Source organism: Micrasema longulum, unplaced genomic scaffold (assembly GCF_059751315.1).
Source record: "Micrasema longulum isolate JH-2025_06_02 unplaced genomic scaffold, ASM5975131v1 h1tg000328l, whole genome shotgun sequence".
In the NCBI taxonomy this organism is placed as follows: Eukaryota; Metazoa; Arthropoda; class Insecta; order Trichoptera; family Brachycentridae; genus Micrasema; species Micrasema longulum.
In genome coordinates, this window is record NW_028277532.1 from 593508 (window position 1) to 665596 (window position 72089).

Below are 72089 nucleotides of genomic sequence, written 5' to 3' on the forward strand. Positions count from 1 at the left end.
ATTTTTATTTGTTATCCCACCAGAGATCAATCCCAGAACCCTCCGTATGTGACGCAAGCGTCTTAGCATTCGCTAGGGTCTGCGCGTGGTCTCGCGCAGCACGGTTTGTGAAGCGCTGCGTGTTCAGATAGCGTGTAGGAACTTTCTGCCGCCCGCCCCCGCGGGGTACTACCACCTACCCGGCCAAAGAAAGTATATAAAACCACGCGCGATCATCACCTTGAACTTCATTACGAACGATGAACGAGCGCGCATGCGCGGCAAAATTCAAATCTCGAATCGGCAACCCGACGCTCAATCGTTTTGCAACGACCGAATTGTTCCTCAATTGTTTTCCGAAGATCCAAAGTGCGCCAAACGCAAGGATGTCTTGAAACCGTTTCGTGTGATATTTTTGATTTGTTTTGACGAGAACATTGTGGATAATAACATTGATAAGTGCATGAACTGTTAAAACTAATATTTTCTTTACGAAGTGTTACCAGAATGAGATTAACAGTGAGTACTATTATTCATGAATAATGCGGCCTCCGTGGTATATTGACTAAGACAGATGGCTTTCAGAAGGAAGATTCCGGGTTTAATCCCCTGTGAGAACACAATAATTAATTTTGAATTTGTTGCAACAGAGAGGGAAAACATTATCAATGTTTTTCCTCTCTGTTTCAACAAATTTAAAAATGAATAACTCCTTAGGGAGGAAATCCAGCCGGCCTACAAGCGTTTGGACACACTCAAAATATTGTTGGACAAAAATTAAATTTGAAATTGTACTAAAATGTTTACGAGCCTGGGTGTTCTGCGCTGTAATTGAGCCTCCTGGCTTGTTGTGATGCAACACAAATACAAAACACTACTTAAATTTAGAGGATTTTTTTGCTGGGTTATTATGCCACGTGTCGTTCGCATTATTTTCGTTACAGCGTCATTACAGCGTCATTACAGCGTCTATCATCTGCGTTGGTTTAATTTTTGTGGATATTTATGTGACGTTATTTACTTTGGATTTGTACCATGTCACAGTCATTTCTATATTATGCAGGTTGTTTATTTGAAATCTGTGCCATTTCACAGCTTTTCACGTTCAGCAACGAGCAGTCTTTTTTTGTATGTAGGCAAAGTCAAGGATACTTAAGTCCTCATATTTTATTTTATTTATTTATTCTTATTTTATTTAAATAAACGGTACTTAGTGCCTTTTACATATAAGTTGCATATCATAAAATACATAAATGTAAGTGCAATAAGTTAAATATAGTATTTAAAGAAATTATTACTGAACAGTTATTTTCAAATTAACGAGTCAAAAAAAAAAAAAGACACGGTTTAAAAATAATATTACTAGTTATAAAAATACTTATTATAAAAATAAAAATAAAATATTTGGTGATAGAAATATTTTGAACCTGTAAAAAAAGAGAAAAAAAAAGTAAGAAAGCAACACATATTAATAAAAAAAAAAATTAAAAAAAATTATAACATTAAACGAAGATTTTCCTTTTTTGAATTACATGTATTTAAATCAACTACTAGGTAACTAATATAAATAAACACATAATTACATACTGTTAAAAAAATTGATAAGGAAAATATTTTGTACTTTTAAATAAAATCAAGAAAAGAAAAGAAAAAAAAACATTAATAAAGAAATTTAAACAATTTTGAAGAATGAATACTAATTGATCTAGAACTATTAGGTACTAGCTTCTCCTACCCATAAAATACAGGTGAAGGGCCGTCCTATATAGACTAAACTTAACATGGAATGAGTCACCAATGTCTTGGTACTTATTGCCTAGAGCGTGAAGTCTATTGATGACTGCATTTTTACCATATGAAGTCGAAGTATTGTTATCACAGTATTGGTAGGTTTGGCAAGTCGCTCTTTTTGGTAAATTGAAATTAATAAGTGATAAAATTGCAGGGGTATCAAACACAGAATGAATTATTTTATATAAATTTAGTAAGTCAGTGACTCATACGCAGTGTTCAGAATGTGGTAGGAAAGCCGCAGTATTTTACTGTCTCAGGACTGGCGCATGAGCGTAAGACTGATCCGCACATATTTTTTCATCAATTTTTTTTATTGTAGATAAAAAAACGAGTATCCTTTATTATTTCTCACCTCTTCGGCTATTCCTATGCGAAAAATTACGTCAATCGGTCACTCCGTTGAGATGTGAAAGAAACACAAACAAACAAAAAAAAACACATTTTTGCATTTATAATATTAGCATAGAAGTAAAGATATCGCGTCTAGATTACTGTAATGGAATATACGCACATCTTCCAAAATATCAAACTAATAAACTTCAATCTGTTTTCAATGCAGCAGCACGGCTTATTACGGGAGTAAAAAAATATTATCACATCTCGCAACATCTTCGAGATTTGCACTGGTTAAAAAGCCCAGAGATAATAAAATACAAGCTTTGCTAGACAGTATTCAAATCCCTTCATGAAATGGCTTAAAAATACCTATCGGACCTTTGTATTAGGGAAAATACATGTCAAAGAAAATCTACTCTTAGGTCAGCATTTGATTCTGGAAGAGGAAAACTTGTCGAAATCCGGCGCTCCCAAAACACTAGATTTGGAGATTGTGCTTTTGCCGTTGCCGGCCCCTCTGCCTGGAACCAATTGCCTTCAAACTTACGAATCATCATCAGTCCCAGTCAGTTCAGATCCCAATTAAAATCCCACTTCTTTAGACTATCACATCTTTAATTTTAAATCTGAAAATATAATATATCACTTTAGTTTAGTTAGAATGTAAGTTTAGGTATACAATTGTAAAGCGCCCTTGAGGTGATTTTTTACAAAAATGACGCTATTTCAATCAGTAAAATATTATTATTATTATTATTATTAGTATGGATAATTATTGGGTCATTCGAGAATTACTTTTCTCGCTTTAATACTTGTCTAGGGCCGCGATTACAATCGCAATCGTCTTGGTGCGCATAGAGATGGTATTCAGTGAAACCAATATTTATGTACGAAAATGTCTCATGACAATTTAAAGTATCTTCATCGGTCATCTGTTATCCAACATGTTTAGAAAAATAAATTGTACACATATTCTATTTTTCATACAGAAAAAGTAATTTGACTTTGTAGACAAAATTGGTGATAAATGTTGTCATAGTATTATAATACGGGCCTTGGTATAATTCGGTGGCTTGGATCTATAAGAGCCAATATCCTAAATTGTTATATTACAGGAGAGTAATCATTTAGCCATTGTGGCGTTATAATAAATTCTTTTAAGTCTTTGGTAGCAAATATTAATAAAAAAATTAAAACACTTGTATGTTTGTGTGCATAAAATATTAAATAAATAAGTTTTTTTATTGACATCGACCCTTAACCAAATTACATTGAGCCTTCTAGATCGCCACAGAATTATTATTACTGCTTATGTAATCTAAAATTGTGAAAACACCACAGTGTATCAATCGAGTACGTATAGATATTTCAAGATCCTCTAAAAATCAAAATAAAAAAATAACTAATGAATAACTATCTGAATAAAGTTTTTCTGTCACTCTCTTGCAGATGCCCCGCGAATACTAGGCAAAAAAGACAATTGCACGTCGGACTGATTATGCCTAACTAAAACTGAGGTCTCGCATTCCCGTTTTCCGCACATCAAAACTGAACCGAAATTGATAATTTTTTTTGGAACGTTTACTTTTTTTCAACATATTTTTCATATTTGTATGTATACCGTATACGTTCGAAGACAGCCGATAAACTTGCCGCTTTTTATGTTTTTTTTATGGTCCTAGCTCCTATAAAAAAACAATTTATCAGTAAAAAAACAAACGATAAAGATGAAAAAAATATTTTCCTAAAACAATTATGAATAGTAAAAATATTTTATTTTGTACTCATAGCATAAAAAATATTTGCAAATTTAAAATCAAAATTTTTTCGCGAAAACGTTTCATTGCATTAATCGAGTCCCTGATACGTCACGATTTGGTAAAAAATTTACCGATGTATTTTTCACGAATCTTGACGTCACGATTGTCAAGGCCAATCTGGTTGCGTTTTTGGGGAGGCGTATTTTTTAACAATTTCATTTTAAAGATTACGAATGAAAACATTTTTTCACAATATCCATACTGATTTTGAAAATACAATAAATTTTTCTAAATCCTTTCCAAATATTTTTATCGGTATTCGTATTATGTGATACTTCTCTATTGTCTGTAGAGTAAAATCTTACTTTATGTTCAAAAATGTATAATATATTTGAATGAGAAATGTACGGCCTTACTTATAAACCTGCTATAAAGTTACGCCTAAGCGAAGTGGTAAAATAAGGACGGGAATACCTTCCTTATTCTACCACTATAATAAGGATGGTATTTCCGTCCATATTTTACCAATATACCTAGGCTTAACTTTATGCCTAGTTTATGAGAAAGGCCCGTAAAGTATTTTCGTCAGTGACCCGTAATTAAACATATTTCGAAATAAAATAGTAAGTAAAACAGTTGGTAATTTTAACTCCTAAAAAAATTGATTTGCTAAGCTTTTTTAAAATGAAAGATGATAGCGAAACCTTTTCAGAAGATAAATTATTTAGTTCAAACATTATATTTTAATGCAAGCTTTAAGGTAAACAAGGTTAAACAATAAAGTAGAATGGTTATGTTTTTGCTTAAGATTTGGTTCAAATAGTACAAAAACCAAAACGGTAAAACAATTTTATCCAAATGACTTGATCCGCTTGTTCGATTACCATAACAATTACCTTACAATTGTAAATGAATTAATTAAATAATGATCTCACGCCTCTTAACAATAACCATTCAATTAACGGATTTAACCCCTTTAAAACTACAAAATAAATCAGTTGCCTAAATTTTTTTTTTTTTATGTCTGACAAGAAATGTGTAAATCTAGTCATTTACAGAGTTTATGACCTTTCGTTGGCTGATTAAAGTGATCACTTTACACAGTTTGTGTATTAGATCTTCAATTCATCCATTTAGAATACCAACGAAGTGCCATATGCTCAACGTGGTGCATTTATAAATTAATTTTATTTATTTATTTATTTCTTAATCATTAATGCAAAGTTACTTTGATTGTCTAACTAGGGTAAATAATTTATCTATTACTTGCTTAGTGTCTCTCTAGACCAACTAGACCGTCTGACCTTTTCTTTATTTCTTACATTAAAACCAATCATCGGAAACATTCTACCATTCCTTGTACATGTGAAACATTTAGCAAAAATTTTAATAGTCAGTATATATTTGATACTAGTACGGGAAAGAACAAACAAGCTTGATTCAGAATAACGGGGAATAGACGTTTTGTTTTTTTTGCTCTTTATTTCTCGTCACCAAATCAAATGCACTTTTACATTCATACATTTCTTCATTTATCCTCCACCACTACTGATCACTTTTTTTCCTTCCCACTATCTCCTTGTTTTGTCCCTGTTTCTTTGATTTTTATTTATTTGAATAACACTGTTTCAACTAACTATCATTTAATTTGTTATATAATTTAAACCGTCGCGTCGGAGTCACTTTATGTTATTACAATCAAGTGAATTCGAGTAATTGGATGGCAGCTCCTACGATTTATCCTATTTTTCTATCTAGTCATTTTCTCTAGTCTAGTCTCTTTTAGTTTCTAAGCATACAAATTATACCTGTTTATCTGTTTGTATTATAAAAAAACAAAATTAAAAAAAAAAACCTCGTTTTAAGACAGTCAAAATACAAAAACAATAATGAAAAGTGCACAAAAAATAATCAAAAACCAAAAAAAAAATGGTTAAAAGAGCTAAGTAAAAATAATAAAGATCTCCAAAATTCAATTAACAAAAACATTACAATAGAGAAATATAGCTTTTTTTACATTTTTAAGGTAATAAAGGTCTATGAAATACTTCCTAGTAAAAATAATTGCCAATTATTAGTAGCGTAAAAAATACTTTTAAATTTGTAATTTTGAACTCCCTCGAAAACGGTCATTCTATTGACCACTCCCCCAATAGTCATGATTCGTGTTTATCTGTTCCTAGCCATTGACATTTGTTTAGAATATTATCACAAATCTTGACGTCACAACAACCAAGGGCAAACACGTCGCATTTTTCTAGCAACGTATTTTTATTAAATTTCTTTTTCACATTAATGTATGAAAACATTTACAATATTTATTTAGAAAATACAATTAATTACTCTAAATCCAATTCATATATTTTTATCGGTATTCGTAGCATTTGATATTTCCCTATTCAAACAAAAACATGAGCCATTATATGCTATTAGACTCACCCTCACATGTTAGCCATTATATGCCTATTAGTCTCACCAAGATTAATTTCACAAATGAAAGCAGTCAGTAACTTCCTTAGCTTCTAGAGCTAACATCATTTCCACGGTTCTGGAAATATATGATAAAATAGTTTATATCCTATGTAGGAGTATTGTCTCGGTGCTAAAAGAGTTCTTACCATTTGTCGGAAAACCGGTGAATTTAAATGCGAATAAACAATTTTGTATTCTTAATTATCCTTCTATCACGATGTTAACCCGCAATCAAATCAACAATTGTTTCACATACAAAAACCAAATAATGTCAAGTGTAAATTTATTGTAGAAGTACCGAGTGTAATAGTAATAAATAAAACGTAGATATTACCGTCAATTATCTTGATTCTCCAATTACGTATGCCTAGAGTTTTACCTGAATTATTCATATTATAGATTCACGTGACCTATAGGGTCGATGAGTTCTTGTAGCTAACTATGGTAAGTGAAAGCTATGTGCATAGATACTACCTTCGGATGGCCTTTTCTTCATGCATAGTGATCACGATTGTACCTTGGGTCTAACTACTTTATCAACTTACAGCTGTAAATAAATGATACAAAGAAAGGATCGATGTTATGCTTATCCAGAAGCGAATATAAATATGAGCTGGACATCTTAAAAATATCTTCTCTTCAAGATCGTCGAAATAAATCCGATCCGAGTCGTATTCAAAGTTCTTAACTCTCAAAAGGCTGTCCCACAAAATTTATTTACACGCGATGGTGTAACATTGTGTTACCTCACGCAAAAGACAGAATATTATGAAGTTCTGACGATGTAGAGACATGCTGTTAAATAATTATTTCTCTATAGTTTAGAAAAAAAAACGCCTGTTTTAGCAAAATAAATTTAAAATCATAAATACGCCGGTCATATAACTACATGCACTCCCATTTACTACCAATAACCAACTGATTAATAGATTTTTTTTTCATCTTTTTCACACCACAGAACAGCGTCTCTGTCATTCTTGTTATAAGTTTTAATCAAGTGCTCTTTCTTATACAGAAAAACAGATTTATTGTGGTATTGGCATAACTTACCTTCATTTAATTATTCTTCGCAAAGTAAAGATAAATATTTTTTTGTGTTAAAATAGTGAGTTATTTACAATTTATTAAAAATGGCACTCAAAGTTTAATATTTAGGTAAATCGTAAAAACGCAAATATTAAAAAAAAAAAAAAAAATATTAACGGTTTTGATATAGATATTCTTGTACTAATAACTACATGCATCAGCGATCGGTAACAGGGAAATATGAGTATTTTTTAACAATTTTAAATTAAATAGGGTTCATGAAATACTCCCGAGTAAAAAAAGTTTTATTTTTTACTCATTAGTGGCAAAAAATATTTTTAAATTTATAATTTTGAATTCTCGCAAAATGGTCCATTGCATTGGCCATGCACCTAATACGCCAAGATTCGGTAAAATTTTAAACTTTGTTTGTGACCGTTTAAATTTAAATAAAAAATCGTAACAATTACCAAGTCCAAACAAGCCGCGTTTTTGTAGAGACTTCTTTTTTTATAATTTATTTTTATGTTATGCATGAAAACATTTCTCCGCAATATTTATATTCATTTTAAAGATACAATATTTTTTTCTAAATTAATTTAACATATTTTTATCGGTATAAGTACATTTATTTGGATAAACCAAACCTGTAGACCAAATTTCATATACAGTACACAAATTTGACCTATTTGGCTTGATCCACTCATCGATCCGTGCGGAACCCACCTACACTATCCATTTCTTAATGGCAATTTTATATTGTGATTATTTACTAATTGTCCTTATGGAAAATGGAAGTAGATTGCAAACTTTAACCGAGTAGTAGGCCAATCCCCTTTGACCGAAAGTTGTTTTAATTTTTAAATGGTTTTGCGAAAGAAGTTGTGGATTTAATTAAATACTTAAATTTTATGTTAAAGGTTCAGATGATCGAATCCTTTGAAAAACATTTAAAATATTAACACGAGTTATTTGTGAGCTAATTATGGAATGGTGTAAGGTGTAAATAATTTAAATTACAATAAATTAAAAATTCGCTACGAATTGAGCATGAATCTATATATGCACTGTTAGTGGCGAATTAAGGGATGATGATTAACATTACCCGTTTGGATTAAAATATACCTTTTTAAAACTAGTTTTTTCGTCTAATGAGATATAATAAGTTACGTTCCATCTCTGATGCAAAACATTTTTTTTTATGTTTTCAACCATGTCACAAGAAGTCAAAATCTTCTATTTATCAAATCTTTTAAGAGCGACTTTTGTTTTTATGCCAGAATGTGTAGGTTAGACAATTCGCCACACAACTTGAAATTCTTTAGGATAGATCATTTGGCTTTTTGTAGATGTCTTTGCCACTAAAACGGTGTGAGAGAAAGATGGATTGGCATGGGTAAGCTCGAAGTATATATATTGATCGTGCTTTTAAATATAATCTATACCATTGATTAATTTGGTGTTTATACCTTTTATAATATTTTCGATATTTTTTCGATAACAATTATCTGAAGTTATAAAACTATAAAGTTTCATTAATTATCTCACAATACACACTTCTTTGTCAGTAAATACTAACTTTGTTATATTTTTCCCGAAATTCTAATATAAATACCTAAATTCCCCATTACCTATTAAACACTTAGCCTCGCCCTTAACCATTGGTTTTCCCCTCAATTATGATTAATGTACATGCTATAGTTCATATGATAATTTTTATTTTAAGGTACCTTGAATTATACAACTATATAAGGACATTCAATCCATCTTATCTTCACATTCGTTTGAAAATGCCCCAACAAGGCGAAACAATTGTCACGAAATTTTAGAATCAAATCAGTGTTTGATTTTTAATATTATAAGTTTATAGTCTATACCATTATTTTATTGCCTTGTTTGTCTTTGCTACATGGTTTAATGTTCTTTTTGTTTAGTACCTTGTACCTACATAAGTTTCTTCATATAACTCTTGTACATGGTTTAATAATATATAAATAATATATTGGAAAATTATCTCGCACTTTGTTACATGATTTAAGAAAATGTCTGAAATATTATTCTCTTATGAATGAATAAGTTGCAAGTAATTAGATGCGTAGTATTTAGCACGTAACATATCGTATGTCGGTATTCATTCATAAATACCATACATTGATTTCTACGTCAACACTAAGACGCGTGTGACTCGGGAATGATTGACAGAGACACGCGATAGTCACATAAGCAGTATGTAATTAAAAAATGTATGTCTACAAACATTTTGAAATTCACTTCTTTTACACGGTTTTGAAACAACACGATCCAAAAGTTAAATATAACATTTATTTGACAATGCGGAATAAATGTTAATTACAATGATAATTTATTGTTTGAATGATTTTTACCTTTTGATATAGTGCGGTCTCGTGGTGTAATAGTCAGCGCGTTTGCCTATTACGAGAGGTCTCGGGTTCGATTCCCGACATGCTTGATATGAAATATTTATTTTAAAGGGTGTTTTCACACCAGAATATTTCATAGTCCCTGGACTGGTACCTGGAGCGTAAGACTGATCATCTTACCTTTATGTAATAAAAAATATCAAGATACACTGCGTTTGGTGTACCAATGCAGCGCCCTATGCACCATTAGGTGAGGAAAGGGAATAACTATAATTGATATAGGTAACAAGCCCGTCAGTTTATTAAAAAAAAAGGTTGATTATATCTGGCGGCGATACACTTCCACTTGCTTTTGATTGACGCACAAATACCTAAAAACCTCTCATACGAAAAAATACAATTACACTGTCTTATTTATCTGTATTTTTAATAATGAATGAAATGTTGAGTGAACCAGATTTTAAGATGTGATTGGGCGAATTCCAAAATGTGATAACTTTCAAACCGGATAATTTTCAATCTATAAAGAATTTCAATGTAAAATAATGTTATTTATAATAAAAAGTACATAATAAAATAGCGTATATAAAACAAAGTGGACTTCAGATTTTTATTTCAGCTTAAAAAAACATTTTTACGTCGATAATTCTGCATTTAAAAATTACAAAATTAAAAACGGCAAAAAGTGGACTCCCATGTTTTATTTTCTAAGGTACAGATATAAAATACATATATTATTGTATGCAACGTACAAAATATAATATAAACTATACACTTTTGGAGCAGGTGTTTCAAAATTGATTTGGCCAAATGACACAATATATTTTAATTCTACCGACCCCCATTTTCCATTTCTTTTTTAATATTTTCTCGTTGCTAATTGTTTTAATGAACAGCGGAAGTAGATCGTAGATTTTGCTTGAATAATATTCTAACCTACCTTTGACTGAAAGTAGTGTAAGTGTGTTTTTGTTAAAGTTGTCTTTGTATCGAGCATCTAGAGATTAAATTAGTATTATTACACGATGAAGTAAAAAAAATGTAACAAATAAAAGCGTTGAGTAGTATGTAGGTGAAATAATTCAATGAGATGAATCTCACTCGCATAATTAAAGGTTTCAGCTCTTTAACTTCAAAAACATCAACAGATGAAGGAATTGAAGGAATATAGATGTTCAAATATGGGCAGAATGGTGAATGTTACACAGTGTGTAAAGTGATCATTTAAACCAATCAACGACAGGTCATAAGCCCTGTAAATGTCTAGACTTTCAAATTACCTTCTCTAAAATGTTCTTCATTTCTGTAGTAATATGTTAATAATTGTTTATAAAATGTAAATTATGAAATTATGTAAAATATTTTTTCAATTGATGTCTGTATTGGGACCCTGCGTGTTATTTTATTAATGGATTTTTGTGCATCAAATACACCATTAAATAATGTGTCATTCGCACCACCCCATCCGATTACACCAAAATTTATTGGCATAATGCAAAAAATGCCATTGGCAAAACACATTAAAGGAGGCATGCAATCAAAATATAAATTAAATAAAAAAACGTTTGTATTTAGTTTAGTCATCAAATAATCGTATTTGTTTTTACGAGAAAGTTTAAGATTTAAACAATACCGATCAACATTGTTCAACGTTTTGAAAATGGTTGTGTTCATTCTTTATGACTATTCCGTATACATGCTAATCATAGTTCCGTATGCTCACTCTCCATTTCGTGGTATTCCATTATTATCTGAATATTTATGTGTGTGAATTATTAATACCCAGCTGTCATTTTTAGCTGTATTTATTTATCAAGTGTTTATATTGGAGACCGGTGAAAGCAATCTGAAGTTTGGCATACAATTTTATACGGAAACTTGTAAAAATCTAATTAACCATCGAATTGAATCTGAAGAAGGTACAACGCTTTACCACTTAATACGAAACAATAATTAAAAAAACAAAATAATTGGCTACTCTGTAAAGTAGTCACATGTCGCATAGTATTTATTTAACACTTTATTTACATATAAGGGCGGGCATATTGCCTTAAGGCCATTTCTTCCTACCTACCCAAACCGTTCGGTTTGAGAAAATAACAAATATATGGACTTATTGAATGTTACAATTTTATAAAAAATCAAAAACGAAGATTAACAAAATATATAAAATAAATTAACACTTTACTATGAAGAGAAGAGAGGGGACGGGAAGAAAAAAAGACGGATAAAGGAATAATTTAAATATTTTGTTAGTGACATTCAATCTTGACTTAAATGTAAATTAAGAAGGGACGTCTCCAACATTTGTGAGTATATTATTCCACAATCGAGCGGCTACTACTGTGAAAGAGGAGGAAAGAAAATTGGAGCGATGACAGGGTATTTAAAGGGTTCTCTCGTTACTAGAACGAAGAGATAGTCCGTGTTGCGAAAGAGGTTAGAAGAGCTCTGTCAGATAAACAGGCAAAGTGGGATTATTAAAAATATTGTGAAGAAGTGATAGAATGTGAATGTTTCTTCTATGCTTGATACTAAGCCAGTGTAGTTGCGTGCGATACTCGGTTATGTGGTCAAATTCGGTAGTCCTGGTCTTCGGATTCCAGTCTACAATAAAATATTGAGAGTTCTGGATTTATTTCTCACACATTACTACGCAAGAATACATCTGAGTGTGAAAATGAAAGCAATATTTTAAATTTATTAATATTTAGAGCAAATATTATTTGTGATCTTAGCATTAACTTTGTCGTCAAACGTTTATCAAAACATGATATTTGTAAATATTTGTATTTAACCACTATAATTATGTTTAAAATTAAACAATTTTTAATTTTTACTACATAAGAGTTTAACATATTATAACACAACTAGTTTCAGGTATTCTGAATTTCCCATCATCAGGTGTAAATAATATAAACTAAACTAAAATATATACACAGATTTGTACTTAGGTACTGATAGGGGCAAGGCAATGTGTGGTGGAAGGGGTGGGGTTTTCCTTAATATGAGGAATGTTGACAGCAGGGGTGGAGAATTTAGGAATATAATATTATTGATTCAAATTTTCTCTAATTTTTTTTTGTACATCAATATTTTCTAAGTTACTCATTATAATACATTTATTTGTGACAGAATGTAAAAGTTTAATTTGATAGGAATGAAAATAATGATTTGTATCCCTAATATGGTTTTCAAATTCAGAAAAATTAGTGCTAGAAAGCCCACGGCTGGAATTTGACAGAGTTATCATAGATTTTCTGTATTAAAATGTATATATTATATACGGGTATTACTGTTTCATTTTTGACGAAGGTATAGCAATTTTTACACAAATATTAACATTTTTGTTAAAAAAATCTATTTCACTTTACAGACAATTGAGAGTAACTCTATGCTCTGAAGGACTTACGTTGCGTAACACTTATAATATAAGAGTATTTTCTGTTTGTCCAAATGTTTGTAGACTATATACTGAAATTGACCCCCTAGGGAGTCTTTAAGTTAATCAAATTACAACAGGGATGGAGAACATTTTAGAGAAGGGAATTTGAAAGTCAAGGCATTTACAGGGCTTATGGCCTGTCATTGGCTGGTTTGAGTGGCCACTGGACACACGGTTTAACATTTATAATTTTGCCTATATTTAAACATTCATATTTCATGCACTACATACTAACCTAACGACAGGTCATAAGCCCTGTAAATGCCTTGACTTCGTAGTATGTTATAAATCCCTGTTGTAATTTGTCAACTTGTAATATGAGATTAAGTATTAACAAAGAAAGGAATAGAAAGAGACCATTGCAGGAGACTGCGGCGACCTAGATTTATAAACTATTAAGCGTGTTTACAAGATATTAAAAAAAAAACTTTTTTAATTTTGATTTTTAGTTTTCTTTAATAATATGCGCGTTTCCACTTTCTATTACATTGTATCCCAAGTTAACGATACGTTTTTTTAAATACGTATCTTCGTACGAATAAATATATCCATGAAAAATTAATTTTTTTGGATCGCTAAAGACTAGGATGCCCAAGTAAATTGACGAATTACAGCACAGAATTCTGGATAAAAAAAAAATCCCACTTAATTTCTGTGTTCTTACCGGGAATCGAAACCGGAACTTTCCGTGCGTGAGTCAAGCATCTTAACCACTACATCACGTAGGCCGTCAGACATGTTCAAGTATTTACGTATGTGAAGAATACATACATAATACACAAGTTTTTTACAGTAACTAATAACATATCAAACAAAAAAGGAAATGGTCAGAGTTCACGGTGCAAGTAAATCAATTTGTAAAATTTATTATATCTACAAAAAACTCAAATGAATATTTGTAATGAAATTTAAGAGGCTGTGATTTATTTTATAAGTTACTTATTGGTTAACATGGCGGTTTTAGAAATCTATTTGATTTATAATAAATAAAAGCGCAAAAAATATTATAATTAAGTTTTTGCATTGGCGGTTGACAATAAGAATAATGAATTTTTTTTTTTTTTTACGTAGGTGTTGCTGTATAGTTTGTTTGTATTTTATTTGTTGTATTTTTAAGTTTATTATATGACTAGTCAACTCCTTAAAAGGCAAATTAAATTTATTGTTAAATATTTACTTGTTTGTCTACAAACTTTCCTTTGTTTATTTATAAATACAATTGAAATGTATTATCACAAAAAATGACAGATTTTAACTTAATAACGATTTTCCTTATATTTCAAATAAAATATTTGGAATATTTTCTCTTCTATTCCACATCCGCTCCTAAGTGGAGCATGTGGACATCACCAGTAGCCTTCGGGAGACCCTATCGCCAGCCAGTACTCTCGCCTCTTCCCACGTCAATCTAGTTCCCCTAAATTCCGCCAATAAAATCGAAAGATCGTCATCGACGGCCTTCCAGGACGGCGTGAGCCCGCAGGTTTAAAAAAGAGGCAACTTGGGCTTAGGTTCTCCTGAGGCATGCGCAGCACGTGTCCAAGCCAGGTCCACCGCCGCATCCTTAAGACGCTCGTTATAGGAGGCTGCTGCGTCCGTTCTCAGACTTCAATGTTAGTTTTAAAATCGAACCACCTTATACCCAATCTTCTTCTCAAGCACTTACTCTCAAAACTCAGAAGTTGTGTGTTTTGAGCTTTGGTAAGGTGTCAAGATTTGCACCCATATAGAAGTACTGATATTATACAAGAGTTGAACAATCGACATTTCGTTTTGACCGAGTATAGACTAGAGTTCCAGACAACATGCATCATGTTAAAAGTTGCTCCAGCAATTCCTAGGCAGATTGCGAGCTCTTTGTGCATGCTGCCATCCTCAGTTATGTGAACTCCCAAGTATTTAAAGCTGTCAACTTTCTCATACTATACAGAAAATTCTTTTTTACCATACAGAAAACTTTATGAATGTTTTAAGCCTAACGAAATAAAGTTCATTTAAAAATGGCTACATTGCTAATTTTGAATCCTTATTTTTTTTGAAGTTTTAATGGTTGTTGGCCATATTTTAAAATGCTGTAAAAACCTAAAGTGTAAGAGAAAAAATAAAATTTCAAATAAATTTTATTTCTTATTTTTGTGAATGTATTTCAAATCAATTTTCATATTGGAAGTGATTTTCGCCAATATAAAATGAGAACTTTTATGCTATCATAAACAATTTATTTATACCAGAACTTCTTTTTGAAGAAATTTGAAATAGTACTGCAGAAAAACGAAAAAAAAAAGTATTTATTTAACAATGCGTTATCATACTTATATTACAAATGCGAAAGTGGGTTTGTTTTCGTTTTCTTCACGTGTCCACGGAGCGACTGATTGACATATTTTTTTGCTTAGGAATAGCCGAAGAGGTAAAAGTAAAACGGAATACTTGATTTTTACTCCGAATAAAAATAAGTACAAAGAAAAAAATATAAAATAAGAATACATTTTAAATAAATTATTTGAATTTCTATAATTTACTTGCTTTATCTATGATTAGTTTGGTTTGCTTTTCTTTTTGTTTTTAAGTAGATTTTGTTAGCAAGATTTTGGATTTGTGAACAGAATTACGATGCTACATAGCCATAGACTAACGCATCGTCCTATTTTTTTATAATGATACGCGAGAGAATGGTTTTGTTATTTTTAAATAAAATTACGGTAAAATAGATGGTGACTAATATTTTTTTATAAATTCCCAATTTTTTTTACAAGTATACTTATCTTCCATTGTTTTATTTTTAGTAGGGGAGCATGGGTAACAGTGGATCACGGGTTTCAGTGGATCGTTTGCAATTGCTACGTTTGTATTGCATGCTTCCACAAACATTTTTTTAGTTGTCATTTTTTCATACCCCTGCCACCACACTAATTACCCTCATGACATCAGAGATAGAGGACGTGCTGCAATGCATCGGTTAATACGTTAGGACAAAATAATATTTTTAGGTGTATTAAAAAATGACTTGTTTTAATATGGTTGGGAATTTTGAATGGTTCCATTTTCCCCTTCATTGTTTAATGATTATTATTTAATATATAAGTACATTATTTGAGTTTACTGGGAGAAGAGCTTGATATTTTCCAATATTTTTTTATTCACGAAAACTGTCATTGAGTTACAGTGAATTATTTCATCCTTGGTCATAGTGGGTCACTTTTTTTTCACACAAATAAAAAGTTGTTTGTCATTTCCAGTTTCGTGGATTACCAAAAGCAGGTCAAAAAAAAAGAAAGAAAAATGTCATGACGGAAAGCGAAGTCAATTGCAACTGATACCTCAAATAAACTTAATTTTAAAAATGTGATTTTTTATCTTCAAAGCCTGGTAGAATTGAGAATTTACATAAAGTACAAATAGTTTATTATTTAAATTAAAAAATAAAATTTTGGATCAAAGCATATTTTCGTGTATTCCAATCTGATTCGCTGTAACTTCAAGATTGATCTATTCTGGCCCACTTCTGGGCTAATGGATCGATTACCTCAAATCAATATATAAAAAAAAATATTCAATAAGCAATAAAATGGCTAACCGACAGTGTTATTGTGAAGACTTTGAATATTTCTTTCGAATTCATCAAAGGGCCCAGAATTTTACGATAAATTTCAGAATCACGGAGGTTTAAAAAAAGGCGAACCACTGTACCCAGTGCTCCCCTATACTTTTTTTTACTGGATATGTCTGGAACGCATTCCTCGTGTAAAAATTTACGCAGACGATATAATTCAATTCATTAATTTAATGTGTTATGATATCTACTTACTTACGTTTTTTTTATTAATATGTACGTATATATTAAAAGTGAAAACTAAAGGTGCAAATATTTAATTTGCAAATTGACAACCCTCGGCTAGTAAAATAGAGATCTCTGGTCACGAACCTGTATATTATGTATTGTGAGGTCAGGGGGGTCACAATCTCGAGTCCACGTCTTGATACTAAGCGCGAACTTTATGAGAGAAACTCAGAATTGATTCCTCTTACCCGTGTTGACTGTTGACTGGAGTCATCAATAATCGACAGCAGTCAACAACAGTCATTATTAGCAACTTACGGATTATACCTTAATTCATCTTCACTTTTCTTTTCAAGAGAATTTTAGTGGACAGATTGATAAACGATAGAAATATACATAAATTAATAGTGCCGAATCAATTGACTTTTATTAGGATTTGATTGTTTGTGGCGCAGCGCCATCTTTAGTCTTGTTAATTTATTTTTTTATATTAAACAACTTACTTTGTGCTTTAAATGTTAAATTATTGAACTTTGTAAGTATATTGTGTGTAAAATCAGTCAATTAATATTTATACGCCGACCGTCATCGGACGAGAAGAGTTTTTTTGTCATTGTGTAAAAATATTTAAATTTATCCTTATATATATAATTCCTCTGTACGTGTGATGTCACCGTACTTCTAAACGGCTTAACCGATTTACGTGCGGTTTTCAGAGAAATATAGATCTTTGCGCTGTGCGTGCTTGTAAATATTAAAATCTTAAATCAAATTTAAAAAAGAAGTTAGGAGCATAAATGTTTTATTCATCGATCTACCAGGGTTGCATTCGACGAGAATGCATTTGCAAAAAAATGGAAAGATGTTGTTTTTTGTGTATTAAAAAAGGTTTGTTTTTGAATGTTTACAAACATCAATTGTTTTTTGTGGATCTTAATCAGATTCTTTCCTTAAATTCTTTATAATTTCTTCACATTTATTTCTTTTAACTGTATTTTTTGGTAATACTAAAATAATATTAACTGAAATTCTATACATTTTTTTCAATCGCATTCATTAGAAAAGTGCACCTCTGTTGGTGAGAAGAGCCGAGTTTGACATTTGCAAAAATAACTACCTTTGAAAATGAATTGTTTTATGTTATGGACTTCAACCATAAAGAAATACCCACTTAAATTCAATATTAAATATTATTAATTTTTAGTTTTTATATTCAATCATGAACAAGTACCTAGGCACCTACTTATAAATTAAAGGTTTTTTGCCAACGTTCGGGCAGGACAACGTCTGTTGGGTCAGCTAGTAAGATATATAGATCTGTCCCCACTCCACCAAAAAGCTAATCTATTAGGGCTTTCGCAATACTGCCCGCTATCGCTTTATCGGCCCCATAGCCATCAGCTGATTGGCCCTTCGGGCCTCGGGCACATGGAAATATTGCTCTCTTGGGCCTAATAATTTATTATTTGTTTTCAGAAGTAACCTAAATGCATTGAAAAATAACCTATCACTCAAAATAATGCTACCAAAACCACACAAAATTTTCATGTATATTTAATATATCCGCAAAAAGATCAGTTAGTAAGTGGTTTAAATGAAATATTGAAGAATCTGTAATTTAAAATAATAACAGTTAGCTTTTACGACTGTTACATGCTAGTAAGTTCTGTACTTTGGGCGTCATTTAATCGACCTTACTAGCCTGAATGGATTTGCCCTCATGGCCTTATTAAATCAGCCCCACGAGCCTTAATGAATCTGTACTTTTGGTTTTATGGACCTGAGTTGATAGAACACAAATTAATAAGGATCTCGAATGCGCTGTAAAAGTTATTTATTATACAGATTAAAATCAATATTCGTGTATTTGCAAAGCGCCCTTGAGGAATTATATTACAAAAACGACGCTGTATCAAAAAATAAAATAAAAGTCATATTTTATTGAGGATATAACTTCTTTTTTTTCACAATGTGAGATCGTCTCGTAGTGCAGTGATCAGCGTATTTGCTTACCATGCAGTAGGTCTCAGGTTCGATTACCCACACGATTGACACGAAATATTTATTTAAAAAGGTGATTTTAGACTATAGTATTTCATAGTACCTGGACTAGCACCTGAAGAGTAAGACTTTATTACTATTATTACTTACGTTTATGTAATAAAAAAAATATCAAGATAAGCTACAATTGGTGAACCAATGCCTTGCCCTACGCACCATTAGGAGGGAAAAGGGAACGGAATTTTTTTTTACGAAATATAAGGAAATCTATAAAAATAGTATATTCTCCCAGTCATTAAAATTTTGTTAAAAAATAATAAATATTCCTTGAAATATTATATTAAGAATTATAATTTTATTAAAAATAAACATAAAATTAATAAATATAATCGCGACTCATTTTTAAAAATAAATTCAAGTTTAAAATTAGGGATAATAATCAATATTACACTGAACGTCACATCGCGCGTCGTGTACCTATATACGCACAATAAAATGGGCAATAAATAAAAAATGACAACAAATCTCTCGAACTTTTTAATTCAAGTTTAAAATTTTCCTCTTGAATCTTTATTTTGTCATCCTTGCTTACAGTTTAAGTTTACGGAGGGCAAATTGCTGCTTAGGCAAGAGGTCCGATCACTAAATAAATGGTAGTATTTGAAGAAATCATACGTGTGAAACAAAAACGCTGGACGGGCAAAAGAATGCATGTAATTAAAATAAATACAATTGAACATGTCGATACCTATTGACTTAAATCCAACGCAAAACAATCAATTGCTTAACATTAATTTAGTTAAATAAATATCTAAATATTTTTTCGAAATCCACTATCTAAATATTATGTATCTTTTTTGGGTGATACCGTGTATGTTGGATTTGATCCGACGTTTCGGCTACCATTGCAGGAGCCATCTTCAGTGAAAACTTCCTGAAGATGGCTCCTGCAATGGTAGCCGAAACGTCGGATCAAATCCAACATACACGGTATCACCCAAAAAAGATACATAATATTGATAACAGTGACCGTGAAAACCTTCGCGCCTATTCCACTATCTAAGTTCTAAATTGTTACGTTCAATAACAATGCGTTTTGTTTTTCAGATATGCTTGCTGGTGACTTTGTGCTTGTGGCGATGTCTGGCACAGGAACCTGAGCCCGATATACTAAGGCTGTCCCGAAGGACGCCTAACTCCTACCACTCTCCCAGCTCCCAAGGAGTTGGGCCTAGAGCCATAATCCCCGATCACCAACACTCTATCAATCAAGCTACTTCGCAGCCAAATCTAAATGAGAAGCCAGGAAATGAAGATCCTGACGACGAGGAATATGAACCAAAAGAATACTATATAAACCAGGAAACAAACGAGCGAGATCCAAAATATCTAAACACATACAATATCAGAAACAATGTGAGTCTTGATAGCTCTGGAGCTTCAAATGAACTTCCTTCAGCAAGATACGTTTTACCACCGGAAGGTTTTTTAAACAATTTAGACAAAACAACTATGTGTATTTGTCAAATCCTAATGAACAATATGTATCTACTCCAGCTCCTCAATCCAATTATGAATCTAGTCCTCAAACTGGTCCCGAAGGACAGTATTCCTCTTTTCAGTCTTCAAATGTAAATTATGTTTCTTCTCCAGCTCCTTCTCAGTATACCGCTACTCAATCTCCTAGAAGTCAATATGTTTCTAGTCCTTCAAATTTTCCGGTTGCATCAGCATCCCACTTAAATTATGTTTCTACACCATCTCCAAATATTCAATATGGATCGAATTCTTTTCCGGCCTCTAATTTTGGATCTCATTTACAAAATATTAATAATAACGTTCAATATGCGTCAACGCCAGCTCCAAAAGTCCAGCATTTTTCTTCTTCTGCAACTCCTAATCAGTATGTAGCTCAAATATCACAAAACATGCCGGCAGCTTCACAACATACTTTTGTATCTTCTCCCGCTCCAAGCACATTATTTTTGTCTACTCCAACGCATAATCATTACGTTTCATCACCGGTTCACTTTGTTTCAACTCAATCGCCAATTTTGTATGCTACCAGTGGACCATCGTATGATTCTCACATAGCAGCTTCAAATGATGGGTCATCAAAAAGTTCACAACAAATGCGTATCGATCATTTTAATAATGCCATGAGTGGTGTAAGGAATCCTTCTTCTCAAGTGTTAGAAAACGTATTTGTTTCTTCAACTCCAGTGCCTGTTATAATTTCAACAACAATTGCTCCAAAACAGCACTTAAATGAACACAATTACAGATCCGCCATAACTCCTAATACATTAAGTATTCAAGGTTTCAAAGACTCAAATAATCATCAATTCATAATAAATAGCCAACAACAACAGCAACAACAAATTCAACAGCAACAACAACAACAACAACGCCAACAACATCAAGTACAACAGCAACAACAGCAGCAACAGCAACAGCAACAGCTACAACAGCATCAATCAAATCAATACATACAATCGTTTGGTCAAAATAAGAATAATCAATATCCGAATGAAATTGATACTGCTAATAATAATTTAGTTGTAAATATAGTTCATCCATCTTTTCAACAACAGCGAGATAAACAGTTTATGAATAAAAATCACCAAAGAGATGTAGAAAAAGAGACGGATGCAGGCCAACTGTATTCTAGTGGAGATTTTGGTTGGAAATTAAGCCCGAAAAAAGTTTCAGCCAGTCAAAATATTTTATCTAATAGTATTCAACAGAATTCGGGATTATACACCACTGCTCCCGAAACATTTCATTTCCAAAGTCAAACCCTCTCACCTCAATCTGAGAGTAGTTATGAATATCGACCTTATCCAGATAATCCTTTTTTAAATCATATATCAGTACAAACTGGACCCCCTCCAGTAAGTTCAGCTTCTGTACAGTCTATTAACTTTCAACCAGATCAAAACCAACGACAAAATGTCAACGTTGGATACAGTATAGGATTTGGAAATTCAAATGATGAATCTTCGAGAAAAGTTGGAATGAGCAGAGATCACAGAAATTCAAATGGAAATAGTTTCCAAGGATTCACAACCATTAGTAATCACCCATCAATCCAATCAGATATAATTAAGGGCGTAAAAGTATCACAGGTGAATTCGCCAGATCCATCTTATTTTTATAAAGACTCTGGAAATATAGATAGTCGTTTTACGAAATACCAGCCGACTAACGACGAAATTGGACCATTTAGAAATCAACAAAATCCATCTCTTGCATCTGGAGCCATTTCTTATCAAAATTCGAAGAATCTCAATATTGGAAACAATAATTATGAAAAAATCCAATCAAATTTCTATGGAAATTCTGCCAAATTAAATTTAATAAATCCCAAAACTGTAACATATTATGGAAACGATGGAAATAGTGAATCTTTAAAGTGGTCAAACCATGGAACAGGAGCAGAAGTTTCTACTATTTCAAGCCCAAGCTCAACAAAAACAATACATCACATGTCTTCCCCTATTCCTCCCATTGTTTACGTAACAGTCCAAGTCCAGTTGTAACTAACACACCATTTTTCTTCTCAACACCAAAAGAAGAAAATAACATTCGATATCTACAGAGCTTTGATCATGATAAAGCCATAAAAAATATTCAGCCCATTGACTTATCAAATGTTGTTCCTAATTTCTCTACACCATCAAGTAATTTCGACAAGTCTGCAGCATATTCCGCACATTACTCAAACTTTCCGGTTGTGCAGCAGGCATTTGCACAGCCTAGTTCCTTGAGTATAGGTAACCATGTGACAAATTTCCAACAAGATCAATATCAAATTTCACCAAGCTCAATTAATAACCAAAATGTCGTTTACCAAGGACTGCCTAACTATTACGGGAATTTTAAGCCTGCTGATCAAACAACAATGGATAAGGCTATATATTATAATGTATCTCCATTACAATCAAAAAGCCATGAAAATGCTGGGTTTTCTGATTTAAGATCATATGTATTTGGAAATTCTAGAGAGCTGAATTCAGTATCACCATCTCAGAATAATCAATTAATTCAGACATCAGAATCCCAACAACATTATGTAGCAAGCACTCCCGGTGATATGATTGGTCATTCTTCTAACGTAGATACTAGACAAACTCCCCATATAGATTATGTTCCTTCAGAAACCTTTAGACAATCTTCACAGGACGCAAAGCGTTTGAATAAAGACCAAATTAATGAAGAAACATCCTTACGGTTGCATCAAACCAACTCAAACCAAAAATTTAATCAATTTAATTCTAATTCACCTCCCAATGAATACATTCAAACAATGTTGCAAAAAACCAACAATACAATATGGATCAAAATAGAAATCCAATAGCATTACAACTTGTTCAAGAACAAAATAATTACAACGAAAATTATGCGCAAGGTTTTGGTCGAATTCAGCGACAAAATAATGCCGAAACAACATTAACAAATCAAAATGAAATTGATCCAACAACTGGTTCAAAACTTACCACGATAAACGGTCTTAGAGTAGCAAATCCATATAACGTGGATTTACAAGTGGTTTCTGATATTTTAACTGGGAAAATAGAAGTAGATGATTCATTATTTCAGCAAGTAAAAGATCAAATAGCAAAATTAAGTCCCAGAACATTAAAAACGTTAGCTTTGCAAGAATCTACTTTAGTTAATGAAGCATCTTCAGGACCTAATCATAATGAAAACGATGAATCTGAAGGTAAAAAAGACCAAACTTATAAATCCAGTTCAAGAAATAAATATAAAAACAGGTTAGAAGATATTGTGTACGCACAATCATCAAAACCGTTTACTCAATTTTTTGATAAAAATGATCGTGAACCTCAATTTCCTCATGTTTCAAGTGTTGCATCTGAACAGTTACAAAACTCCGTTCAAAGTATTTTAAATCAACAACAAATAGGTGCCGTTATTGATCAACAATCGGGTTTTATTTCTGCAAGAGGCAGAAGCAATAGCGATTCATTGGAAGCTGAATTAGATGAATTAAACACCTTTGATAATAATTACAGAGGTGGCGAAAAGAAATCTAAATATCTCCATCGTTCAAATAGCATATTATCAGAAGAAGTATCACATAAAATTCCACGAGGAGAAGTGAGTGAACCTTACACATTATTAGTGCCTCCAAAGCCTCCAGTAGGACTAAAAGTACATAGAAGTGAAAAGCGTTTAGTGAGGCCAAGGCAACAAGTAAGTAGAAGGCGCAGTAGACCATCAAAGCACGTAGTTTTTGAAGAACCAAAAGATGTCGACGAGTATGATTCGCGTACTTTTAAAATTAAATCCAACCACCGAACTCAACCAATAAGACCATGAACATAAAATTAAAATATGAAGATGTTTTGTTTTTTAAGATCGAAAGCCGTTGCATAAAGAATTCTCTTTTGCCAATGATTCGCATGAATGATTTAATAACTTCAGAGAGTGATTTGATGATATTTGCACACATTACAAGAAATATTTTTCTATAGCGTGCGACTCTGTATCATGCCATCAAAAACTTTCTGACCAGGCTTGCATGCCACAATTAAGAAGATCAAATGATTTGTTATTTTGCACAATCATTTCTATTCTGATTCAGTTGCTGATGTTGAAAATCGTGTAGAAAGAAACTTGAATTAGCATTTATACATATTCTTGCAGTAGTATACTTAATTGGTAAATGAGTTTTATGACAGGTATTGTTTACTTTGAAATAAATTGTGCTAGTTTTAAGGTATTCCTAAGTCTTATTAATTATAAGTTTTGTGTATTATAGTTTAACTTCCTAGAGTCAGTCTCCCTGATAGATGTATTTAAATATTTTTGTAAGTGTTAAATAAAATAATTTGTTTTGTTTTTTTTGTATTTTATTTATTCCGAAAAAAACAAAGTCGGTTTCAATAAAAATGTTAATGGTATTTTAAGAAAAAATCTTATCATTTTACATAATTAATTTTTGAAATAATACCATATTTTTTATTTAAAAAATATTGTAGGTTTTAGTATGAAATCTAGTTGTTTAAAAAAAAAATTGCATGAAAAAAAACTATAATTTGGAAATTGCACGAAAAATTTTATGAACGAAATGTAAAACACAATATAATAGTGCATTTTTCAGCCATTCAATAAATAGAACAACAAATAAATTAAAAAATCTGCAAAACAAATTAATCCACCCCAGTTAATTTTCACACATGTGAAGCTGCTTAGATTGAAATGGGCCAAACAGGTGCAGCGAATGCCTGATTCACGGGTCCCAAAAATACTAATAAGCGAACACCCAGGTGAAGGGAGATTAGAAGAAAGACCCAGGCTGAGATGGGAGGACAAATTGAGAGAGGATGCAACGTATCTTCTCTAGGTGGCGAATGGGAAGACGGCGGCCGAGGACAGGCAGAGTTGGGGACGAAAGTTGCAAGAGAGAGAGAGGTAATTTCACTTTACGATCTGTCAGAAATAGGTTTTAATTGCACCGATTGGTGCTAGGGTTGGTCATTTAAGGATAAGCGTGGGTAACCAAAGATTATTTTTTGAGTAGCAGGTCAGCTCGCAGCTCAAATACTGAAGCTGGAGTTTTGAATCGGCAAGCAGATCAGCTCAATGGTTCATCGAGTCACCGATAACGCGTGGACTCAGCTGACCTGAAGCGTCACGTAGATGTACGATTCGAATGAAACTCATAATGAACCACTGTGAGCCGTGAGCCGCCCACTAGAAATTTGAGCTGCAGCTAAACGGCTCAAAGCAATCGAACCGTCTTTTTGAACCGGTTCGAAATTGAGTTACCCATGCCTACTTAAGGATGTTTTGATACACCGATCTCAGAAAACATAGATCATTTTTGTATGATGGCAAGAGGTCTCCGGTTCGATTCCCGACATGGTTGATATGAAATATGTATTTAAACTGATGTCCAGGATTCTGGCTCTGTTTTACATATCGTCGTTCGCTGGAAATATCTGTTAAGTGACATTTTGAATTTTTTTAGGAGATCATTTAAACAATGTATGTTTTAATAATGGATTTTCGTCATTTTAGTTTACAAAATATTTAACTTGATGAAACAAAATGTTTTAATCTTAATGAGAAATTAAAAGTACTTTAAAAAATCGCTAAACAGATATGGCCGACGCACCGACGATATGAAACTGTATTATTTATTCTGCCTTGATACGGGACATACAGAAAATAAAAATATAATTTATAAAAATAAAAAACACTTTGTTTCAAATGACATTGATTTCATTATCGTCTGGTTTCTGAGCTACTACATGCGACTTTGTCAAGGCATGATTTTAGAAATGAGTATGAACCTGTTGTTAAATAAATAATAATCGCTAAAAAAATAAGTTTTTTTATTTAATAGTATAATAGCCAATTACAAAGAAAATGATTAAAATATGTTTTTAAGTTAATTGTAAGCTTAGTTATTATTTGTAAGCAAAGTAAGTCTAGGGGGACAAAAATACAGTTCTTGGTATGAAATAGAACCTGAATTTCGGAAAAGTATTTCCTACTCGATTGCTGCTCTTAAGAAAAGGAAATCGAGTGGAGCAAAGTCTTTATACAGAAAGCACCCTCGTTAAACATGATTGAGATCCCGGATTCGATTTTTGAGAAGGTCGCCATAAAAAAAATGTTTTTAAGGTGGTTTTAAACTGAAATTTTTCATTTCAAAAACGTTTACTTTATAGTGGAGAGGTTGGCACATTTGCTTACCATGCTTACGGACCTGGGTTCAATTATAATGATCTATTTTGCGCTTTTTAAAAAACAATTAGCAGACTTGCTGTATTGTACATTTGAATAAAATTAGCAAACAAATAAATTGAAAGTTGGTATGAAATATTTGTTTTTATTGGTGGATTTCCACTGAAGCATTTCTTTGTCTTTGGACTGGCACCTGAATCTTAAGACTAAGCACTTTACTTTTCCGTAGCAGATGATCAAAATACGCTGTTTTATGATAAGAATTTGATGATGGTGATGTTTTCGTAATAGAAATCTAATAATTAAATAATCTGATTTTAATATTGGTACAAGAACTGATTCTGTGATACACCATCAAAACATTTTGTTTAGAATCCTAACTGTAGGTTATATAACTGTTGGGTATAATGTTTGTGACTGTTTTGGTGCTTATACAAGCAGATTATATTTAATAAATGGTGTGTAAGTTTCGGATTAAGATGGTATAGTTAAGAGAACTCAACTATGAACGAGAAATGAAAGAATCAAGAAAGCATGACGAACCGTCGGAGTAACACATGAAGTTAATTACGGAATGTAAAATGTGTGCGGATTATTAACACATTTTAACCTAGATACTGTGATTCTTCTCGGAACGATGTTGAAAACACGCATACGATTTTCATATTTTTAACTAAATGTATTAACAATGTATCTAGTTTAGTGAAATTTACAGTTATGTTTTAAAAAGAGTAAGCAAAAGGGACTTTGATGAATAAATCATTGTGTTTCAGAAAACACGACCAAACGTTTTTAAGCGTTTTATTTTTAGTGCAATAGCTTCGTCATAAATAGATATGATTTTTTAAAGGTCTTTAATTAATTCGCCATCTTTGTAAAATGATAATTTATGCATCGGCTATTTTCATTGTAATTATCTGTTGTTTAAATAAAATATGCAATTTATATGTCGGCAACTTAACTAACTTTTTATTAATAATTCTGTGCTTTCGCCTGATCAATCACCTTTTAAAATTTAAATGTGATTTATATTTTGTGGTAACATCATTACCAATAAAAAATCAATCAATAAACATTTGGATAACTTTAAAGATATTTTAAGTTTTTAAAATCGTTTGCAACAAAGACTGGATTTCATCCCTGGCATGTTATTCAGAATCTTCTCTTCTAGAGAATGGTTAATTTGGGGATTTGTATTTTTTGCATGCGACTGCGCTTTGCTTCAAATATGGCCACAATGATGATTAAACGTCAAAAATGCGAACACGTGAAACCTAACATGATGATTTTCACAATTTGTTGCAACAGCGAGAAAAAACATTTTTGAGAAAGGAATATGGAAGTTTAGGCATTAATAGGGCTCATGACTTGTAATAGGCTGATTTAAGTGGCCACTTTACACACTGTGTAATATTCACTATTAAGCCCATTTCCTCAACTCTTCCATCTGTTGACTTTTGTGAAGTTAAGGAACTGAAACCTTTATCATCTGGGTGAGATTCACCCGGCTGGACCAATTCACCTACTGGACAACGCTGGAAAACAATTTTCAATTTATTATACTTCTTTTTATACTAGTTAGTCAATTCAAAAATGTTTTAATCATCAATTAATCACAATTATATGAAGCAAAGTGTCTTCGCATTTAAAAAATAAAAACCCACATATAACCACTCCCTAATGGGGTAGAGAAATTTCAGAATACCACCCTTGGGGAGTTTTGAAGATCGGAAGGTCTGTTAACAAATGACAACAATCCGCCTTCCCTGGCAAGTTTTCTATGGTTTTCTCGCCATTAGAGCGAATGCGGAGACGCTCCTAAAACAGGCCACTGCCGAAACATCCCACTTGATCGATCCTTACATATTTGAAATATAATGACTTTATAAAGTTTTTCATTGAAATATATAAACCTCGTGCATTATAAGCAAGGAAAAAAATAATGCAACTCCCACATATTAATAAAAATAAACACACGTATATCAAATACATAATTGCCAAAATTCCAAATTCCGAATTGCCTCAGCATTCCTTTATCTCCGTTGAGATTTTTTTATTTTCTTTCCACAAAATTCCTCCATCGCTTTTAAGACATCCTTTAAATATTGCATAATCATGAAATATGATGAACAAAATTGTATTACTTCTGAACACTGATATTTGACCTAGGCGAGGCGGGTACTTTCACTGCAAATCAACAATGCTTTTGTTATATAAAAAGGTATTATTTAAACTCGATTAGATGAAAGCAAATTAAATTAAATTAAAAAGATTAGCAGGAAGAAAGACCTATAATGAAAGTATATTTGCACGTTGTTACAAAACATATTGTTGTTTTACGAATGTTATACAATTACAATACAATATACAATACAATTTAATTATTACCCTTTATTGATTTACAATTTATGAAAAAAAAATTATCTCTCATTGAATTCATTTTTGTTATTTTCTTAGGTTGACCCTTTCTTTTATTTTTTTTTATTCTATTTACTTTTTTTAGATCTTAATTTTAATAGATACTTTTAATTTTCTTATTATTTTTACAACTCCTTTAATGGTGAATGTTACACAGTGTGTAAAGTGGCCATTTAAACCAGGCAATGACAGGTTATAAGCCCTGTAAATGCCTACACTTCCATATTCCCATCTTGAAAATGTTTTCCCTCTCGGTTGCAACAAATTTAGATTAACTTTAACCAATACTATTTTAAACATCATCAACTTTTCTGCTCACTCAAATTTAAAATACACATTTGGTCATAATATTCATAATTACAATACGCGTTATTCAGGGAATCTTCATGTGTCTAAGTTTCACTCAACAAAGTTTGGCAGTAGGTCCTTGGAAAATATTGGCCATTCCGAATATAATAAACTGCCTGATAAGCTTAGACACGAAAAACTGAATAAAAGATCCAGAAGTGTCGCAATCAAAAAATATTTCTTAAATCTTTTTGATACTGATAATTATTAATGTAGTTTATATAAGATGGCGTTTTATGTTTCTTATACATTAATGTTTTCTTTTTATTTCGGTTGTATTAATTTGTATGATATTATGTATTGTCAAAAAAATGTTTTTTCTTATGTACGGTCCCAAATGAGTTTTTTTATTTTCACCTGGGAATATAATATGTAATTTTGGGATTATATGTTTTATTCATAATTAAAAAAAAAAAAAAAAACATATTTTTTTAATTTTCCCACTAATTTAATACTCGTAACGTTGTTTTTTATTATACACAAAATTAATAACCTCAAATAGTAAACTTGATATTGTAACATCTATATTTTACGGAAAAAAACTGCTCTCGTAATCTGTAACAAAGTGATTAGCCAAATAGCTCCGTAACATTACGTAATTTAACTTCCATAATAAAGTAGCAAATCAAGTTTCACACTGATCTCCGCATTGTCTTCAAAAGAAATTTCTTAAGACTCATGACCCTGATAAAACGATAGAAAACAAAAGTAAATAGCAATAAAAGAATGGCTGAAAGGAAAAACTTTTTTGAATAAAAATATTAAAATCTACGTATTTATAGGGAAAACATCGTTAATGATTTTTGGGAACAAACAGGACTTAAATATCAACATTTCTCTCGGAACTGGCTGTATTGAAAAGACTAATGTAACTAAATACTTGGGACTATTTATTGACTCCAAACATTCACGAAGCCACCAATTTGGGCATGTAAAATCAAAAACACCACTCGTAACTGGCGTATTGCATAGACTTCGAGGCCTGCTTCTTCATTTCGTTTTGTTTGCCGTCTACTACGCTATGATTCATTCCCACCTATCTTATCTATCATGCATATGGGGTTTTGCCAGCAAAAATCAGATCTCGGAAATACAAGTTCTTTAGAACAGAGATCTAGGAAACATTCTTGGACTTAAACGGGATTCCCATGTCAAGGATATCTACCGACAAACAAAGTTACTTCCTTTCAAGGTGATGCCACTGCATGACATAACCAATACTATTTTAACTATCGTAAACTTTTCTGCTTACTCAAATTTAAAATACACATTAGGTCATGATATTCATAATTCCAATACGCGGTACTCAGGGAATCTTCACGTGTCTAAGTTTCACTCAACAAAGTTCGGCAGTAGGACTTTGGAAAATATTGGCCATTCCGAATATGATAAACTGCCCCATGAGCTAAAACACGAAAAATTGAATACAAAATCCAGAAGTGTCGCAATTAAGAAATATTTCTGAAATCTTTTTGAAAATTATTAATGTAATTTATGTAGATGGTGTAAAGTATTGTGTTTTATGTTTCTCATACAATCATGTCTTCTTTCTATATCAAATGTGTGTATGATATTATGTAATGTCAAAAAAATGTTTTTTTATATGTACGATCCCAAATGAGTTTCTTTAATAACTCCTGGGAGTATAATATGTATTTTTTGTATTATGTGTTTTATTATAATAATAATAATAAAAATATAAAATAATGGACTGCTCGCTGACTAAGGGTGTTATTATAAAAAAGATTTCCGCAAGTATAAAACAAGAAATGGACTCGATGTCAGGCTTCCTAAAGTAGGACTAGAATTCAAAACAACTTATTTTATAAGGGTTTAAAAATGTTAAATAATTTTACAAAATGCCCCAAAGAAGCTGGAAGCGTCTTCACCTTTTGATCAAAATGTTTTATTTACAATGGGAATAAATAATGTATTATGTAGAAAAATGAGATAAATTTAAGTAAGATATATTTATTTTAATTATTAATGTAGAGTTCGTATTTGGAAATTCACAAGCTGAACAAATAGATAATAAATTATAAATGAATTTGTTTTTTTTTATGTACCACTTTATTTTTTATAATTTAATAACCAACTTGTTTCGGCAAAAAACACATGCTTTCTTCAGTGTTAAATAACATTTACACAGTAAAGATAGAGAGGGTGTGACTCAGGGAGAAAAAAGGGGTTGTCATTTTAATATATTGAATAATTATGTTTCATCATGTTAGTGCTTTAAACATGAAAAAAAAAAAAAACTTCTGTAATGTTTGAACATACATATTTTTATAATTGTCCATCTGTTGATCATCATTTATAAAACTAACACAAATCAGATGATGTTAATTGAATTGAAAACATTTTATTTACAAATTGATTGGTTGAGATAAATAAATCTCAACTTTTAGAACTAAGGTCACAATAGGGCTTAAGTTACTGTTTTGAGTAAGGACGAATAATAATCTATCATAATACAGTACAATAATAATATTACATTATGATTTATTTATTTATTCATTCAAAATTACACAAGTTTGAATATTAATTAGCCTATTAAAACTTAATTTAAAACCACAATATGAAAAAGAACTATGAAAGAAATATGAAAAGAAGAAGATAAAGGGTTTTTGGTATTGTTCGTATATTTGCAATACGATCGTATGGAGGAATGTGGAGGAATATCGGCGCTGAAACTTCCATTCTAAACATATTACAACAGAGATGAAGAACATTTAAGAGATGGTATTTTTTTTTTTTTTTTAATTTTTATTCCATTAAAATGGCTATAAAGTGCATAGCCAATTCTACCATATAAACATATAAACATGAACATAAATATAGATACAAACAAAAATATAACAATAAATATAAACATAAAATAAAATTTTATATTGCAGCACTTATGGTGGTAACATATCGCGCCATCGCTTAAACAACGGTGATTGGATCCACTCTGCAGTGGCTTGGAGAATTTCGTTCTTAGACTTTTTTAGGCGTTCCCATAGGCTCCAGGCTCTTTGACGAAGCGGGGCAGCGAAGGTGTTTATTCGTCCAGCTGTAAACATTTCAGAGGCACTGCAGTACCTAGGCAATCCGAATAATTGTCGGTATGAGTTGTTATACATATATAATATAGAAGTCTAGGCATCTACAGGGCTTATGCCCTGTCAATGGCTGGTTTAAGTGGCCACTTTACACACTGTGTAACATTCACCATTCTGCCTATATTTAAACATCTATATTCCTTCAATTCTTTCATCTGTTGATGTTTGTGAAGTTACAGAGCTGAAACTTTTATTTATGTTAATATGAACAGCTCCCCAGAGAGTTGAATCCAGTCCTTGTCTACAAAAATTTGGACAAACTCAAAATATTCTTCCATTCTAAATGCCAAACTCACAGTTTAAGGGACATCCAAAGCAGCAGTGTAGAATTCGCGTTTGATAAATTGAATGAATGAATTCGATTTTATAAAAAAAATGTCTTTACAATGAGCAAAACCTGTAGGCAGATTTTCGGTCTTTCAAATGATTTTTCGGTGTTTGGAGGAAGGGCTTTTGTTCGATTTTTGTTTAGTAAAAGGTTAAATACTTTTGATGAACGTACTAATTTTGTTCTTTGAAAATCAGTTACATTTTGAAATGACTATTTCTCAGTATGAACGATAAAAAATATTTTGAAAAACTGACAATTTTCAGGAATAAGTAAGTTTTGAGAAAAATTCGCCAAAAAAATATTTGAAAAAAAATTTTATCACTTTATTTGGCGGACCGGCTTATTTTTTTACATATATAAAAATACTCGCGTGTCAAGGGCAAAAAATTTCGATTCCTGAAGAAGTTCCAATTTGGAGTAGTTAGTTTTGGAAAAGAACTCTCCGCTCACACTTTACAAGATCAACATTATAACTAAAAAATGTAATAAAAGTCAAGTTAATAATATTGATTTGCCTTTGAATTATAGTAAACCAATCAAAGGCACTAGAGCTAGACGACTAATGTTATTTTATCAATTTAAGTTATCAACGTTTAGCTTTCAACCGATATTTAAACGATGTTTTTTATACAGCTTAGCCTCAGCTCTAATTCAACTGGAGATTATTTAACAAGGTGATTAAACAGATATAACCGTAAATAAAATAATTAAAACCGTCAGAATTATAGTCGGTTTACGGTTTAAGCTTCTGTTTTAAAAACAGACCTTCGTAACTCATTTCCGGTTGCTATAATGCGCCAAGTAGGTACTCCGGAAAGAGAAGAAAGGCTATTTTATGACGTTTTATTTCAGTTTTTATTTTATGTTTAAAATCGATTCGGGTAGATATAAATAACAGTAAAGGTGTTAGATCATTTAAAGTAAATAGAGAGTTGACTGTGATAGCAACGTTTGTGGTTAAGTGCACAAATAAGGATTTATTTAAAATGACGCAAAACGTACGTAAATAAAACCATACTTTTGTGTAACTAATATTTAGTGTGACTCGTAAAGGGATTTTCATCACATCTTTTCCATAAACACGGCCAGTAGTACATAGCGTACTGCGTAGGTAATCCAGTTTCAGCGTATCTGGATCAATGGGAGGAAGGAAGGTTAGGTGATCAGTCTTACGCTTTAGATGCCAGCCCTGAAATAATAAAATATTGCAGTGAAAAACCACATTAAAAACCAATATTTCACACCCTCCCGCAGGAATTAAATCCCTGACCTTAAACATGGTAGGCAAACGCGCTAACCACTAAAATACTAGAATAGTTTTTCTCCACTCCATTTCCTTTTCCAGGATTTTTACCTGAGACGGCCTCCGTGGTGTAGTGGCCAAGACGCTTGATTCACACACGGAAGGTTCCGGGTTCAATTCCCGGTGAGAACACACAAAATAAATGTGATCTTTCTCAAGCATGGGTGTTCTGAGATGTAATTTACCTCTGTGATTGTCTCCTGACCTGTTGTGGTGCAAAAAAAGAAAGAAAAATGAGAGTAGCCATCGAGCCGTCATCGAAAGTCGGGCTCGTAGCGTAGTGGTCAACGCATTTGCCTACCATGCAGAAGTCTTAGGTTCGATTTCCAGCATGGTTGACAGGAAATGTATATTAAAAAAGGTGTTTTTACACTAGGATATTTTTTAGTCCCTGGAATGGTACCTGAAGGGTAAGATCGATCATCTTACCTTTATGTAACAAAAATGACAAAGATACACTGCGTTTGGTGTACTATGAAGCGCCCTATGCACCATTAGGTGCGGAAAGGGAATGATGATGATAATGTAGCCATCGAGTCAAACTGTCGTTTAGTGGAGAGCAGGTTTCCTAGGAAAGCGGTGCCATTATCTAGCGGTCGTTATATGCCATGATGCGCTGGGCATAATTAGATGCCCGTTTTAGCGGTGTCCAGATATGTTAACTTAAAGAAAGCGGTGTCGGTATATTACGGCGGCCGAGACAGATAATCTGTCAAAAAAATGTAATGGACTAAATGTAGAAATAAATTACGCGGAAATATTATCTTTATCAGAAATGTTTTGAAATATGAAAACAATATTTTTTGGTTTCTGTAGCAATTTTTTTAGTGTTTATATAATTTTTATGTTATTTACATAATATTATGCATCTGATATCTCAAGTATTGTTCCGATATTTATCCGCAAATAAGCTTTTTCATGGTCTTTGCTTTTCGCGTTTCATAAAGATTTTTCACAAAATGTATCAACATGTCGTCAATTTCAGTACAGTTCGGCCGTCTTTTTTCTTTCGATTTTTGATATCAATTTTAAAGTATTTACTGTGAGACGGGGTAAATAAAAATGAGTTTTTATGATTAAATACTTATATACGTAATAGTTCAGCTTTAAAATTATCGTCGGTTAATTTGAAGTATTGTGAACTCTTTAAAATGAACACGAACGATATAATTCAGTATTCAATATAAAGTCGATATTGTCGATCGATTGTGAAGTTTTCTAGTGGTACGTCACTACTGAGGTGACTCAACAGTAAAGTACGGCTTTTGTTTCCTACACTTAACGGTCAATATTTACAGAACTTCATGAATTTCATGAACATCATCACGTTTGCGTTCATTGACAGCTATAAAGCTAGGGTTTCCTAGGACAGCGGTGCCCGCATCTTAACGGCCGTAGTGAACGGTGATGCGGTGGACAGCCGTCGTAACGTCGACTTGAGAGTGGTTTCCTAGGGAAACGGTGTTAAATGGTGTTGATAACACCGTTTTCCTAGGAAACCACAATTTAGTCACCGTTACGACGGCTATCTACCGCATCACCGTTCACTACGGCCGTTAAAATACGGGCACCGCTGTCCTAGAAAACCCTAGTTTTACAGGTAAAGATGTTCACCGCTACATGAGAAAAACCGTTCGAAGATTATTTGCTCTACTATGACAACCGATAAAAACTTATTTTATACACATTGATAGTTAGGTTAAATAATAATAATATGAACCTTTACTAACCATTTTATGAGGGTATTAGAAGCAAACTTAAAAATCTCCACCATCAACGGAAAATTAGTTATTGATGCCTAAATAAACTATACATAAAAACCTCCTAAATAAAAAATAGCGTAATTCAAACCCATCTCTAAATCTTGCAAAACCAGATTTCATTTATACTACTTGACACCGCAAACTAAGCATTTTCCTTTGAGTTTGTGGAGCATATTTCGAAATCCCACAATTCTTTTTCAAAGTTTTTCGCAAATATCAATGAAGATTTCTAAGTTTTCTAGAAGCAATTAGATTAGAGATACCCTCATATATACAAAAAGATAAATTAAAAATATATAGCAAAGGTATACACCGCTAACTAACGGGCTTATTGACACTAGCAATTTATTACAGTCTGACCAAAAACAAGTAAAAAATGCAGCATATAATGTAAATTTAATTTCTAAAAAATAAATGTAAAAGTCAAGTGAACAAATAGGAAAACAGTATATTAGTTATGTTTGTGTTTATTTGTAATATCAAATAATATATGTGACATAATTTTTTTTATTTGAAATTATGTAACTCCAAATCGACTAAATAACTATAACAGTACAAGCCACTTTCCAAACACGAGAGCAAGTCACTTTATTGGATAGTTACAGTTCTAAGATTAACTGAATATATAAAAGTTGATTGTAATAGAAAAAAAAACATGTTTCACTTTATGTGGCCATATTAATCAATAAAACATATAAAAAATGTTATGGTGTTTATTGCTTATATTATTTATATTTTAATTTATTCAAAAGCATCTTCCAAATATTAATTTATATAATAAAAACATTTATTTATTAGAAACACTTTAGAAATTCTTGCCATTTTTTTAAAACAATTTATTTTCTTAATTTTTTTAGGTATCTCATGATAAATGTTAAATGCACTGCACATGGATCCTCTTTGTATAGATGATTGTTTCGACAATGGAATTTTTAATTTACTTTTATTCCTGGTGTTATAAAGGTGTTTTTTTTCTTGTTTTATAAAATATTAAAATCTTGATTTAACGAAAAGACAAAATTCCATAATATATACGAATTTCATTAGAATCATAATTGATAGCATTTTCAACGTAATTCCCGATTTGTGAAGGTATTATAGTCGGGAAATAAAAGTAAAAATATTGTACGTATACTTGAAACCACAATTTCGGCTTTTATTTTATTGGTTTTAAAATAAAAAAAATAAATATTTACGTTCTTATGATTTACCCAAATATTTTAGTTTGAGGGCCATTTTCAACGAGTTGCAAATAACTCACTATAAGAAAATGGGAATCAAATTGGGGTAGAGTAGGGTTCGAACCACGAACCTTTGGTCCGTGAGTCCGAGACACTAGCCACATGACCACAACCTAATTAAATGTATTTTTAATCAATTAGGGAGTCTTATACACATTCTGGAAAAATACTTGCGCTAATAGGTGTTTGTATTTATACTTCTTGGTGGAATATATATAAAACCTACATAATTAATTAAAAACTCGTTTAAAATAATGACATCGCTATTTCCGTAAATGTGGCTAGATAGCTTTTTTCTAAACACATTAAATATGTGTATTGTTAAATTGAAAGTTTTGTTATGATTCACATTTGACCTTTAAATTTTAATATTAATAACACAAAAGTTAAACTGGTCGAACACAGATTGCCTTAAGTGACTCTTTTGACCATTTTTGTCAAAACATCGATGAATCATATTTTGATTGATTTTATTCTTAAGTGCTTATAATTATTAATAATACGAACAGCTACAGTGCGTCAGATTTAAATAAATTGAAAAAAGTTCTTACGATCATTTTTATTTTACACCACGCTGTTTTGTATGTTCAATAGATCGTTTTTAGCAAAATTGAGTTATGAATGCCAATATGTTCATTATCTTATTACGCGTCCATGTAGTTTAAGAATTATTATTTTTTCCGTTACTAAATAGTATTTTCAGCATTTTTTGAGTGCTAATCTCCACTTACTGATTTTACTTATTTGACTTAATGAAAAATAAAATTTATCTTAATTAATTAAGATAAATTTTAAAAATTTAATTTATTTTAAAATTTGTAAAACGGTCGATTGAACATACAAAAACTAAGGCAGCGACCAGTAAATTTAAAATAAAAATATAATTCTTCTTCTTCCTTGCCTCTTCCCAGTTTATCTAGGGTCGACCTTTCTGGTACGCAGTGTCCAAGTCTTCTTGTCTCGTGTCATCTTATTGGTTAGCTGCTCCCTCTTCAGATCCTCAATATTAGTCCACCGGGTGGTTTGTGGACGACCTCCAGCTCTCGCTTGTGAGAATATCCAACGCAAGTCTAAACAAGTATCTTTTAGATTCTCTTTCAATTAAGTATTTTTTCTTCATCTTCCTTTTCAATTTGATATATTGATCTTTACTGGCAGAAAGCTTGCCTTAAGACTTTGAGATCCAACTGTCTTACCAATCTTTAAGACAGTCAACCAGGAACATGATGATCGGATGTAATTTTTTTAGTTGCAATGTACGCGATTCCGGAGTTGTTCATTCTGTGTTCATGATCTGTCCAAAATATTCTTCTATCTCTACTCAACCTTCTGTGCCACAGGTCTGTCTTGTTTCTCCATTGCGGATTCAGTCTCTAAGGGTTTTTCCTGTGATGTTTTCATTTCTGATGTCCTAAGCAGATGCTTGGTCCTGGTTGTGTCTACCTCACATTCGCATGTGATTATTAATCAAAATAATATTACAGAGATATCCAATGTGGTATCCAAAATCTTTTCTACCTTCATATCTGGCCACACTGATGATTAAACGTTTAATCAATATAAATCATGATGACCAAACAAACAAGATGATTTTCATTTAGAACATTATTGCGACATAATTACCCAAAACAGCAATGTTTTGAGTGTATCCAAATTTTGCAAACTGGCTGGATTTCCCCCCTAGAGAGTTATTTAGATCTAAAGTTGTTGCAACAGAGAGGGAAAACATTTTGAGAGGGAAATATGGAAGTCTAGGCATTTACAGGGCTTATAATCTGTCATTGACGGATTTAAGTGGTTTAGCCGGATGAATCCCACCCACATGATAAAGGTTTTTGCTCTTTCAATTTCAAACATAGATCACATACATATTATAAACGGTGACTACGCACCTATATTGCACAGCTAAAAAGTAGCGACCCAAACCTGCCAATGATAGATCATAAGCCCTCTTAATGCCTATGATTCCATATTTGGTTCTTAAAAAAAAAACCTTCTCTGATGCAATAAATTTCAATTTTAATGACTCCCTAGGGAGCGAAATTCAGCATTGTCTACAAACATTTGAATTTACTGAAAATATTATTGAAACATATTAGCATGTATTTTTTAAATAAATAAAAAAAGTTAAGTACGCTCTCTATGGTCAAAAGAAAGTATTCTGCGAACAAAGATTATTATTCAGTCTTGTAGAAAGGTAATATAGCAGTATTACGATAGATGGCGCGAATTATCAAACGAGACTAAAAATGAAAAAAATAGGGATTTACTCATAAACTTGGTAAAAAGTTACGCCTAGGCATATTTGTAGAATACGGATGAGAATATCATCCTTCTAACAGTGGTTCAATAACGATGGTATTCCATCTTTATTTTATTACTATACCTAGGCGTAAATTTAAACCAGATTTTTAAGTAAGGCCCTATATAATGGTAATAGTAATTAAGGCTCTTAGTATCAAAGAGGGCTAAACGCTAAAAATAGTATCGAAAGCGTCCAACTACATATTTAGTACTTAATGAAAAAAGCGTTTCTTGTTATCTTAACCTTTTGGTTACTTGTTCAAAGTGTTATAGGCACCAAATATTATCAAATAAAAATATTTTTTGTAAGTATTTAAATTAAAAACTGCTTTTATAGATTTCGAAATTTTCTCAAAAATATGTATGGAATCGTTTGGCCATTTTTGATACTGAGGGCCTCATTATTATTTACAATATTCTTTGTTTTATTAATGTATGCTGATAATGCAGTAAAAATAGTCTTAATAATGAATGATGTATGCCTGGAGAGCGAATTTGCGATGAACGAAAGGAAGTCAAAAGTGATAGTATTTGAAAGGGGAAGTGAGGTTACTGACTGCATAATAAATGTAAACAATGAATGTCTTGAACACGTAGAAGAATTTGTGCATCTGGAAAGCATGTTTTCAAGAGATGGAAGAGTAGAAAAAGATGCTGAAAGGAGAGTGAATTTAGGCAACAAAATGAACGGCGCACTGAGCACAGCAATTTCTAATAAAAATATGTCAATCGAAGCTAAACTGGCAGTGCAAAACGGAGCTTTAGTTCCAACACTTATGTATGGAAGTGAAACATGGAACTAGCAGAGGAAGGATGAAAGCCGAATGAACGCGGTTGAAATACGATATTACGAATGGTAAGGAAATCAATGTATGACAGGGTTACGAATGATGAAATCAGGCGAGAGTGTAAATCTGAATCAAGTATAATTGATAAGATAAAGAAAAGGTCTCCGAGATGGTTTAGTCATTTAGAACGAATGGACGACGAAAGAATGGTAAAACAATGATACATTGCTAAAATGAACGGTAACGTGAGACGAGAGCAACCAAGGAAGACGTGGCTTGATCAGATAAACCAAAATCTTAAGTCTGGTCATGTCAAAAGCAGACAGAACCGAAGAGCATGTTTGACAAGCTGTATGAATGTGAAAGAAGCTAGAAAAATATGCCAGGATAGACGAGTGTGGGGGTCCATTATCTCTGTAGTGGTAGTAGTTATAAAGATATGTAATAATGTTAGTATTTTTATTTCAGATAAGAACGGTTCTAATATGTGCAATGATACTGCCAGCATCTGTACTATCCATCATCGTAACCGACGATTATCTCCAATCAAACCAAGGAAATTATTACCACCAGTATTCGAACGGCCAAAAAGACTTGCATTCTTTTGCAATGGGTCCGGCTGTACCCGTTACTCGCGTGATCGAAATCACAAGGAACAACCATTTTGCGATACCAATAATCAAACATATCGGGATACCGGTTCCTCGGCCCTACGCTGTGGGAGTTCCCCACCCGGTCCCGGTAGCTGTTCCTCAGCCATATGCTGTGAACGTACCGGTGCCGCATCCAGTAGCGATTCCCATCTACAGGAGTCTGCTTGTCGCCGTCGAAAAACCTGCAACTCACGAATCGGACAACAAGTTGCACTTTGCAGCTGAACGGGGGTACCCGGTTCAATACGCGACCAAAATATCGGGTCCTCTAGTTCAATCGTACTCAGCGCCATACGCAAGGCAGTCATATCATTATCAGCAACAAAGCACAGAGTGATAATTTTACATTGATTAATCATATAACCAATCACAACGTATGGAGAACATTTTAGAGAAGGGTATATAGAAGTCTAGGCATTGCAGTGCTTATGACTTGTCATTGACTAGATTAAGTGGCTAGTTACACAATGTGTAACATTTACCGATTTGCCTATATTTAAACACTTATTTTTCATATATTCTTTCATCTGTTGCCCTAAGTGAAATTGAAGAGCTGAAACCTTTATCGTTGTGAAGAGAAAAACAATTTTCAAATTTGTTTTAAGTTTGCAAGTGAAATTTCTTGATGGAAGTTCATTGTAATTTATTATATAAATAAAAGAAGAGTGATACTTTAATCCAGAAATTTGGAATATCCAGTGACCGGATTCATCGCTTTCGCGACATCTTTGAGACTGGTATCTTTATTAGGGAGTTCAATGAATTTATACAAAACAGAGGTAAGGATAGATAATTCAAAATTATATGAAAGTAAATTAAATAAAGTTATTTTTATCTTTAGGATCATCATCAAATAAAAATTCGGGTTAACTAATGAGTTGATTTAATGGTTTTTTAATGAGTTTAAGTATTTTATTTAGGCGCTAAAAATAAAATACTTAAACTTATTAAAATAACATTATATCAACCAACTCATTAGTTAACCCGAAAAAAAATTGATAATGATTCTTAAGATAAAAATAACTTAATTTAATTTAGTTTCATATTATTTGAAATTATCTATCCTAATCATTGTTTTGTATAAAAACATTGAACTCCTTAATAAAGATACATGTCTCGAAAATGTCGCGAAAGAGATGAAATCGGTCACTGGGTATTCCAAATTTGTGGATTAAAGTATCACTCGTCATTAATTTATATAATACATTTGTTTTAACTTAAACTTTGCTGTATGATCATAAATTTAAAGTCTTCGGTGTACACAATAGTATTAATGTTTCATACCCTTAGCTCTGTGTGGCTATGATGCCATATGAGTCTACATAGAATACAAGACTGGATATTCTTAGCCCAAAGCAACAGTGAGATATCTCTGAAGAACATATTCTGAGATAATCAGACTTTGAGGTATGCAAAAGGTCTGACTTAATTAAAATTATTTGAATCATATTAGGAATTCTATATTTTCACATAGGTTAACTATCTAACTTCAATATTTTATTGTTTGAAAACATTCATTTATTTCATTTATGAACGTATCCGCATGTGTATCTCGAAATTGGAAATATAGGGTTTATCTCACTGTTGCTTTGGGCTAGCGACATGTCGCTTAGTATAGTATTTTGCCAAAACAAGCCTAAATTATATAGTTATTTTTAAAATTACAACGTTTTAAAGTTATACATTTTTGTTTATTTTTAAAATTAATTAAATGAACATAAACCACGTAAATTAGATTTAAATTATTATATCTGCTGACTTACAAAAACAGGGTATCAAACAACCAGACAGAAAAAAAATCGGCATTAAAATTAACCACTCTGATAAAATGAACAAAACATTTTTTATTTATAAAAGTACCTATAATAAATCAGTAGAGACTTCATCGACAATAACTGCGTTAGCTATTTATTTTTATTATACTTGATAAGAAAAATGTAAAAATATTTAGATATTATTCCTTCTCACGAGAATAACGCATTCTATGAAGGACTCTAGTGTTTAAAATTTAATTAACTCTGTCACATGTTCTCAAATTACTAAATATTATTTTACTTATTCTATGTTAAAATGATTTAGACAGATTTTGATTTCATTTTCGTTTGTATACCTTATATTCTCACAGTTTTTTATAACTATAACCAATTATTATCCTTGACAAAACTATCTTCGGATAGAAAAATTCTAACAGACCTTTGTAACTCCGTTAAAAAATTATATCAAAATTACATAAACATAATACAAGCTAAAAAAATTGTATTAAAATTACATAACCATAATACAAGCTAAAAAAAAGCATAAAAGCATAAAGAATATTTTTTAAATTATTTTTTTATTTTGAATCTTGAAAAACGGCATACATATACATATTCAAAACAATTCTAAATATAAAAAATGTACGGGAACTTTTAAAGATTTCTTTTCATTGTGCTAATCAATTTTGGAGTACGGTGTAATCAGTTGGGGTGGTGCAAGTGACACAGTTTTAAACAGTGTATTTGTTGCACAGCTTATGTTAGATTTTTGTTATTTTCATTGTGCGTTTTGTAATGTAAATAATTTAGATGTACACATGAAACTAGTTTTTAAAACAGTCTAAATATTTTATTTATTATCTTTGTTTAAAAGGTTAGTCTTTTTTGTTTATTCTCAAATGTAAAAACATTTCAAAAAAGTATATTGTTAAGTGTCCTCGGCCCGGGTAACCCCAGTGAGGTCACATTATTTTTATAATTGTTTATAGTTTGTTAGAGAAAAATATGAATAAATAAATAAAATATTCTTATGTGAGCTTTAATAATAACAATGTACATATATTTTTAAAATATTAAAATGATCCAGGGTCTACGGTACTCTATAGTTAAGAGAATTGTACCAGCAGAGATTTACGAACAAAGAAGTAATAATGATCTCCTCCACAAAACAATTAAAACTCTGCCTGTTCGAGGATTATTGTGGCTTTGCATCATTTTAGAACAATTTATTAGTAATACATTCAAGTTTCCTCTCAAACATAACCATACTACACGCTTCACGTATAATGATGGTTAAGTAGTACAAAAAGTATGGTAATAGAATTCTTAATAATTAAATAAATATTTAGTACCTAGCATTTTTAATTTATTGCCGAAAGAACTTAAATTTAACTCACATTATAACAAGAGCAAATAAGAATGTGGGTACTCGATCAAAAGTTTATATATGAAAAGTATCTTATGTGGATATATTTTAATTTTTTAAATATTTTCTTGTATTTCAAAAATAAATTTATATATTATTATTTGTACATACATGTATATACTAATCTCTCCGGCTGTTAATTTATTTATGTTATTCATTGTAATATTATATAAGTTAGTATAAATATAATCTCCACCAACAAGCTACAGAAAGAGGCTTGGTGGGATTTTAGTTTTAGCAAAAATATAAGGAATGAAAATTTTAAAAAATACTAAAAATGTATAATTATATTATTTAAATAAAATATTTATTTTATTTTTATTTATTACTACTATTAAACACATATTTTTTAACCTTTGTGTGATTTTAGATTTTTTTTTCTATCGTAAATGTTGTTTTCCAGTTTCATCATATTTTTTACTGCCTTATAAATATATATATTTTGAAGCTACAATTTTTTTTTTGTATTTTTTTTAAAATTCAAAATTACGTAAATGAAACATGTTTTTTTTTACCATGCAGTCTACATTTTGTATATTTTTTAAATGTTAAGGCTACTTTTCAAATAAAATTTTGTGACTTCGCCTTTTTTCTAAATGAAAGTCTGATTTTTACTTTTTCTCTGGTATTGTGATCATGTTCATTTTGGCATTGATATTTTTTTTTCAAATTCTGTTTTTTTAAAAATTAATATTTAAAAAAAAAATAATTATACACAATAATTATTGTTCTGTAATATGTTATTTGCTTATATGTTAGTACTTATAATTCTTTTAACATAAATTTACATTTGTGTATCGTTTACTGTTATGGCGAGTGATTTCTAAAGAAAGGTTTTACCAAAGATATCAGAGATGTTTAGAAAGTAAAGTTTAATATGGGATTGCTGGCATAGATGACGCTTTTGATAAATTATTTTAGTGAATTTTTTTTTATTTTATTTAAGTGCTTATTTTTGTAAAATCATTAAAATCAATTTTAAATGCGCACCGTATTCAGAACCTGACTTCCTTTGACAAGGCTTCAAAATGAAATAATTTAATATATGATAAGATTTAATATATTATAATTTAGTGTAAGTTCATTTTAATGTCTTGACAAAGAAAAAATCATGTTCTAAAACCGGTCAGCATATTAAATTTATTTAGGTTATTTTATGAATACGCATGTTATTGTAATATGTCTAATTTTAAACTGTTTGTTTATTAAAAAGTGTTTAAATTAATTAATAAAATAATTTTTCAATGTTTGTTGTGAGTCTGTTTTTATTCATTTTAGGTTGTGATAATTTTAAAAAATGAGTACAATAGTTGGACAAAACAACTTTAATAATATATCGTTATAATCATCGTTCCCTTTCCGCATCTAATGAAGCCTACTAATGACGATGCACTAATTGCAGCGTATCTTGATCAGTTTTGTTACAATAATGTGAGATGATCAGTCTTACGTTTCAGGTACCAGTCCAGGGACTGTAAAATATTCTTGTGTAAAAAAACCTTTTTAAATAAATATTTCAAATCAACCAAGTCGGGAATCGATAGCCCGATACCTCTTGAATGGTAGATCACTACAACATGAGGCCGACCGAAATAATATACTATGAACCGATCCTCAAACGAAAAACAAATTTAATAACTTTAATGGCATTTATTATTATCAATTACATATTTGAATTATAGGTACTCAATTTTAATTAACCATTATTTTGATATCCAACTAAAAGGCATTATGGCTAATTACGGATTAGATGTATCTTAGATCGTTCTGCAGCGTGCCTCCTGGTTATCTTTCGAGGCTGAAAAAGAGGCAATGCATCAACAAGTGGAGAACACCTTGACGGGTTTTTTTATCACATGTATAGATGTTGATTTCAGATCTGGTGAGGTAATCGGCTGTGGCCTGTTAAGGAACTTCTCCGCATTTTATGGATGAAGAAGAAACAACAGAAAACTCATTCAGCCGAAGCCGAACTGTTGACAGTCATCAACAGGCTTTCCGTTCCACTTAGATAGTGTTCGGTATATTGCGTACATTTGTTTATTTATATAATTACATTAATATGTTTGCCACGTCGACTGCCCCTTTTACAACCAGCTTTTCAAGACTATCCTCGTTCTTTTTTGCCATGTGTCTGTAATAACATTTTTTGGTTCAGAAACCTCCTAAGATTGGCTTCAGAGACATTCTTCTGGAATTTTTATCAATCTGCAGTTTTTCACACCTCCTCGGGATTGCCCAAGGGATCTTACTTAGGACCAATGTTGTTCACAGTAATCATAAATGACATTTGCAGGGAAATAAGATTTTCCAAATTTTTATTATTTTCTCACGACTTGAAAATCTTTCGTGAAATACGAACACGTTTGTATTGTGTAAAGCTTTAGTATGACATTTAAAATATCATATAATGAAGTAAACCAAAGATTATTCTTCAGTGTTTTTTAATGTCGTACATAAGAGCGTCAGAAAATTTTATTTCCTTTATATCACGGATGGAGTAAAACTTGAACGAGCGTCGCCGTCTAGGGATCTCGGGTGCTGTTTAATATTGCCATTTAATTACGCAGTAATTCCCTTAAAACGCTTGGATTTGTTTTAAGCAATGCCAAGATATTTTTAAATATTCAGTTTCTGAAAACATTTTATAATTTCTTGGTAAGAAGTCACTTGGAATTGAGTTCCATTATCTGGTCGCCAAATAAAACTACGCATTCTTTAATGATAGAGAGGGTGCAGAAAAAAAAATCTTCGTTATCTGTATCTCAGGGAGTACGGATATTACCCGTGGCTTTTTTCAACCAACTTTAAACCAATCATTGTTTAAGATAAGGGATATTCATTTGGGTCTTCCCTCTTTAACTGATTGGTTGTCAAAAACATAATTTGATTGTTCCTCTAGTGGAACGGAAAAACCTGTTGACTACTGCCAGCAGGCCGGCTTCTCCTGAAGAGTTTTAAGTGGTTTTCTCTCCACGTGAGCAAATGCTGAGAAGTTCCTGATTGGCCCACATTCGTATATTCCTTTAAAAGTTTAGATAAATATAAAGATATTTAATGTCAGAAAAATCCACTTTTTGAAATATAAACCTTGTATATTATAAACAAGGTAAATAATAAAGCAACTCCCTTATAAAAAAAAATAATTTAAAAAGATAATATTCTGAATGGATTCAATCTATAAATTTGTTGCAACAGAGAGGGAAAACATTTTTGAGAAAGGAATATGGAAGTCTGGGCATTTACAGGTTCAGACTATTTGTACCTGATAATTATCTTCGATAAAGATACCACGATGCAGAACCAACCTGCCAGCAATAGTTTTATTCAATTGTATCGCCTCGGATTTTGATTTATTTTGTGACGGTAATATTTTTCTTAGGAAAGCAATTTCAAATCGTAATCAGTAAGTTCATTTTACATTGTTTTTATTTATTTTTCTATAAATCAATCGGCTACATGTTTATTTTGTAACCTATTGAGAATAAATTGGATACTTCAATGTTTTTAATGCCAATAAAAAAAAAGAAATAATAGGACCATCCACTTTTTAGATTAAGGGTATTTTGCTTAACGTTAGTAAGTTCCTGATAGATTGACGCGTTTGTCCATCGTAAAACCCACTAGAACCGCTTTTAGTATATTGCTTATTAATTATAATTGGGTATTAACAAATGTCATTACTTGAAATATGATATATTTTATTTAGTCCTGATTTGATTACCAAAAGATAATAAACAATAAATTCGTGAAACATTATACCAGCGCATAACGTGATGACTATAATATACGAGTTATTATTTTGTATTTCTACTCGCGTTTTACTTTCACCGATCATCTGATAAATCATGGCAGGAGCGAATTAGAAACTATTTGCAGTACAACTAAAAAGAAAAACGTTGCATCATTTGTTGTGTAAAGGGTCAAAAATTTAGAAAAAATCACAGAATTTTAGCTTTTTAAAACTATTTATAGCATCTAAGTACATGTTTCATTTTAGTTGTCTGATGATAAACAAAAGAATATTTCAAGCCATCTTGAATATACGAAATTGGCAATTAAACAAAAAATCTGGTGAGAAGTTTGGGTTTTTACCAATCAAATTTTGCAGACCATTTCACTTTTTAATAATGTTAGGGAGTTTGTCCAAATGTTTGCAAACAAGCTGGATTTTCTCATTAGGGAGTTTAAAAAAAAAGGTTCTGTGCGCCGGCTTGGCCGGTCGCACTTGTGTGTAGCTCCGATAAATTATGTAATTTAATAGTGAGTGAACCAAAATAATTGAACTTTAAGGTATGGAAAATACAAAAAAATAAATCGCAAAGTATTCTGTATGAAATAAAAATTGTCTTAGTGTGAATATGTGACTAAATAAAGAAAAGATTGAGTAGACTCGATATTTTGTGGGACACGAAGCGCGTTCCAGGAAGGGCCTTTGTGTGTGTTAACTGGCAGTATAAGAAAAATTAACAATTAATCATTCATTTAATAAAACTAATTACTTGGTGTTAGCATGTAATCCTCCAGCAAAGTGCGTGCATTTATTAAATAGTTTTATTCCAACGAGAAACGAGAAAAAACAGTGTGTGAAGTCTAAAGACTTAAAATCAGTGCCCCTGGCGAACATAATTCTCGGAAGATTCGAGATGTCGCAACATGTAAAAAATTACGAAGCCTTAACTGGGGACCGAGACGAGGTGAGGTGCGGGAAGTTTGCACAATATCAGGGTGCAGGCGCGGGGTGCAAATGGAACAACCCTTGGAAGCCGGACACGCCGCACCGAGCGAAGAACATCTGGGAATACACATGGCAAATGGCAACCACGACCCAGCCTTCCAGCAGAAAAGGATTCGTTCGGCCGAGACACCATTAATGTTTAAGTTTATGACTTCCATAGTGATAAGTGACAGAAGTGAATTTTAGTGTTAAGGTATTTTGTGAATGTTTATACTGTAAGTCTTAGGAATAATCTATTTAAGTCATTTATATCAATTCATTATAGGTCTTGTGTAAAATTAAGTATTTAAGTAGTAGTAGAGATGGGGGGTAGCGTAATTAATATTTAGTAGGCAGGTAGAACGGGAGGATGCCTTTGACAAACTTCGATGAGGCTCGCAACCCGCCAGGTCGCTCCTTCCTCTTCTTACATTCATTCGTGGCGGCCTCCGTGGTGTAGTGGTCAAGACGCTTGACTCACGCACGGAAGGTTCCGGGAGACTGCTAGAAGTATGTCTGGAATGGAATCTTTTTGTGTCAAATACGTTCTTTGATCATAAGGAAATCCACCAGTATACGTGGGAGAGAGGCAATGAAAGATCTTTTATCAACTATGTAGTCATTGACTCTAGATTGAGGCCTGTGACAGTTGATACGCGGGTGTACAGAGGAGCCGAAATGGAAACAGATCACTTCTTGGTGGTAAAAATGGTATGTGCGAATCTGCGATGGAAGTATGCGGTATAACGAAACAAGGAAGAAAGAAAAGTGATGCTTGGTGGGACGATGGAATAAAAAAAATAGTGCAAGAAAAGAAAGAAACATGGTTAAAACTGCTGACAGTGAATAAAGCGATTGGTCGTAGGTATGCAAAATTAAAAAGCATATTTAATGAATGTAAGAAGAGAGTGAAACAAGGTGTGTGTGAACGAAAGAAATTGTTGAAAGAAAAAGAGGGAATCAAAATGACCGAGAACTTCCAAGAAAATAAAAAGGTATTCTGGAAAGCGGTGAAAAATTCCCGAAACAGTAATGAAAGTGGATGTATGACAGCTATAAAAGGAAAAAATGGGAAAATGGTGACGAATGATTGTGGAATAAAAACACGATGGAAGGAATACTTTGAGGAGGTGTATGAAACACATACAGGAAATGAACACTGCACTGCAACACCTCCTCAGGTAAGTTTAAATGCATATGATGGCACGACAGAGATAAGAATGGAAGAAATACAAATTGCTGCCAAATATATGAAGAATGGAAAAGCGCAAGGTTTTGATAATGTTGCTACAGAGTTTATTAAGGCGGGTGGTGAAATAATTTTTGTATGGCTGCACAAATTTTTCAACCGATGTTTAGAGGAAGAATACACTCCTCCAGACTGGAGAAGGGCTGTTGTTATGCCTCTATACAAGGGAAAAGGTTCAAGAGTAGAATGCGGAAATTATAGAGCAATCAGCTTTTTAAGCGCTGTTGGCAAAATGTATGGAAGAATACTGATTGAGAGAGTAATAAAAGTTACAAAGGATAGAGTGTGGGATATTCAGAGCAGTTTTATGAATAGAAGAGGATGTAGGGATCAAATATTTGCTTTACAAAACATACCAGGGAAATTTCTTGCTAAAAACCAAAAGCTTTTCTGCGCATTTGTCGATCCGCAAAAAGCGTTTGATAGAGTTGACAGAGAAAAATTATGGAAGGTGTTATCGGAGTACGGAGTAAGCGGAAATCTAAAACGTGCTATTGCTTCTCTGTATAAAGACAGCGCAGCATGTGTTAGGGTAAACGGATCATACACATCGTGGTATGACATTCATAAAGGAGTGAAGCAGGGATGTGTTATGTCACCATGGCCGTTCAACGTGTATATCGATAACTGCATGAAAGAACTGAAAGGCTTAAGAATGGGAGCAAAAATGGGTGATTTAAAAGTCAATTTTCTTTTGTATGCTGACGGTGCTGTACTCCTCGCTAACAACAAAGAGGAACTGCAATTCTTGGTAACAAAGGTCTACAATGTATGGTCTACGATAAATCGAATGTGATGGTTTTTGAAAGAAATGAAAGTATGACTAAATGTGAAATCACTGTGAATGGAGTTATACTAAAACAAGTAGAGGAATTTGTGTATCTGGGAAGTATGTTCACTAGGGATGGAATGACTGAGAAAGATATTGAAAGGAGGGTGAGTGCCGGGACAGAGTGAACGGTGCACTTAAATCGACCTTGGCAAATAAATGCTTGTCACAAGAGGCAAAATTGGCAGTTCACAACGGAGTCTTGGTCCCGTCCCTGATGTATGGGAACGAAGTATGGACTTGGAAAAACAGGGATGAAAGTAGATTGAATGCTGTCGAAATGCGATCTCTCAGGCGAATGTGTGGTAAAACTATGTACGATAGATGCACATATGTTGAGATCCGTACATTATGTAAGGCTGAGACAAGCATTATCGACAAAATCAAGAAAGGAGCTCTGCGCTGGTTTGGATATGTAGAACGAATGGACAGCGAGAGAACTAGCTAAGAATATTTACAATGTGAATGTTGATGGATGCAGAAAAAGAGGAAGAACGAGAAAGACATGGCATGACGAAATCCAACAAATATTTAAAGATGGACATGTCAAAAGTCGGAATAATCGGCGCGCGTGCATGAGAAGATGTATGAATCTAGAGGAAGCGAGATCTGTATGCAAAGATAGAGTGTTGTGGCGTTCTATCCTCTCTGCCTACCCTTACGGGGAAACGGCGTGATGGATTGTTTGTTTGTGTTTGTTTAATTATCTAGATCGAAATTTGTAGCAATAGAGAGCGAAAAAGTTTTTGAGAAGGGAATATAGAAGTCTAGGAATTTACAAGGGAACTGAATAACATTCACCATTCTGCTCATGTTTAAACATTTAAATTTCTTCCATTTTTTGATTTGCTGACTTTCTTGAAGTGATGGAGCTGAGACCTTTATCATGAGGGTGAGATTCATCCAGCTGAACCAATTCACCTACTAGGCAACGCCCGAAAACAATTTTCCAATTTTCACCAGATGCATCTCACCCACAGGATAAAGGTCTCAGCTCCATTTCTTCACAAATGTCAACAGACGGAAGAGTTGAGGAAATATAAATGTTTAAACATGGGCAGAATGGTGGATGTTACACAGTTGCCTTGTAAATTTCTTGACTTTCATATTTCTTTATCAAAAATATTTTCCCTCTGCAACAAATTTAGACTTAAGAGCATTGTAATAATAATTTTTAATTATTTTTATTTAAAAAAATCTAATTCACGTCTGTTTTTAATACGGATTCATAAAAACATCATATGTAATATAAAAACAAACTTCTATTATCAAAAAACTATTAGTCATTTTGACAGCTTACAGAAACTTAATTTCAAACCTTAATTGGATAAAGGTATTAGGTATCTATTATTTACGGTCATAACTGAAATTTTTTAACAAAATTTAATATGTCTACCAACATTAAGACAAACACAAATATTGTTGATTAAATCAACGGGTCCAAGAAGAAATATAAATAAATGAAAAAATGTTTTCAAGCGTTGCCTAGTATTGTACCTAGATTACATTCATACCGGTTAAATAATATTTTTGTACAAAATGTTATTTGTACATTGGCGGGCTTGATGTCAAATGGAAATTTCTTCCAACCAACCAATAATATTAGTAGACCAGACACCTTTTAAAATATTTCACAGCATGCAATGTGTTACAAACAATAATTAGATAAAAATAAGAATAAAGTTAGGCCTCGTTATATAATGGTCAGCGCATTTGCCTACCATTCAAGAGGTCTCGGGTTCAATTTCCGACATGGTTGATTTAAAATATTGATTTAAAAGGGTGTTTTTACACTAGAATATTTCATAGTTCCTAGACTAAAGCGTAAGACTGACCATTTTACTTTCATGTAACTAAAACGATCGAGGTTAGCTGCGATTCGTGTAACAATGCAGTGCCCTATGGTTTGAAAAGGGAATGATGATGATGATAAAGTACTAAAGCTAGAGAGAAAAAATGTTTTGAAAATGAAAAAAATTTTTTTTTTTGGTTGAAAAAATAAATCCTTGGTTATAATAATGGAAAATAATTATATCAAAATGAATTTGAAAACAATAAAAAGCGTAGAGATAAATGATTTTATAAGAAATTATTAAAACAGAGTACATAATAAATATTTTTTATTTAAATTTATTTCAACAGAGAGGGAAAACGTTTTTGAGAAGGGAATATGGAAGTCTAGGCATTTACAGGGCTTATGACCTGTCAATGGCTGGTTTAAGTGGCCACTTAACACACTGTGTAACATTCACCATTCTGCCCATGTTTGAACATCCACATTTCCTCACCCACGTGATAAAGGTTGCAGCTCTTTTACTTCACAAAAGTCAACAGATGGAAGAGTTGAGGAAATGTGGATGTTCAGACATGAGCAGAATGGTGAATATTACACAGTGTGTAAAGTGGCCATTTAAACCAGCTAATGACAGGTCATAAGCGCCCTGTAAATGCCTAGACTTCCATATTCCCTTCTCAAAAACGTTTTCCCTTTCTGTTGAAATAAATTTTAATTTGAACAACTCCCTAGGGAGAAAATCCAGCCAGTCTGCAAGCATTTGTCCATACTCAAACATTGTATTTTTTAATTTACTAAGAAATATCGCATTTGATATAATATTTATTTAATATTGATGTAATAACTTATATTTAATATTGATGTAATAACTTATATTTCCATATAAGTTATTAATTTAAAAAATACTTGGTACACTTCCACTTATTTATTTTGACCAATTAGCGGTTTCGCCCTCTAATGGGCATCTTCAGACTGGTCTTCTAATCTTCAGACCAGTCTGAAGATGCCAATTAGAGGGTGAAAGCGCTAATTGGTCAAAATAAATAAGTAGAAGTGTACCAAGTATTTTTTAAATTAATAACTTATTTGTAAATATAAGTTATGACATCATTACAATGGAATTCCATTAAGAATTGTCAATAAATAATTTAAATGAAAAAAATATATTTAAATGTACATAACACTTTGTGTTATAAAATTGTTTGTATATAAATACGTACTCTATTCGTTTTCAATAATATTTTTCTAATACTCGATTTGTATTTCCAATCGATATGCAAATAATATGATCTTTTAAAAAAACGTCACATAAAAGTCATAGAATATCTATGGGATGCATATTTCCTACTTTAAAAAAATGAATTAAATCAATATTACATATAAAATATCGATTTAAAAATCTCAAAAAACAAAATAAAAATCACTACGGAAGGTTACATTATTGTAAATTTTCTCAATACAGGTACTTATTTGTATTGCACAAATAATGTAAACAGTGTGTACTTATATTGAAAGATAGCTCCGATAAGTAGAAAGCGAGATTTCTAGACAGTAAAGTTTCAGAATAAAATTAAAACTTTCTATAATGCATACAAGATTACGCAAGATACGTTAAAAGCCAGTTAACATTTTACCAGATAATCAATGGAATTAAACGGTTTTTAGCGATAAATTAAAAAATGTTTTATAAACGATGCAACACTGAATGGAAAGCGGAATGTTTTTGGGAAATAAAATGGTTGGATGAGTTTTTAAATGAGAAATGGGTAGATTTCATCACATATTAATACATATACATGCCCTGAGCCCTCAAAAATGACGTTTAAACTCATGCCTAAATGCTCAGTCATGCCCAACGCGTATTTAGTCGTTCTTCGACGGCCAGCTAGGCGTGACGTTTATAATTTAAACAAAAATGCATATTTGTGTCATGAAAACGTGTTAAAACCTTTTCGATAACATTGTAAAAAGCATTGTTTTATTTTTCATTGGGAAATATTTTTTCATTAGTGATTAACAAAGCGTAAAACAATTAATATTTAAACACGAATATTATTTTTGTAACCGGCGCAATGAGGAACTTCAGCCCTACGAGAAATTGGATACAAAAATGTTTTCTTACGCGGGGTAGAAATTAGAGTATTAAATTGTACGCCAAAGTTTCTTCAAAAAGAAAAAGAAAAAATAATATTTTAATAAAAACGCACTACTTTGAATGACGTCACTGGTTCGTGTGAATCAACCTATGATCTGAGAACTATAGAAGATTTCCGGTCTGCTTGTCGGTTTTGGACCAATGGGAAGAACTGAATGAGAATAAGTGGAACCTCTGACGTTACACGCGGAGTTATTTCAGAAATACAAAATTTTAAAAATCGCAGCGCTCATAATACGATATATAAAAATTGTAAATGGATTTTTTGACTTAGTTTAATAGTCTATTAACAAATAAAAAAATATTAAAAAAACACTGAACTTCCTCATTGCGAAACTCTTCTTAGTAACGGTAGTGCACTGTAGCGCAATCTCAAATAACTATCGACATGCTAAAAACATGCTAAGCATTTGAGCGATCACAGTGAACAACAATGAACATGCTTAAGTTATCTCAGTTATAAGTCAGTGCGTGTGTAATCTCTAAGACAACGCTCGTGTTGGTTTGTTTTTGTTTTCCTCGTAAATACATACAGTTCACTGGCGAAAAATCGGCGTTTACTATAAAAAAGATTAAAATTTGTTGCATATTTTTTAATTTATGTTTAATTTTTCAATGCAGATATGTGTTTATGATTATTTACTTGTGTAAGGTATGGTGAGCGGCAATAGCGGGGTAGTTCGCGGTCATTCAGGTGATTAAAAAATATTTATTATACGAGTGACCGTACACGCCTTGCTGTCGCTTCTTGTTAAGCTGCCTGCGGGTGCGATACCCTACCGTTACCACACCATAATGACATAACTTGCATCTATTTTGCTACGGGTTTACCTACATAGATAGGTGCAACAAAAAAAAATTGGAAATATATTGTATTATAAAAATAATTTTCGCCGGATGAATCCGGATGAATCTCACCCACGTGATAAAGGTTTCAGCTCTTTTACTTCACAAAATCAACAGATGGAAGAGTTGAGGATATGTGGATGTTCAAACATGGGCAGAATGGTGAATGTTACACAATGTGTAAAATGGTCACTTAAACCAGCCAATGACAGATCATAAGCCCTGTAAATGCCTAGACTTCCATATTCCCTTCTCAAAAACGTTTTTCCTCTCTGTTAAAATAGATTAAAAGAGATATAACGCACTTACTAAAAGTACTATTTTTTGTCTTCTAACGCCCAAAGCACGATTAAAGCACGTAAAATAAATAGTTTGGTTCTTATTTGGGAATTAAACTCGATTATCTTTATTATCATAAAATGGTTCTGTTTTTTTTAAATAGGTATGCAATCAATAGATTTTATAAGAAAATGATAATACTTATGGATTCTAGAATAATGAATTCTTAAATTTATCAATCATATAAAAATGCAGTAATTCCCTATTCTTTTGCATATCAAATGACCATTAACGGAGTTAAACCGGTAATGGAATTTCAAGCTGACAAAAGTGAGCATTTCCAACACCTCTTTCTCGCTCTCTTGTTCGCTTTTGAAAGAGGGAATAATCCTGACAAAGCTGCTCGAGATTTTCGCTCAGTGTACGGTGAAGATGCCCTGAATTATTGACTTATTTGTTCTTAAAAACAATAAATGAGAATACGCTATTTCCTAATTTTGTTGCGAAAAAAAAATACATGAGTATTTTTATTTTATTTATTATGGTTCACTTTATGCCACTAACAATAAACAAGACATACGATATTGGGATAATAATCACAATTTGTTATGTTTATTAATGAGAATAGAATAGAACAGTTGTTCCAATACATGAAGGTGCCAGATATGAGACAATTGTACCTAAAATAAGCACTTACACACTTCTGGTCGAACAATAAGGAGAGGTCTCAGCAAAATGTCCGTTCGAGGTTTTCCCAGAGCATGAATTATGTCATACCTAAAACCCGTACGAATTTTGCTCAGAGATATCTTTCATTTATCGCACCGAGATTGTTCAATATTTTGGAAGAGCGTATTAAGCTCTTGAGGACAAAAACTATTTTCTAGAAAGTAGTTAAGGACTGGATTTTCTTTAGTCGGAGGGGTTTGAGTAGGAAACTCCTTGATGATTTTCCAAATGTTTGAGTTTACTGTTTACCATATTGATGTGCCATATATATGTATGTTTTTATACTTTTTATAATTATTTTTTATGTTTCTAATCCTATGTTTGTGGTGATATACTCATGTGTCTGAGTCAACTAATTGCTAGTCCTATCTCAACACAAGACTTTTAGTCCCACGGAGTTGAGACTTACGTCTTAAATAATGTACAATAAACTTATGCATGTAAATAAATAAATAATAACTTTTTTGCAGTCTCAATTATACGAATTGATTTGCAGCAAAGTCCTGCATCTAGTCTTCCTGCATGTATTCTCTTCAACCCTCTTCAGCTCAACATAATATGAGGCAAATACGATAAAAGGAGTTTTAATGTAAAAAAATAAAAATATTATTACCAAAACGAATGAATGTCTTTGAGCATTTTTAAGCGCTTCCACTAAAAGAAAATAATACTTTGTCAAAAATAAAGGTTACACTTCAATAGTTTCAGAAAAAAAAGAATCATGGCGATTGAAATATTTTACAGAAACTGGATTTGCTCTTACGCGTGATTTGATAAATCAATTACAATTTTTGTTAGTGCATAATTTTTTCTAGTAGGTGATATAATAATTGAACATTTCCAAATAAGCTAGGCATGTAGTAGCTAAGCTAGGTAAAGTAGGGCATGTAGCAATCGAATGTTATTCTTTCAGTTCATCGAATGGCTTTTACTAGCAATATTCAATTGCAATTAAATCAGGAGGCGTAAATTAGATGAGAAATGGAAAATAAACAATTCCCATGATTACATTATTATTATGTGATGTTTGGGACATTATTTTGACTTGTATTATAATAGAAATACGATAGAATCTCACGCTTAGCGACGCTCTCATGCCAGGGTCGACAAAACAAAAAAATCGGAAATCGAAAATCATTTAAAAATACATTTATGAACAGAATCTAAAAAAGTTTAATTTTTTTTTATTGCGAAAGAGATGAAAAGCATTTTTGAGAAGGGAATATTTACGTTTGAATTTTATTGTGCCATTCGATATTTCTTTTTGATTAAATCTTCATATTTTAAGAATAAACATTGCTTTTTTATAATAATCTTTTGAGTTTTTCCAAATATGTGTAGACTGGATTTCCCCCCCTGGGGAGTCATTTAAATAAAGTCTAGGCATTTACAGGGCTTATAACCTGTTGTTGCCTATTATTATTATGGATAACTTATATAGCGCCATTTTCGTAACAAAATACCTCAAGGGCGCTTTATATAGTGATTCTTTTAAGTTTGTAATTTAATTAAAATAATTTATTTTGTTGTCACATGCTACGGATTTATTCAAATGATTTAGAGAACAAGTGGGTTTTAAGTTTTTTCCGAAACATCACTTCACTTTCACAGCCTCGCACTTCTGCTGGGAGAACATTCCATGCCATAGGACCTGCGACCGCAAATGCGCGTTCACTATATTTAGTGCGCTGTTTGCGTAGAGGTATAATAATTTTTCCTCTCGCCGTAGACGTAGCTGATAAGCGTGAGACGCCTGTCAGCTAGTTCATCTGGAATGCATAGTTCCCTTAGATATTCCGGAGCAGAGTTGTGCAGTGACTTATACATAAGCCAATAGAGTTTGTATTCAACCCTCTGTGGAAAACGTAGCCAGTGTAGTTTCCCAAGTAGTGGAGTGATATGACTGAACTTAGAGATTCCGAAAATAAGTCTCGCTGCGGCATTCAATACAGATTGTAGGCGAGTCATTTTGTTCATTGGTAGACCTGCATAGATACCATTACAATAATCGACTCTAGACACTACAAACGCATTTATAAATTGACGGGCGGCATCAACCGGCAAATTTTTTGCGTATGCATTTAATTTGTCTCAGCTGGTAGAAGCATGAACTTATCGTTCTACTAATTTGAGCGTCAAGAGAAAGGTCAGAATTGAGTAAAACTCCCAGTAGTTTAACGGTGGGTAAAGCGGTACTCCCTACATTGGGTAGGGCCGTATCCTGGATCAAATTCTGTCGTCTGGCTGAAGCGACCCATAGTTGTTCAGTTTTTGATGGGTTTAATGTTAGTCTGTTTTCAGCCATCCAGTTTCCTATTTTCTCGATGCATCCATCAATTAAATTGACAAGCACACTTATCTCGCCTGGTTTGCAATAAAAATAAATCTGAGTATCATCTGCGTAGCAGTGAGACCACAATCCACATTCTTTGATAATGTTCTCTATATCTTTAGTGTAAAGGAGATAATGGAGTGGTCCGAGTACTGACCCTTGAGGCACTCCTGTAGACACCCGAAAGTTGGTTGAGCTTTTACCCTGGAACACAACTGCATATTCTCTCTCATTAAGATATGAACTGAACCACATATATATATAGTTGGATAATTTATATAGCGCCATTTTTGTGAAAATCACCTCAAGGGCGCTGTACAATTAATAAATATCCCAGTACGTCTTGCAGCTACAGAGCGCATGGACGGTTGGGATTCTAGTTCCTCGTTTTCAATTAAGATCAATAAAAAATTATAACAGATAAGAGCTAGATTACAGGACGTCTTGCAGCTACAGAGCGCATAGACAGTTAGAAATTTAGCCCCCATTTACACATTTTAAAAATTGACAAATAAATTTAGTGTATTAATGATACTAAAAAAAAAAATATGTGCCTGATAACGGATACCATAACTTTTCTCCAGACGTTCAAGCAAAATATTATGGTCTACCGTATCGAATGCAGCACTCATGTCCAGAAGAGCCATCAACACCAGATTACCAGAGTCTACCGCCGTTATAATGTCAGATAGTACTCTTATCACTCCCGTCTCCGTGGAATGAAAACATCGGTATGCCGATTGCCTTACCGAAAATAAAGAATTCTGCTCGATATAGTTAACGAGCCTATGAGAAACTATTTTTTCTAGTATTTTTGATACGACGGGAAGATTTGAAATAGGGCGAAAACTGGAAAGATCTTCCACATCAAGTTGTGAGTTTTTTAAAAGTGGAGTTACATTTGCTTTCTTAATGGCTCTCGGAACAATGCTGCGCTCCATGGATGTATTAAATAAATCTTTTAAAAATGGAGCTAATACGTTAATGCATTTTTTCAAAAGCCATGTTGGCATCGGATCTAATATACATTGTTTGTTGGGTAATGCCGCAACAATCCTTGTAACCTCATTTATAGAAGTTGGTTCAAATTCACTGAATTTTTGAAGGACATTAGCTAAAATTACAGGTTTTTTCGCTGAACTACACGCCAGTCTAATTTTTTCGACTTTATTTGTAAAACTGTCGGCAAAATCAGTAGCAGTAGCGCCTGTGTTAGATGTCTCTGTTATACAGTCACCACGAACAGATTGAAGGCTTCGCCAGAGTTGTTTTGGCGACTTTTTCTGTTCAGTGATTTTTGTACACCAGAAACTAGATTTTATTTATTTTATAAATGTTCTATAAGAGGCTTGCATATCTAACCATATTGATCGGTCCGAAGTTGACAGTGTGTTTCTGTATTTGCATTCTAAACGTCTTAGCTCTTTCTTTTTGAGTCTACAATTTTCGTCAAACTATGCATCAGATTTCCTTTGTGCTTGTTTTCCTTATTTCCTTACCATGCTTGAGTATAAATATGTATATAAATATGTTTTTTTTTAATGTAATCATTGTATCTGGATATTACGTACATATTTATTTTTGCACCACAACAGGCCAGGGCCTCGATTACAATGGGAAGTTAACATTTATCATCTATTTAATATCTACAAAGATTTTTTTTTTTTGTATGAAAAGTAAAACTAATTACATTTTTTTCTTCTAAACATGTATAATTATAGGTTACCGACAAAGATACTTTAAATGTGTATGCAAATATACTCATTTTCATACACAAATATCGGTTTTTCTTTATAGGCAGTCGAAGATAATTCGGTTTACTTCCAATTCATTGTAATCGGGTCCCAGGAGGCCTAAGTACAGTGGGGAATTACCACACAGAATACCAAAATTTAAAAAAATATCTAAATAAATTTTTGTGTTCCCACTGGAAATCGAACTTGGAACCTTATTTATTTATTTAAAACTTTATATACTATTAAAATATAAATACATAAGAGGGCGGGAATATTGCCTTAAGGCAATTTCTTCCTACCTACCCAAACCGTTCAGTTTGCGAAAATTACAAATACTATATTGAATCTTACAATTTTATACAAAAATTAAAAACAAAGAATAACAAAATAAAAATAACACTAATATAAAACTATTACACTATACTATGAATGGGAAGGAGAGAAGAAGGATAAAGGAACAATTTAAATATTTAGATAGTAACATCTTGACTTAAATGTAAATAAAGATGGGGCGGCGTCTCTTACATAAGTGGGTAGATTATTCCACAATCGAGCGACTACTACTGTGAAAGAGGAGGCAAGACAATTAGAGCAATGACATGGTATTAAAAGGGTTCTCTCGTTACTAAAACGAAAAGATAGTCCGTGTTGTGAAAGAGGTTGGAAGAGCGCTCTCAGATAAACAGGCGAAGTGGAATTATTGAAAATATTGTGAATAAGTGAAACTCATATGCGGGAGTTAAGCGTGTTAACCACTACACCATGGAGGCCGTAAATATAATAAATACATTTGTAAGTGTATCCGAAATTAAGACTGAATATTTCGCAGTTTCAAGTGCTGCAGTGCGGCAAACCAATAAAAGTAATATTTTAATGAACAAATTTGGAAAACTCTTCGCAATAAACATCTTTATTTATTGCAGTTTTATATCGTTAATCAGCGTTTTATTTTATTGCAATTTGATGCGCGTTGAAGCTTCAATCGCGTGTTTTAGACTAATAAAAGCGAAAACATTTTTTATTGCTTTCAGACAAGAATTGCCTTCATGTAATAAAATTATGCAGTCTGCTTTTAAACACATTTCTTCAAAACCGATATGCTGTACTGTTTCTTCATAAACCTATTTTAAAACACTGCATAATACTTGAGCTCTATACATTCAAAATGAACCTAACGCTAAACTTTTTTGGGGAAATTTGATAAAACAGTTTAACCGATAATTTATGAATATTTTATTTATTTATTTTATTAACATAAACGGCAAATCTGTCTTTTACACACATAAACTAACATATTTGGATATTTTTATTTTTTTTGAAAATATGAATTTCCTTATACCCAAGATTTATTTAAAAAAATTAAACTTAAAAATTATACAAGATTTATATTGAAAAAATAAACCTAAAAATTATACAGCATATTCAGTAGAAAGTTCAAATAATAAAACATTCTACAGTAATAAGACAAGAAAATCATAAGTACTGTTTCATACAGCTGGGCGAAGTGAACAAAAAACTGTATATATTATGAAATGCATGAATAAATAAATATAATTACCATTCACCATCTTTGAAAAAGTTCAAAAGGTTGGTTCTATAGGAACAAAACCCTACACTAATTATATCAGTTACGTGGGAATAACTATTGCCGAGTTCATGAAGTCTATTTAATATGGCATTACAAGTATACACTGTCCGTGAATTGTTACTACAAAACGGTGGCACCTGTCTAGTCATTCTTCCAGGCACCCTGAAGTTGATGAGAGATAATAGTTCGGGGCAATCCTATATTGAATTTACAATTTTGAATAAATTTAAAAGGTCCATAATTTTTCTTCTATCGTTAAGTTTTAACAAATGTAATGTTTTTAGTAAAAAATCGTAATTTAAAAAATTATGACTGATTCTAAGTTTAAAATGTATATACCGTAAGAATTTTTATAGTTAATAATATAACACAAATACTTAAGTATGTGGGAAGAAAGTAGGTTTAAAAGCGTGATTTTATAAGTTATTCTACTTTGAATAAAAGCCTACGTTTTGAAACTAAACAATATAATTTGAGTACTTTTAAAACTCATGTAATTAGTTTAAAAAAGAATCTCGATACATTATATTATGCAAAAAAGACGAACAAATCGTATCCATTTTTAGTAGACAATAGTAAACAATTTTGGGTTTAATTACGTTTTAAAACTAATACTAATATGATTTTTAAGTAGAAATAACTACCGATTTAAATATCGTGTGAAAAAATAAAGGTTTTGAATCATAGCAATGATCTCAGAGAACATATTGGCATAAAAAATTAAAAAAATGATTAGATGTAAGATAACTTTTGCCTTATATTTTTAATTCAATTTTAATATTGTGAAAGGTAAAATATTACACGGGAATAAAATATAAGTCTAGGCAATACCAGGCACCTAGTTTATAAGGTCACTTAAGACTGTGTACATTCACAATTATGCCGGTGTTTGAACATCCATATTTCTTCCATTCTTTAATCTCTTGATTTTTGTGAAGATAATGAGTTGAAACCTTTATAAATGCAGGTGAGATTCATCTAACTGAATTATTTCCCGTTCCGTTCTTAATTTGATGTCTTTGAAAAATAAAATCTAAATAGTCATTCCATGGTTAAGTCATTTGCAATGCATTCATATGCTGATTTAATTCCAGTTACTTTCGCGTTTCCTCTATAGAGATGTCAATTGGACGTCCGCCAATAGTGGTTTGCTATCATCTTGACCATAATAATAATTATATCACAACCTAATAGAAAAGAAATTCAAGATACATTTTTAACATTCGAATCAAGATAATGAGATATAAATTACTGATAAATAATTTATTTTCGTACTTGATGCTAGATGGTAACTATAAAAGGCATGTCTTTTGCATTGATTTACATGAATATGTCACCGCCAAATAGTTAAATCAGCCACTGAACAGAGTGGATAGAGTGTTCATTAAATGCCAGCATTTTACTGAATAGCTAGGCCATTCTTTAAATGAACAGTTAACGAAGAGTTGAACGTCGCTTCTCCTTTTTAATTTTAAAACAACAATAATAATCGTTTGATTTTAAAATTGTTTGTAAATGATATGTAAAGTTAGGTTAGGTTGGAACGTTGAACGTTCAGTTATCCGAACGTTCAACGAACGACCATTTAGCCATTCAGTGAAATGCTTGCATTTAATGAACAGTCTAGCCGCTCTGTTGAGCGCTGATTTATCATACATCTATACACTTATGTTCCATTCAACATAAGTTCCGGAACCTAACTTGTCGTTAGTAAACGCGAAGCAGCCTAAAAAGGCGTGACATACAGCTTTGAATTCACAGTAAACTGGCATATACAGTAACTGTTAGTCTTTTTTACTGTACTAAGCGTTTTGCATGGCAACGTTGATGCGACAATGTTCATTTTTCGGAACAGAATTTTAAACTAAAGTTTTATGAAGCATTATCTCCATTTGATTATACTACAGTGGTCTTTTGACCTTTTTTCTTTTATTTTTTTTATTTTATATGTATTAATATTTGTTTATTAATATTGCATGTAATGAGTACAACGGGCTACCGGAGTCCTATAGAACATAAAAAATGACAATATGAATTTTAAAAATTCTACTTGTGGAGGTGCGTGGAAGGTGAAATTTAGTTTTAAGTTCTTCTTTTATCTTGGATATTTCTTACTATATGTAAATGTTTATTATTGTGTCTTGTTTTAATTTCATTGTATTACGTACTTATTTCAGTTTTATGTACATATAATTACTTTTTGCTTTATTATTACCATATCTTTATGGAAATAATTTTCTGCTTCAAAATGAGCTTGTTGTAATTCCCGAGAGAGCAAAAAAAAATGTATGATTTGATTTTTTTTTAAATTTATTTACCAGGGTTAATATACACTCATATTACACTTTTAACATTTGTATCCGTTTTCTATTTCTTTTAAAGTAAAATATTGAACGTATTTGGATAACCCGGTGACAAATTGCCTTAAAAACTATGTATTACGACTTGCCTGTAGTTTTTGTGTAAAAATGTGACTTCTTTGTAAAAAAATCGAGTTTAAAAATCAATATAAATCATTTTGGTAATCAATAACTTTTATACGCAACCTACTTTATTTTACTTCGTTACTGAATGTTCTAGAAGTGTGAGGTTTTTTCCGTTTTTTTTTTCCGCATATTTACACATTTTTGTATTCGTAAGTTATGTTATACGAGTTAGTATGTAAGTATTTAATAATACATTATATACAATTTATTCACAACGTGATTTCATAAGTTGCAATTTTTACACAGTTTAAAAAATAATAATTATCGGTGACAGGAGAGTAATGTTATTAGAAGGGAGTGAAATCTGAATATCGAATGAAGTAATTTGGAATTAAGAATAGAGAAATTAAGGATGACAATCGTTTCAAGCGACGTATTTTGAAGATTTTGTTAAAAAATGTTACAATATAAAATATGCACTATTCATTTAACAGAAAAACAAGAAAAGGTATAGATATAACAGCTGTACATCTCTATATATTTAAATTAATAAAATATAAATAAAAATAAAGCACTTGAGACAAAAAGTACTATAAAACTGTAAAGAATTTGTTTGAGATAAAATGTTTTTTAATAGGCGATAAAAATTTTCGACATAATTAAGTTTTGTGGAGAACAAATTATCGGGTGGTAATTTTTATTTATTTATTTATTCATTCAAAATTACACCCATTTAAATATAAGTGAACTTATTAAGAATTTTTAGGTTATGCCCGTGTCAAGGCATAATACATAACAATAAAAAATACATAGTAAAATTAATTAGATTCAAATATAATGACATGTGATGCAATATAATAAATTCAACTTTAGCGATTGATTCAATTTATTAAAGAATAAAGTTTTTGAAGTATGAGCTAAATCAATTGGAAGACCTTTGGCTTTTAAAACGGTTTCGGTGTGTGGAGGGAGCTTTCACTCTTGTTTGGGCGAGTACCTACGCGTTAGCGAATAAATTTCAGAGAACAAATTTTCATAAGTGGTTTTTTTTTTTTTATTTTTTTTTTCTTGTCGTGTCGAAATTCAATTTTCGGAGTTGGGAATTCAGCCGGAAAAAAAACGAGTTAGGGTGGGAGTGAAAACTGTATTTTATGTGTAATGAAACATGTAAGAGCACTACATTGACGCTTGTAAACGCAATAACGTTTATTCTGTCATTATTATATTATTATCCACTTGCGGTATGAAGCAGCAATGGAACTTTCTAGCCATTGTCTTAATCCGGAAATATTAACTTACATAATAAGATATTGTGGAAAAATAAAAATATCGATTTCAAAATAAAGGTAATGTTTTGTGAAACACTCATGTGTAATAGTGAAATAATTTCGTGGCAACATACCATTAAATTTATCAATAACAAGATAATGCTACCCTTTTTACATTGTATTTACTTTATTACATTGAATTAAAAAAATATTTTCTTGAGATGTTTTTTGAATGTGTAATATTACTTTGGCTGATCCAGAGAAAGTCGATGAGAAAGTTCAGTGTTACGGGGAATTCGATAAAAAACATGTTTTCTTACACACTGTAAAAATTAGAGCATTAAAAATGTTTAAGTTTTTTGAAAATGTATTAAAAATAGTAAAAATGGTTTTAATAAAAATGAACTACGTAACACGTTCAAATGAAATACATTACAGCTAATGATAGAGTGTTGTGATTGATTTCTGGTTTCTGAGAAGTCAACTAACCAATCAGCAGAACTCACCGACGAGAACTTGTGGCGTCACGGGCGAGCTTATTTCAAAACTACAAAACTTTAAAAAATCACACTGTTGATAATAAGATACATAAAAATGTACAGATTTATTTTGGTTTTATGTGTTAGTCTATTCAAATAATTTTTATCATAAAAAACCTCTAAACTTCCTTATCATGTATTTATAATTTTAAATACTTTTTTGACACTGAATTTAACTTTTTTTTTTTTTTTTTGATAAAGTTGTTTTTGAATAAGTAATGGTGAAATTGGTGATTCCTAAAAATATTCACTAAAATGATAATGTCTAAAACACAATGCTTGGTGAAGGTTCAAAATAGCAAGTCAAATCCATTCCAGACGTACAACGGTCTAAGTCAAGGTGATGCACTGGTATGCCTGTTGAAAAATTGCTCTTGAAAAACCCATGAGAGATGTAGGAGTAGAAGCAACAGGAACGATTTTTAGAGAGAACACCCAGATATTAGTCTATGCAGATGACCTAGACTTAATCTCTAGAACTGTCCCAGGGTTAAAATATGATTTCTCGAAGCTTAAAATGCCTGCAAATGACATGGTTCTTAAAATAAATACATCTAAGACTAAATATATTTTTGCAAGAAAGTCACAAATAAACTATGTACAACAGGCAATTGACGTTGGCTCACACCTCATAGACAATGTCAATTCTTTTAAATACTTAGGTACTGAAATGACTAATAATAACAATTATACTACCGTGATTAGAGCACGGCTATCGGCAGCAAACAGATGTTATTATGGCTTATTTAAACATTTGGGGTCCAAATTACTCACTAGAAAAACTAAGACCATTATTTAAAAAACTCTCCTCAGACCGGTCATAACATATGGTGCCGAATGTTGGGATATGACCAAAAGAGATCAAAATATGGTATTAGTATTTAAAAAAAATATTCAGGAAGATATTTGGTGGTGTCAACCAAAACGGAATGTAGAGGAGACGGTTTAATCATGAATTAAAAGCACTGTATGGCGAACCCAACATTGCACAATTCATCAAAATAAGAAGATTACAAACGTTGGGCCATGTGCACAGAATGAATGATAACCGCACCCCAAAAAAAATTCTTTATACCACTCCGGAAGGCAGACGAAGCAGAGGCAGACCAAAATAAAGATGGCTGGATAATATGGAAAGTGACATTAGAGCGATTGGCTTGACGATTTGGAGAAGAACCGCGGGGTGCAGGGAGGAATGGAGACAAATTCTGGAGGATGCCAGGGCCCACAACGGGCTGTGGCGCCATTGATGATGATGATAATACAATACATATCGTATTTTTATTCTCTTTTTGTACATAATTGTTGAAAGTTTATGTGTTAACACGACCATAAAAAAATGTTGTTATATTATATTGTACAAACTCTTACAGTAGCTCAATCACAAATGAAAGAAAAAGAAGATGAATTCATATTTTTGGTGAGTGGAGTAATTTGGAGTAGCCTGTCTTACATAAGTATGCTTTTTTTGACATTGAATTTTAGATCATGTAGAAAAATATAATTATTGGTCAATTTCGTTTGTTTATGACCACCGTATCTCTATTAATTGCTGTCGTTTTTTCAAAGTAATTAAATAAGCGTAACATAATTGCGCCAATAAATGCGTTTATCTTACGCCGTAATATTTTATAGTTCCTAATTATTGATCGACGTGTTTACATGTAACAAAATAAATCAATATGCAGGGCGATTCAATAAAGTGCCCTATACACCATTGGTTGCGGATACAGAAAAAAATAATGACGATAAAATATTTTACGCGTCTCGCCATCGTTGCGCGTAGAAAAATGTTGATGTAAAATTTTACGAGTAATTAAATCGATATGAACGAATTTCTCACTTCAAGTTACCGATAGTTTTTTTGCATTGTGATTGGTAAATCTTTTATCTTAAACTCTTAATATTAACTTGTATAATATTAATTATTGAACTCTTAATGCAAATTTTTACTGTCCACACCCATTTGTATATTGTATAATATGTCTCTTTCTTGTGGCACATTTCCTGATTCTTGAAAAAGTTCACATATCAGGCCAATTTTTAAGTTTTGTGACAAGTTTGATGTCAACAATTATAGACCACCAATGTAATCTATTGTTCCGAAAATATTTGAATCTATTATAACAAAAAAATAACACCTGTATTCAAAAATGTATTGATAGATCAACAACATGGATTTTGAGCAAAATAACTTGTGCTCTTGAAGACAGTCTTCAGGCTGATGTACTTTATACATACCTTTCTAAAGCTTTCAATTAAGGCAATCACACAATTCTTCTGGCTAAATTAAAAGCCGTTGGTATAAGAAATTTTTTATTGGCTTATTTGTTATTTGTTTTGTAACATATATATAAAGATAATTATAGCTGTTGGTTATCCAAATAAATAAAATAAAATAAATAAATAAATAACATTGTAATATTTCAAGTCTTACCTAAGTAAAAGAAAACAGTTGATTAAAATTAATAATACCTTGTCTTCTCTAATCACTGTTTCTTCTGGAGTACCTCAAAGAGCCCACCTTGCTCCATTATTATTTAAAAATTTTAAAAATTATTTTATCAATGTTTTTCAAAATACAAAATTTTGACTTTTTGCTGATGACAACAAGATACTTAAAATCTGCTATTTATCAAATCTTCTAAGAGCAACTTTTGCTTTTATTCCCCAATGTCCAAAATGTGTAGATATTTTTTTAGATCAAATAAAAAATTAACTCAAATTTTATGAATCCTTTCTCATTGTATAGTGCTGTCAAATCATGTCACAAAGTTACGAGTATATATTTTTATGTGTACGGAAATTCAAGTTTACAATCTCGATAATTACCTTATCGTCTCTTTGTTATATATATACAGAATTTGCCATGCAAATCAGAAAGATAGTTATACAACGCCAACGGTACAATTAACATTTTACTACTAAACTCATAATATATATTATCTTAGAAGTGTGTGATATGTTTCGGTGAGTTATAGAACACTGCATCGATAAATAGTATTTACTATTTTTTTTAAATTGCACAACAGGCCAGGAGGCCAAATCACGGTAGTGAATTGCAGATTTTTTGGGGTCAAAGACCAGACCACACGTGCTAAACGGTTTTACCTGAAATATAGAGCAACGTTTGAAGAAGCAACTCAGAATTCTATATAAAATACAATTCATCATAATAAAATAAATAAAACAACTTTGTTTTTAACCACTAACTTTTTTTTTCCACCGACCGGTTTCAAAGCAAACAAGCTTCTTCGTCAAGATTTACGTGACTAATGAATTAATTCCTATTTTATTTTTATCATGTTCACCAAATACTACACGTAGACCCAATAAATCAAGTCTTTTTTTCCTTACAAGGGTGGTAATTTGCTATCAATATTTTCGAAGCTAGACAGGAGAGGACTAAAAGAAATATAGTTTATTTGGTTATTAATTATTTTTTTCTTATTGTGAGTCACCTTTAAAAAAAAAACAAAATTAGCGGATAAAAACAAAGTTGTTTTATTTATTTTATTATAATGAATTACCACAAAGTTAGTGCTTCAAATATAAACTTTACAATTCATCATATTCTGCAAGAACAAAAGTATTGCACATAAAACATCCGTCCACATAAGAGCAATGTCACGGTTTACATTAACTTCATTCCCACCGGGACATAAAGAACAAAAGAACGCGGCCTATAAAGAGACGACAGGGCGTGGTAATGTCAGTCAGATAAACAAATTTAGCTCAAATCAGTTAATTTCAACGTGTAGTCAAAGTGCAGTAAGTTCAACTCATCACCGCCGTTACTCTCGCGCTTCACAACAAAGTTCCGTATATTTATTCACCATGAAATAAATCAACGTTGAACGCTTACGCCACGCCATTTCTTCTGTCAATCTCCAACCGGGGTAGGAGTTCAACCTTTCATCAATACCAAAATCCCACAGCTTACTGGGCAAAAAACCCCGGCTTCAGACAAATCACATTAAGTTGTTGTGCTCTCACCGGGAATCGAGCTTGGATCCTACCTTGCGTAAGTCGAGCATCTTAGCTACTAAACCACGGAGACTCCCACAATAGAAAAAAACATTTTAATCAAAAACGAAATCAGTAAAAAGATATAATAAAATGAAACAAAAATATAAATTATATTTTCGACGTATTGAAGTGGGAGGAGGCGAGAGTGCTGGCTAGCAATAGGGCCACCTGGAGACATCTGGCGATGTACATGAGCTTAACTTAAGAATTGATGTGGAAAAGAAAACATTACAATCTTGGTTTAATGTTAATAAAAAAGCGACGTCTCTGACTTAATTGTGATTGTTTATTTGTATTTAGGATAAATCATGATTTTATAGTAACTTTACAATATTCAGTAGACAGGCGCCATAGCTCAGTTGGTTAAACGGCCAACTGTGAAACTGGCGTCGTGGGTTCGATTCCTGTCAGTTGCAAGAAAAAAATTCTACAAATATTTTTTCTTGACTGGTCTAAGTGTTGTGCTGTATTATTCATAACTTCCTTCTATATTCTTTCTTAACCACCCGCTGACAAGCCTCTAGTCTAAAATAGAGACCTATCATCATCATCATCATCATTCCCTTTCCGCACCTAATGGTGCATAGGGCATTACATTGATGCACCATTCAAAGCGTATCTTGGTCATTGTTACATCAAGGTAAGATGATCAGTCTTAAACTTCAGGTGCCAGTCTAGAGACTATGAAATAAACGTTGTTATGCCAAAAGCAGCTAACCTTAGAAAAGTGAAACTGAGATAATAGCACCCCTGTGAAAACAGTTAATAATCAAATCAAAACGATAGTTGGAATGTTTTTGAGTTTGAAAAATAATAAACAATCAATACATATTTTTTTTTTTAGTACAAATAAGAATTTAGTGATGTATTTGACCAGTTTTAATGATTTTAAAATTACAGTAAGATTTTTCTAGTGCAGTAGGTGTTTTCTGCAAATTAAGAAATACGGTTTTTGTGATCGACACCATTTTCGAAAGGTGATAAATACAGTTTTTCGAACAAAAACCGTCTGCCTGTTTTTAGCGGAACATATGTAAAACAAGTGCGTTCAGTGACTTTTATTAGTGAGGATACTGACAAAAATAATCATGTTCTTAATTTTAGTAGGTTTATTCAGAAATATGTAATACGCTTTATAAGTTGCCCATTAGAATGATAATAATGAATTGTTGACAATCAATAAATTGACGTAGCACAAGCGCGTCTGGAGGTGAAGCTGTAATTTTTCTTATTTCTTTCTACTTTTTCCACTGTATGTGGACATCACCAGACGCCTCCGGGAGGCCTTATCGTTAGTCAGCACTTTCGTTCATTTTGCATCTTTTAATTCCACCGAATAAAGCTGAAAGATCGCTATCGATGGTCTTCCAGGACGGTCCCCGTAGGTGTGAAAAGAAGATAAACAATATAAACATCAAAACACCTAAAACAAGACCCGAGAC

At 32.0% G+C, this 72089-nt stretch overlaps 1 protein-coding gene across 1 annotated transcript; it reads left to right on the forward strand.

Moving 5' to 3' along the window:
- Positions 1 to 243: 243 nt before the first annotated feature.
- LOC148282452 (uncharacterized) lies at positions 244 to 24843 on the forward strand. Its single transcript, XM_088225072.1, is given in 5 exon segments — positions 244 to 498; positions 20083 to 20464; positions 20467 to 22489; positions 22492 to 23329; positions 23332 to 24843. Coding segments are annotated over 5 exon segments (4245 nt in total). The 5' UTR covers positions 244 to 486; the 3' UTR covers positions 24322 to 24843.
- The last annotated feature ends 47246 nt before the right edge of the window (positions 24844 to 72089 follow it).